Below are 54,851 nucleotides of genomic sequence, written 5' to 3'. Positions count from 1 at the left end.
GCAAATGGTTGCTGATCTGAGGTCAGCCTTCCAAACCTCAGGTGGTAGCTAATCTGGACAGCAAGAGGAAGGAAAAACCTACAATTTATAAGATTGAAATAATATATGGTTCAAGATAACAATGTTCTAAAGACTAACAGTACATACATTTTATGGATACAGTATGTCACGAGACTATAGGACATTTCTTTGTATATCTGTGTGGGTTTATGATTTCGAGTACTGTTTAATAAAGGCACCAAGACGGTTATATTAACGAATATCTTTTATTATATACGACGTTTAAAAAACAGTAGTAACAGAACAGAGATATCAACCTGAAATAAAAAGAACAATACCTGACCGACACTATACAGACACGTGTTAACGCTTTCAAGTATAATTAAATAACCTATTTAATACTGTAAAGTATTAAATATTTATACAGGTATCTATTTAACATATTTATATTAAATTCTATTTTATTTCTAGGTTACACTTGGAACAATTTACATAGTATTTTTACACTCACTTAGACTATCGAGCCCGACGACATGCGTGTCATCATGTTAATTAAAGATATATTCAAACTGTAATTATAATAAATTGATATATTCATTATCTAAAGTAAATAGTTTAATTAGATTAAATATTTCATTTATATAATTTATATTTAAATACTCTTACCTTTTTAACACTGTTGCTGTAAGTCACACAGGTTTTTATGGAATGTCTATCCGTGCTGGTCTTATAGCGTGGTGTGGTTTGGCCTTACCTGGACAGGGTCCGGCAAGGCCTTGAACGTGCACGGGCACAGGGGCTTGGCACGATTTTCCAAATGATGGTCCATATATATATGTATTATAGTGTCAAGGGAACTAACAACACAGAGGGGGAAAACGAATGTATTATTTTTTTAAAATTATTTTTTATTATTATAAAGCACATGGGTTCCGTTACACAGACCATACACATAATCTTAACACCATGCTATGTTTCGTTTTATAAATAGGCAACATAATGCATTTGAACGATTCTGATCACTGATAATAATGACACATAATCATTTAACTTGGGTTCCAAATCAATCGGCACCCCGTGGCCATCGCCCATATTATCCGCACAACTGGCACAGACATTTACCAACATAAATTGACTTTATAAACATTTTCAAATGTAGTACTTCAAAATTAAATGCTCCGGATACAAGAGTGAAATTGCATGACTAGATATTTAATATCTGATAGTCGCACTATGTCTATAATGTGTATTTCATCCGCGCCATGTGTGACTAGCATGGCGTCGGATAAATTTTTTAACACGAAAAGCAATCGGCCACAATCAGGCCTAAATTTGTACATCTACGGATAAATTAGGTTCATCCGTAAAAAACAAATATCTATACATATTTTTGAAATCTTATTTCCTATTCCACTGCCAAATTGATTTCATCTTCATGTTGAAACCGGAAAGAGCTTACAGACAAGGGAGGTAACTCAGTAATGTATTCTATGTTTTATATTAAAGCGTCGTGCTCCAAACTTTTTTCCGTTAATACATGCAAGTACAAGATTTCTTATCTAAACAGAAACAAGCAGTATCTGCACCCAATTTTATAACGTGAATTGCGGGTTATTCCGCAATACGTATTATTTTGCTGTGTATCCAATAATTCACATGCATGTTGAAGAGACAGTGTGATGATTTTTTGTTGTAGTGCCATATACATGTAGTATACACAGAGTATTTTCAATATCATTAACTTATCATCCTTAAATTTCATGAAGTAAACAAATGATTTGTTTTACTTTTGAATTGAAAAAAAATAAAACTGAAATATTATAAAGATCTGTTGTTGTTGTTTTCTTCCATTCTTTTTTTAATTTAATTAGATTGAAAGTGGGATCGATTTGTGCATGATATACAATTACCATCAAATTGTTATCAATTATATTGTTACAAATTGTGTGCATATTTAAACGAAACATTGAGAAAGAAATGTCATTACCAAGTTATAAGACCCATGTTGGTGGTTCGTGCAGCATTTGAAAAATTCCGCCAGATATCCTTTCGTAACTTTGTTTATGTTTCGTTTTGTGTTACGATGGTCGGTACAGCCCAGAAGCGCTCCGAATAAATATTAACCAATCAGCTCGATCGTTCCATCGACAACGAAAAGGAAAACATGGCGGTTCTTTTTTACTGTAAGCTCGGTGATGTTAATATGGAATTGCTACATCGCACGACAGATAACATCACCAAACGACATCATGTACTGACATAGTTATGGTTACTGTATACCGCTGCAGGCGTCGATTTTTCGATTTCGGAGTAGCTAATGAGGTACCCATTAGAGACGAGACGACTACTCAACCGGACAGGGAGATTTTGACCTAGCCATTTCTGCATCTATTTCCGAATTCGCCAGGTCATAACTTGGACAATACTTGGTCAATTTTGTTCATCGAACGCTCATTGGAAAGATCAAACATTTCTCTTAAAGGTAATATATGTGTCACTAAGATCTTTGGCCCGTAGAATGAAAAAAATAATTTAAAAAAAATACATTCGTTTCCCCCCTCAGTGTTGTTAGTTCCCTTGACACTATAATACATATATATATGGACCATCATTTGGAAAATCGTGCCAAGCCCCTGTGGAGTCGGGCATGTGACGTGTGCCCGGCCGGCTAAAGTGTCATACAAATCATTCGTCAAAAGTCACTTTTACAATTGCTTAAAAAGTGACTTATGATGAATGATTTGTATGGTTATTACGAACACTTAAGCAAGAAGTACATTATATAAGTTTTGTTCTTCTGAGTACATGCATTTTTTTATGTAGGCGAGGCTGCTTCTCGTAGGCCCCCTATATCAATATATAGACCCTAACTACATCTCCCCAGTCAATTCCTCATGGTTTGGTAAGCTATACATTTAAACATTTTCAAATAAAAAGTCATGAAAATATAGATAAAAAAGTTGATGAATGATTAGGCCATACCAATTAAAGTTTTATTGTTCTTCGGAAAATGAGATTTCAAAATTGGAGCACGGGGTCATGTCTAGTCTTATATTAAAAAAATATTTCAGACTATTTGTTAATATATGGCTAGACATGACCCTGTGATTTGAGCGAGCGAGCGATTTTTTGTTTGTGTTTAAAAATGAATTAGATTCCTTAAAAATTGGAGCGATTTCATAGTCCTAAATGTAAGAATATGTGTTTGATTCTTAATATATTGTATCAACAAAAAGTACATACAAGGTACATTCAAACTGGTGTAGTGATGTACCACTTTGTAAAATGACCTTACATTCTTAATAGAAAACCTGTCCATGTAAGTTTAGTGATTGAAATGAACCAAAGCAACATACAATAACAAGTCTCTTAGCAACCATCCATTTTTTCTTGGCAGTTGCAGGGATATTTATGTTCCAAATGAGTGAATATTCCAGTAAAATATGATATACTTGAGTCCATGATTCTAGGATGCTTCCATTAAACCATTTGGTTGAAATAGTTAACCCTTGAGTGAAAATGCAATTATTTCAATAAACAACAAACATTTTTAAAGTTTAAAAGTTTTTATTGTATTAAATAAAAGAAGGTTTATGGTTTGTTGTACATGCAGTTTTAGTACAACATAGTAGGACAAGATTTTAATGCTTACGATTCACAAAAGCCCTGCTTTGACTGGCATATACACTGTAACTGTAACAGTAGTATAAAATAATCACTTTCTCGCCTTCGGCTTTCACTATGAATTTTGCAAATCCCATGTTCAAATCACAGGGATTCGTTACAAATGATATGACATGAGATGGGTCACACATATGTATCCGTACACTGTGTAGGAGTGATCAGCGTTAGAAATAACAGCATGCCCGCCGGCCCGCAGCCAGTTTATTTTGAGACTCAAAAGATCTCAAAAGATCAGTAGACCCGTTTGGCCAGTCGGTAAAAACAACAAAACAAAAATATGTTCTTGGTCGAAAGTGATAGTGGCTGGTTAAACCTAATTAAAGTGTTCTACTGATCCAGCATGGCTTTTGCCATTTGGTTTCCTCGGGTCTTTTGTCGCTAGCTGCAATAATACCCAAGGTTTTCAACAGACAACACTTGACACTTTCAGACGATTCGTGACATGAATAAATCTAACAAGACCATAAAAATTGAAAATCCTTATTTATTTTAATTTTCATAGAGCAAATTAAGACATGTAGAAAATAAATAAGGCATGAAAAAAATGGGAAGCCTGCCTTGATGGCTAGGGATATTTCGAAAGTTATTTCAAACCCTGAGAGTGATATATATCAGGCAATTGGAAAAACAACCATGAACCCTTCAGCTAGTGTGGGCTGAAGGCGAATGCTACCGTGACATGTGTAGTACCATGTTCTGTGGTGGATCGCTATGCCTCCCGCCGTCAAACAGGAACAGTCCCCCGACAGTCTGTACCCCATGCTGACATTTCGGCACATACATACGGGTGTCCATATACATATTAATTTACATAATCAACTTGGGACAAAACTTCTATTATAACTTTGATATCTCACGCGCTGGGTATTTTCAAATGTACCTGGGTGAAAGTGTTCCGTATTGTGATGGAATTCAGTATTTTCATTTTTGATTTTGATCATTTTTGTGAATCATCTAAATCTGGTGAGAAAATTAGAGGGGGTTAGGTAGGTCAAAATTTTATTTCAGTGTCTATGGTCCTCTTATTTTCCATGTTAAAACCGGTACCACATTCATAGGAAATGATATGATTTGATCTCATTTCACATATTTTCAATCCTGCTTTTCGTAATATTTGTCCCTGACAGACATCATCAATCCCGGAAAATTTATCCGGTTCTGGAACCTGTTGCCTATTAGATAGTAACTAAATCGGTGTCTCTGAAATGCTTACAAGGGACGCAATACGCTCTGTTACAAGTGCTTTTCCGACATCACATGTCTCTTTGAGAATGCGTTTTCTGACAGAAAAAGATGACACCAAATTAAACCTCTGGAAAATGATTGTAAGAATAAGTGGAGCTTGAGGGGAAGGACGAATATATGATGCACGATTGGGTAAAGAAATCCAACATTCCGGGAGTGGATTATTGCGCTGTGTGTGGAAAGTCGATGAAATACACGAGCAACGGCAAAAAAGTATCGGATATCACTGTGAAGATGATCATGACAAGTCACAGGAAAGCAGTGAAATGTTGAAGTCGAATACAACATTTCCATTTTCAGAGGAAATTATCGCCAAGCCATTTTTATAAAAAATAAACCGCTGAATAATGATTGGTAACATCTGCTTTTATGTGCGAACAGACATTGCCATTTTCGATGGCCGAGCAATTAATTCAATTGCCTTTGCTAAAAGAATGATAAAGCTGCTCTAAATAAAATTTCATTGACAAGGACAAATATGACATATATAACAACACATGGTGTTCCAAAATTTTTCAAAGAGGAATTAAAGGAGAAATTTTCTGGGAAATTCTTTTCACTAAACACATGAATGAAGCAACAAACAACAGCATGGATAAAGTTGTAAATATATATTAATATAAAAGCACCCAACTGGGACCTAAGCAGGAGGCTATTGCCCTCTGTACCCCCAACTTTTTCAGTATTTTCGTAATTTTTCACTTTCACCCATGAATGTAATACTATCTGTCGTTTGTGGCATAGCGTTCCACCACAGAACATGGTATTTCACATGTCACAGTAGCATTCACCTGCGGCCCACACTAGCTGAAGGGTTCATGGTTGTTTTTTCCAATTGCCTAACATATATCACTCATACTGTATCTCATTGTGTTCCTAGTACTTACTGTTTATATGTCATGCGAGTGTATTTGTATTCTTTGTGTCTTGAGAAATGGGCGGACTGCCTTGAAAATTTGACATATATTTTTGTCCACACTGTTGGAATTACTTCTTTGCCCGATATTAACATTTTTAAGTAATGCAATTAAGGATCCAGTGTTATCCGGAAACTACCGTTTATATTACTTCTATGACCCATACCTACACTGTGTAGGGAAATACATATGTGCGACCCATCTCATATATGGTATCATTTGTAACAAACCTCTGTGCTCAAATCGTGACATGCTGATCGCAATATTGATATCATTGGAAATTACAATGTTGTCATCCGAATGAGGGTTGACAGTTTCCACAAGAGAATGTGATTTCTTTACCTGATCATACCTTGAAATGATAGACTGCCATCAAGCTACATTGCAGTGCTTTGTGAATCATCTGTTGTTACAGACATGATTAAAATATCCATTTCTAGACAATTAAAAATCCTTGTGTTGCTTGCTGTCATTTTATTTCAAAGTTTAGAAACACTTGCAATGTCTTTTTTACCTTTGTTATACATCACTCAAGTGATCTGGAAAGGCACTTTCTAAATTTGAATCCGTGAAAAATAGAGTGTTATTTGTCTTTGAAGCTAAAAATTAGAGCAGTAATTTTTTCATTTTAGTTTTATTTATTTTTCTATATCAGAAGGGGTACCAATAAATCCAGCGAAAAATGAATCAAATTGGTATGGCCTTAAATAATTTATTTCACCATGCCAATGACCAGTGGCAGTGAAAATGCCCCCCATTTCTTTTTTTTCTTTTCTTTGTATGATACATCAGGTATAAAATATATTGTGCAATAAGTATTTGTACACGACTACACATTATTTGTTTTCTTTCATATAAAAGAACAATTTTTCAAATGAATATTGTAAGGTCATTTCGAAGTGTCTACTAACTAACACACATGCAATTATGGTGTATTGCCTTGCAGAGAAGTTGTTCAAAGTTTCGAATATGTTTTGAATGTTATTTTCTTAGGAACCACATAAAAGGAAATAATAATAATTATTATAATATGAGCAGACTGAGTGTTTGATGTTTGAGTGATTAGTGAAGTCCCTTGTGCCTCGTGTTTGAAAATGCAGCTACTAGCAAGGCCAGGCAAACAATTTAAAAAAAAACCGAGTCTGCAGGCTCAATGGACATGTCAGCCATGCAAAGGTGCAAATTAAGGACATGCTTAGACAAAAAATAAATTTGTCCTACAAAACAAGAATGCTGAAGTCAATATTATTAACATTATGTTCAGGACCCTATTATATCATATGTTGTGTATCCAGTGCAGAATTTCTGTTGTATATTATTCAACTTAGGAAAGAAATTGGTTAAAATTCATTACTTGCATTTCTAAATACAAATTAATGTATATGAAATCTTGATAAAAGATCTACAGGTGTGCCATTGAAATCAGCTCATTTGGAGAAGTGGACAAGTGTTTTTTGCCAAGTCCTGACCAGTCACCACTAATCAATAAGTCATGTTGAAACAAGACGCATTTATAATTGTTGATTATTATCTGCAATAATGTTTAAACAAATATTTCTGTGCTACTCAACACTCATAGAGTCCCAGAACTGGTCCAGGTCTTGTGCTAGAAGTTTCATGGGAGATTCAGCACAGTTAGGACAGCCGTTATGTCAGTACTATACCTTGTTTCACATCAAATTACATGCAAGATTTCAATTCAAGACTTTTGGGACAGTCCTAGTAATGGTTCATGTGATCTTGTTTAAGATATTACAAGATTGTGGAAACTCCCAGAATTGATTGATGTCTTATTTTGAAAATTGAATAGAGATTCCAGTCTGCAGGGTTAAAGTCATGAACCTAGTTATAAAAGTTCATGCATTCAGTTTCCAAAATTATATGTTAGATTTAATACTTTGCTACACTCGGTCACTGTCCCAGGAATGCACTCACTGGTCATGCCCTGTTTTAAAAATAACTTGTGAGATTTAAGATTGGTGAGACACAGTTCCATAAATTTACAGTTGTCCCAATTAAGAAGTCTCTCAGATTTTTGTAATCCCAGTCATAGAAACGTTTTAATGAAGCATAATTTTCCAGTATGTTTTGCAACAATATAGTGAACAAGATTGAAACATGTGACTAGAATCAAAAGTGGGTTGGAGCTTGGAATATGAAAAAGGCAGTTTGTTTACTCTTTTTTTTTTGAGAAATGACTCCTGTTTGTATGCTCAGCAAGTGTGTCAAGCATTCAAACTGGAACATTATGGTTTTCGAAACATCTTTAGTTTTGGGTGTATATGTTTCTTTGATGAAATAGAGTGTGTGATATTTTTAGGGTTTGTGCAGGATAATTTTTTTCATTGTTATTGGCCATAGAGAAGAGGACGATTCTTGATAAGGAATGCAATGATGGACAATGAATTTCCAGATGGTTTGGCCCTTTTCTTTAATGACTTTGAATACAGCCAGGCAGCAGCTTTTTGTAGTGACTTAAACTTGGATGTACATGATTGTTCTGTTTATGTTTTCAGTGCGATTGTTTTTTTGGGCATTATGATTTCATAAGATGCCGAGACTTTTGTGTGGTAAATAATTTCAGTGTTATTTTTTATTCAATTTCAAACATTTTACTATGAATATCTGCAGCCGAGTCTTTTAACACGGAGAAAGTGACAATGCTAATAATTGCACTACTGGTCTTGATATTTACGTTGGTCAGCTTTATTGTTCTTAGTTTGTATGTAATTTTTAAAACTGGAATCCATTTGCAACTGTGAAGTCATGATGACTCCATCAAGAATGTTGTAAAGAAATAGTAAGTATCACATTTAAATGTACATACAATGGATATATATATGCCTGAAATTATTTTTGAAAATTACAGTTTTTACATTACATTGTATATAATCAACATTAACACTGTATAACACAAACAGACAATAATGCATATTGCTACTAGTAATCCTAAACAAATAACAAGGAAAAATAATAGAAAAGATAGGGTTGAGATTCTTTAAAGATCCCTGTGTCAAAACTATACCGTGGCAGTGATGTTTGTTGTATGTACATGCATACTCTTAACAAATTTAAAATTAATGTAGACACGTTTAAGTATTTCTATGCAGCCCAGTGGTTTCCTCTTCTGAGCCCATTAATTTACATAGACATAATAAATGAATCTTAGGATAATTTTCATCAAAGGCTGTACATGTGCTAGCGGTAGGAAAAGACTTCTTGTAGTTATTTGACTAAAGTTTCTGAAATAACTTTAGCCATTATACATGAAATGCTTGATTTTACTTTGCCAGATTGGCTAAAATAATTGTGAAAATGACATTTATATTGAGCCAACCATTTGAAAATTAGCCATTGGCTAAATGGCAGCACAGAAAGGTACAATTACCCAGTGATAGTGGATGCAAATGCCATATGAGCGATGTCAACATGATTGTGTGCTTCTTCCCAATATTTGGTACAAAGATATTTAGTTTTGTGAAGCCATAAAATTTATGTCTGATTTTCAAAATCTTGTGCTCAGACACATGTGTCACCACGAGGATTGTGGTGTGTGTGTGTTCCTTGTGTGGGGTGGTGATGTTACTCTGGGGTTTGTGTCCTTCAGGATGTGGCTACACAGTTATTGGTTTGGGGAATTAGCAATGGTAGAATAAGCCACACCCTGATGAAACCCCTTTTATATAAACCCCGTGGTGAACTGTAATTTCCTTTGAAACAACATGGAGACAGTCTCTTCTTCTTAGATATTTATTTTATTCACTGGAATCAATATTTCACTAAGGTTCAACCAATACAGAAGTTCTTTATAACTTGTCCACTCTGGTGCTGGCCCCTACTTCAAAGTTGGTCAAAGTCCATGGGTCCTTGTAAAAGGCCACCACCCTCACACTCACTTGGGTCCTAATCTAGCTCTCTCCTTCTGCACTCCTCTCTCTCTCTAAAAACTATTTATGTATACTTTTTACAAAACAGTAAAAACTATAACATTCAATTTCATTGGTTAATAAAATAGTAAGAGGTGGAGTTTAATTATTAGATGGTGCCTAAAGTAATTAATATATGTTGACACCAATTACCTAACAGCTATGGTCAGTAGTAAATCATACAAAGTCCTATTCTGTCTCAAAGTGTTTATCCTACAATTACTTCAATTGAGCCTGTTGAGTGACCACCTGTCAGCTGGAGGGTTCACAGGTAGATATGTTTCAACTCAATTAAGGCTAATCCAGTTTACCTGGCTGACTCCTAAAAACATCAAAGCTTCTAAAATACAATACGATTCTAATAAAACTGACTGCCAAGCTAATTCAAATGTCTAGTAATAAAATATAAACAATATAAATTCCATAGTCTCATGTTGAAATATTCCTACAATTTACCTATACATGTACTTGAAATATCACTAATTATTAAAATGACCATTTTTGTACTATGATACATTCCTCCCTACCAACTTAGTTTGCTCCGCAAACTTAGAAAATTTCAAAATACATAATAACATATCTCTATCTATCAACAATAAACATTTATAGAAAATATCATTTTAACAAGTTTAAAACAACTATTAAAATTTATAGCTATATTCCTAATTATGCACAATATAAAATCAAAATGTTACTTCATAGAAAAGCGTGTGTAATATAAATTTTAATGTACATGCCTGTATGATTGATCAAGTCATGACAGACAGACATTATAACACTCATGTATATAGGTGATCAGACTATAGACATGAATGCACAGCTTAAGCTTCTTTTTTTTTACCAAAAAATCTTATATCAACTTTTCCTAAACTTGAAATAAACAGTAATAACCAGATATATTTATATTTTTTTTAAGCTATGGTAAGAAGACATATTTAACATAATGAAGACTTAACCACTATACATCTATTCTAACAGGTTCACTCTCACACTCTCAAGTAATATATATAGAAATACAAATGTTTCTTATCACAACACACAATAATTTATATACAAACTGCAGTAATCCATTTGAGAAGGGGGGGGGGGGGGGGGGGGGGGGGAATCAACTTTGATTATAATTGGTCCTTAGACGTGAATGTCTATCACTGAATTAATTAGTACCATGACTGGTATACTCTGTAGTGTATACTGAGTTCATATTGGACATAAATGTCACTGTCCATCAGGTTATCATTTTGTAATATCCATTTATAATATATCAATACAGTTATTGCACATTATCCATGTGTTACGAAATACTTCATTTTCTGAGTATTTACAGATATGTCTCGAGCTGCATGAGCAATTGTCACTGTCCTTTGGTTTAAACGGCACTATTACTTACACCATCATTTATTGAATGCACCATTTCCTTCAAAACATATTGAAAGTATATCATTCTTAATCACTTTGAGTTCATTTACTTTTTTTTTTTTTTTTTTCTTCTCAAATAACATCCTGTATATAAGGGAATACTTTCTCTGAGTTTGTCTTTTACTTATCAACCATATTATGTTTGTCTCTTGTCTCTTATTGTCGATTAGTTCCTGGTTTCACTGTGCACACATCTTATGTCCTTGAATACCAACATCACTGAGTCTGGAATAGGGTTCACAATCAACTTGGTTCTGTCCTGTAGACTTCCTTGTACTGGTATGCTGAATGGTAAACTATTAGAGATAAAACCACATGTCATGTGCTATAATTGTTTCCATAAAAGACTCGTATGACAATTCAAGAATATTTCTACTTTTTTTTGATAATCTGACACTTTAGAATACTTTTTTTTTAAAGTATTACCCCACCATACTGTGTTGTCTACTAGCAGTTTAAGAGCATGGTTTTGGTTCAAACTCAGCTAGCTTTCTCGCAAACACTCTAGTACAGTATTGGGAATCCTAAATCGATACCTTAACAAAATTTCTAATGCTATAGTCACCTACACTGTAATAACCTTTTAAAAAAATCTTACTATTTACAAAATGTAGCACTAAACAACATGCTATTAAACTATATGTAAATAATGTTTGATCTAAATTGATAGAAATAAGCAGGTATAATTTACTTGAAGTTTTTTTTTTTTAAATAATGATTAAACGATATGATAATTGAGTTTAACTAGTTGATTTGAGTCTTGTGCATTCCTTTTCAATTACAGAAATTGTGTTTCCTTTAAAGTTTTCTTAATAAGGAGGAAACACACTTTTTGGATCATACCAGAGTTCTGGTATTTCAGATACTGCTTTCCATACTAAGTTTACCATTGTATTGAGAGCATTACCAAAAGCAACTTGAGCCATCTTAGCATCTTTGGTCCACACGGGTCGATGTCCTGGATACTGTAGCAGATAAGATGTATCCTTCCCATCATAGGCCGTTTCCAGTATCCAGGCACTATTTCGTTGTCTTAACTGTTCCTCTATTAGATATGGATATTTTAAACTTCTGTCTTGTAACTTGTTCTGTTGCTTTGTGACATATTCTAGTATGAGTGTTGGGCCTACATTACAGTTGACATATTCATCATGTATCAGTGGAATCCATGGAGATTCTTCTTTTGTGTCCAAGTAGTGAACTTTACAGTAAAGTGTCTTGTGTTGTTTTGAATATGCTATTCTCGTTATACCGTCTGACTCCCTATATTTACGGCGAGTAGTGTACGTTTGATATGGATCTCTAAAATACTTGTCCTTTGGTGGACGATGATAATTAGCCGATGCAACAATTACAGCATCTTTATCTCCATCTTGTTTGTCGAAGAATTTGTGTCTCTGGAGAGGACGTTTTCTTTTTCTTCCATCCATGTTTTTATTATCGTGAAATTGCTTTCTAAGCTCTTCAGGAACCATGCTCTGAAAGAGCCATGCATTTGGTATGTCTCTGTCTTTATACTGAAGATAGTAATACAATGTGTCCTTGCTACGTTTTGCTGACAATATTTTGGAAATCAGTTTATTTTCCTTACGACGTACTTGACTCTGTATGTCCTGGCTTTTCTTCATGTCATCCTGATTTTGAGTTCCTAATGGATCTTGTTGAGTTTGAGGTGTATCGTTTGGTGGTGCTATATTTGCTTGATCCTGTGTCCTTTGCTGTACATGTACTTGTTGTGGAGGTGGATTGTGTAGTGGGACATTGTTCCCTGGTTCCTGCTGTCTATCCTGCTTATCAATTTCTTCTGCATTGAGTTCTGCCTCCTCTGTGTCATCCTCATACTGAGGATGAATTGGTCTCCTCTCTGGATCATAGTATGGTTTCAACCTCGTAGCATGGATCAGTGAGCGTACATCTCTGTTGTCTCTGCATCTTCTGAGCTTAAATGTGTCCTTTGGTCCCCTGCGTGTGATATTGTAGGGTCCAACCCATTTTTCTATGTAATTTTGGAGCTGTACCAACAGGAACTTGTGTGCAGTACAGCCATACTTTATCTCCTACTACAAACTCAGTAGGTTTGGCTTGCTTGTCATACTGCTTTTTGTATTTTTCCTGTGCAATCTTCATGTTGTCCTTTGCCAATTTTCTTGATACTTCTAAATTCTTTAAATGTTGTGAGAGGTGTACTCTGAAATTCTGTGGCAGTGTTGGCTTCGGAATCAGATCTGAGTCGATTGGCATCCTCATTTCCTGACCAAAGAGGATGTAATACGGAGAATGTAATGTCGCTTGGGTCGCCGGTGTCATACGATATGACATCATGATTGCTGGTAGAACCTCTGGCCATGTGTCTTGTTTCTCATTGCAATGTATTCTCAGCTGCTGTAATATGACGGAGTTCATCCTTTCACACGCTGAGTTTGTCTGTGGGTGATACGAGCTGGTAAATACTCGCTTTGTTTGAAACATCTCCGACAAGGCTTGGATAAGTGAAGACATGAAGTTTTTACCTCGATCTGATACCATAGCGTGTAAAAATCTCTTTGAACAAAACATTTGCAATTTCAGTTGCAGCCTGTGTTTTCAATGGAAGTGCCTCGCACCATTTTGAAGCGCTATTTACTACCAGGAGTATGTATTTGTACTTTTCTGTAGTTGTAGGTAGTCCTCCTAGTATGTCCATGTGCCATCTACTGAAGACGTCTTCTACTGGCATCGGATTGAGTGGTGTAGGACGACCAGCTGAGTGTCGTATAGTTTGTTGGCATATTTCACAACCCTGAACATAGTCTTTAATTTCTTGGTACATTCGAGGCCAATAATACTTGCTTCTGACTGCCTCATATGTCCGCTCATGTCCCTGGTGACCAGCTACTTTACTGTCATGATAAGCAAGGAGAACTTCATGTCGAAGACATTGTGGTACCGCTACTTGAAAAACCAGCCTTTCTGTTGCTTCTTTATTCTTGAATCTTCTTTGGAAAATGTGACATAAAATTCCATCCCTGATTTCATAATTGAAAGCTTCAGCTACCACCTTCCTTGCAGTAATGTGGTTGTCAGGTACCGGTCCATCTTTCTTGTAACTAAAGATGCTGGCAAAATCTGGACATTGGTGCTGTAGCTGTGAAAGAACTGGATTTGTTTGAAATTCCTCATAAAAGTCTTTCAATTGGTCATCATCTATGCTTGCTTCATCTTCGTCTTCTAGATCATGTACATTGTCCTGAGTATTGGTTTGACATACACGAACAGCCTTTTCTGAATCAGCGAAATATTCAAAGGTTGCCGTTATGTAATCTTTCTGGTCCATCTCTTGCACATGTATTTCATCTACATGAATTGAATCTGATTTGATTTCATAGCCTGGAACATCAGGTGTCTGTTCTGTAGGTACTTTGGTCTGTAAATCTTTGTCTTGTTTGTACTAACTCCTTGAAAGTCCATTACCATTTAGATTCCTCTGTCCTGCTTTGTGTTTTACATCAAAGTTGTATCCCTGCAGCTGTAGTGCCCATCGTGCCACTTTGCTGTTTAACTTCTTGTTGTTCTGTATCCATTTGACTGTAGCATTATCGGTGTAAACTGCAAATTTTCCTCCTTCAAGATATGGTCTAAATGTATTGATAGCCTCTACTAAAGCAAGTCCCTCTTTTTCATTGATGTTCCATCGTCTCTCTCCTGCATGCAGTGATCTACCACCATACGCTACAGCATGTTCTCGTTTTCCTTCGTCGTCCACTTGTCCTAGTACATACCCTATGGCAAAGTCTGACGCATCTGTTGAAACAACAATTGGCTTCCTGAAGTCTGGAAATGCTAGAATTGGAGCTGTTGTCAAACATGTCTTCAGAGCTTGAAATGCATTGTCACAGTGCTTTGTCCAAACAAATTTGAGGTCCTTCTTCATGAGTTCATTGAGAGGCTGAGCAATCTTGGCATAATCTTTTACAAATTTTCTGTAATAATTACACATGCCAAGAAAGCTTCTCAGTTGTTTGGAAGATTTTGGTACCGGAAATTCTGCAACTTCACTGGTTTTCTCTGAATCCACACCGACACCATCCTTTGAGAGGATGTGGCCTAGGTACTTCACTTGCTTTGCAGCAAACTTGCATTTTGTAGGTTTTAGGGTGAGATTGGCTTGAGTTAATGTTGTGAATATCATATCTAAATGTTCTAAATGTTCTGGGAATGTTTTGCTGTATACCAAAATATTATCAATATAAACTAATGCTGATTTGAAGTTGGGGTTTCTTAACACTCTGTTCATCAAAGCCTGAAATGACATTGGTGCATTTTTGAGTCCAAATGCAAGTCTGTTGAAATGAAAAACACCCTGATGTGTCACAAAAGCAGACTTGTGTTTTGTTTCTGGGTCCAATGGTATTTGCCAGAATCCGCTTGCAAGATCCAGCGTGGAGAACATCCTAGCTTTTGAGTCCCCTATTGTGTCAAGGATGTCATCTAATCTTGGCAATGGGAAGTGCATATCTTCTGTGATAGCATTCAACTTCCTAAAGTCTACAGCGAATCTATATTCCTGTGGTTGGTCCGGTGAAAGTTTCTTTTTCTTGACTAAAACTACTGGTGAATGCCATGGACTTGTCGATTCCTCTATTATCCCTTGTTTCATCATATCCTCTGTCAGTTTTTTAGTTATCTCCCTTTGCTGTGGTGTTTTTCTATAGCAAGGTGATGACACTGGTCTGGAATGTCCTGTCTCTATACGGTGTTGTACAAGATTTGTTCTCCCTATTTCAGATAAGTCTTTAGCAAAAGCTTTCCTTTTTCTCCCAATAAGTGCTAGTAGATCTTGTTTCTGTTGTTCGGTTAAGTCAGCATCATCTAATGATATCCCAAGGTCCTGTGCATTATGTACATGTATTTCCTGATTTCTTTGATGGCTGTCCCTATTTCTCTGGGCATTTGTATTTGATATTGTTGTGATGGATTCGTCATCTATCTGAGATGCAACCAGGGTTACTGTTGTAAATTTTGGTAAATGCACCTCAGCATTGGTTGGATTTAAAAATTGATAGAACCCTTCCCTTTGATTAACAGTTGTCAAACACTTACTCCCAGCTAAATTATGATGCATTTTTAGTGTCTGACTTGGTTCTAACAAAACTGAAGATTTCTCTGGGACATTAAAAATATTTACTTTCACAGTTGCCTCACAAAATGGTGGTATAGTGACACTATCTGTAAGTTTTACAAAATTTTCTGCTACTTTAGAAATTAGAGATATTTGAGCAAAACCATTTTTCAGTACTGATATATTATTGTTGAAATCTAAGTTTGCTTGGTGGGTTTTCAGAAAGTCTACACCTAAAATGTAAGAATGTAACCTTTCCAGAACAAAACAATCTTGGTATAAAATCAACCCATCAATTTTTATTGGGATTTCCGCTTGACCAAGAACTGTGTGACGTTCGCCACAAACACCAGTAACCATTTTTAAATAGCAAGGCCTGATCTCTGTCCCTGGACATGACTGTTTTACAAATGAGTTTGTAACACAGGATATGTCAGCTCCTGTATCAACTAAAGCTTTAACCTTTTGGCTTCCTACTTTAACAAAAAATTGTTTCCTACTATGGGCGTACTATGCATTTTGACGTCATTGTCCACTGAAATGTTTGAAATTGTACGGCTCATTTGTTTACACATATTTTTCCTACAAAGACTTTCTCTATACCTATTAGCCATACTGTTATTCTAGCCTAATTTGAAAAACAAATTATTATTACAAAAATTTTAATTTGTCACATGTGTCTATAAGGAAAGCACAAAGTGGCTGTACTCACTTTTGTTTCTTTTTGGCTTCTGTCCTCAAGGTTTATAGCTGCTGTTATCCTAGTTCCTTTGGTTTGGCTTGGCTTCTGTTGAGAGGTCCGGTCTTTTAGATTCTGCACCATCTGTCACCACGAGGATTGTGGGGTGTGTGTTTTCCTTGTGTGGGGTGGTGATGTTACTCTGGGGTTTGTGTCCTTCAGGATGTGGCTACACAGTTATTGGTTTGGGGAATTAGCAATGGTAGAATAAGCCACACCCTGATGAAACCCCTTTTATATAAACCCCGTGGTGAACTGTAATTTCCTTTGAAACAACATGGAGACAGTCTCTTCTTCTTAGATATTTATTTTATTCACTGGAATCAATATTTCACTAAGGTTCAACCAATACAGAAGTTCTATATAAAGTGTCCACTCTGGTGCTGACCCCTACTTCAAAGTTGGTCAAAGTCCACGGGTCCTTGTAAAAGGCCACCACCCTCACACTCACTTGGGTCCTAATCTAGCTCTCTCCTTCTGCACTCCTCTCTCTCTCTCTAAAAACTATTTATGTATACTTTTTACAAAACAGTAAAAACTATAACATTCAATTTCATAGGTTAATAAAATAGTAAGAGGTGGAGTTTAATTATTAGATGGTGCCTAAAGTAATTAATATATGTTGACACCAATTACCTAACAGCTATGGTCAGTAGTAAATCATACAAAGTCCTATTCTGTCTCAAAGTGTTTATCCTACAATTACTTCAATTGAGCCTGTTGAGTGACCACCTGTCAGCTGGAGGGTTCACAGGTAGATATGTGTCAACTCAATTAAGGCTAATCCAGTTTACCTGGCTGACTCCTAAAAACATCAAAGCTCCTAAAATACAATACGATTCTAATAAAACTGATTGCCAAGCTAATTCAAATGTCTAGTAATAAAATATAAACAATATAAATTCCATAGTCTCATGTTGAAATATTCCTACAATTTACCTATACTTGAAATATCACTAATTATTAAAATGACCATTTTTGTACTATGATACATGCACCATAAAAGAGTGTGTATACATTTTCATGTATCAAACACTAAAGTTCACCAATTACTGGTATTATCTATATATGATGATGGTGGGCTATTCAAATTACCTTTCGTCCGTGGTCCGTCGTCCATCCATCCTTCCGTCCGCCGTTCCGTCCTTCCATCCGTCCATTAACAATTCTTGTTATCGCTATTTCTCAGAAAGTACAAAGGGGATCTTTCTGTAATTTCATGATTATGTTCCCCTTGGTCCCTAGTTGTGCATATTCTATTTTGGGACCGATCCAAAAACAACATGGCCGACAGGCAGCCATCTTGGATTTTGACAGTTGATGTTTGTTACCGCTGTTTCTCAGAAAGTACTGAAGGAATCTTTCTGAAATTTCTTCTGTATGTTCCCCATGGTGCCTGATTGTGCATATTCCATTTTTAGGACCGATCCAAAAACAGCATGGCCGACATGTGGCCATCTTGGATTTTGACATTTGAAGTTTGTTATCGCTATTACTCAAAAAGGACTGAAGGGATATTTCTGAAATTTCTGATGTATGTTCCCTTTGGTGCCTAATTGTGCATATTCCATTTTGGGGCTGATCAAAAAATAACATGGATGACAGGTGGCCATCTTGGATTTTGACATTTGAAGTTTGTTACCGCTATTTCTCAGAAAGTACTGAAGGAATCTTTCTGTAATTTCATGATTATGTTCCCCTTGGTCCCTAGTTTTGCACATTCCATTTTGGGACAGATCCAAAAACAACATGGCCAACAGGCAGCCATCTTGGATTTTGACAGTTGATATTTGTTACCGCTGTTTCTCAGAAAGTACTGAAGGAATCTTTCTGAAATTTCATATGTATGTTCCCCTTGGTTACCAGTTGTGCATATTGCATTTTGGGGCTGATCAGAAAACAATATGGCCGACAGGCAGTCATCTTGGATTTTGACATTTGAAGTTTGTTACCGCTATTTCTCAGAAAGTACTGAAGGAATCTTTCTGTAATTTCATGATTATGTTCCCCTTGTTCCCTAGTTTTGCTCATTCCATTTTGGGACAGATCCAAAAAAACAACATGGCCAACAGGCAGCCATCTTGGATTTTGACAGTTGATGTTTCTTACCGCTGTTTCTCAGAAAGTACTGAAGGAATCTTTCTGAAATTTCATATGTATGTTCCCCTTGGTTACCAGTTGTGCATATACCATTTTGGGGCTGATCAGAAAACAATATGGCCGACAGACAGCCATCTTGGAATTTGACATTTGAAGTTTGTTACCGCTATTTCTCAGAAAGTACTGAAGGAATCTTTCTGTAATTTCATGATTATGTTCCCCTTGGTCCCTAGTTTTGCACATTTCATTTTGGGACAGATCCAAAAACAACATGGCCAACAGGCAGCCATCTTGGATTTTGACAGTTGATGTTTGTTACCGCTGTTTCTCAAAGTACTGAAGGAATCTTTCTGAAATTTCATCTGTATGTTCCCCTTGGTTACCAGTTGTGCATATTTCATTTTGGGGCTGATCAGAAAACAATATGGCCGACAGGCAGCCATCTTGGATTTTGACATTTGAAGTTTGTTACCGCTATTTCTCAGAAAGTACTGAAGGAATCTTTCTGTAATTTCATGATTATGTTCCCCTTGGTCCCTAGTTTTGCACATTCTATTTTGGGACAGATCCAAAAACAACATGGCCAACAAGCAGCCATCTTGGATTTTGACAGTTGATGTTTGTTACCGCTGTTTCTCAGAAAGTACTTAAGGAATCTTTCTGAAATTTCATCTGTATGTTCCCCTTGGTTACCAGTTGTGCATATTCCATTTTGGGGCTGATCAGAAAACAATATGGCCGACAGGCAGCCATCTTGGATTTTGACATTTGAAGTTTGTTACCGCTATTTCTCAGAAAGTACTGAAGGAATCTTTCTGTAATTTCATGATTATGTTCCCCTTGTTCCCTAGTTTTGCTCATTCCATTTTGGGACAGATCCAAAAAAACAACATGGCCAACAGGCAGCCATCTTGGATTTTGACAGTTGATGTTTCTTACCGCTGTTTCTCAGAAAGTACCGAAGGAATCTTTCTGAAATTTCATATGTATGTTCCCCTTGGTTACCAGTTGTGCATATACCATTTTGGGGCTGATCAGAAAACAATATGGCCGACAGACAGCCATCTTGGAATTTGACATTTGAAGTTTGTTACCGCTATTTCTCAGAAAGTACTGAAGGAATCTTTCTGTAATTTCATGATTATGTTCCCCTTGGTCCCTAGTTTTGCACATTTCATTTTGGGACAGATCCAAAAACAACATGGCCAACAGGCAGCCATCTTGGATTTTGACAGTTGATGTTTGTTACCGCTGTTTCTCAAAGTACTGAAGGAATCTTTCTGAAATTCCATCTGTATGTTCCCCTTGGTTACCAGTTGTGCATATTTCATTTTGGGGCTGATCAGAAAACAATATGGCCGACAGGCAGCCATCTTGGATTTTGACATTTGAAGTTTGTTACCGCTATTTCTCAGAAAGTACTGAAGGAATATTTCTGTAATTTCATGATTATGTTCCCCTTGGTCCCTAGTTTTGCACATTCTATTTTGGGACAGATCCAAAAACAACATGGCCAACAAGCAGCCATCTTGGATTTTGACAGTTGATGTTTGTTACCGCTGTTTCTCAGAAAGTCCTTAAGGAATCTTTCTGAAATTTCATATGTATGTTCCCCTTGGTTACCAGTTGTGCATATTCCATTTTGGGGCTGATCAGAAAACAATATGGCCGACAGGCAGCCATCTTGGATTTTGACATTTGAAGTTTGTTACCGCTATTTCTCAGAAAGTACTGAAGGAATCTTTCTGTAATTTCATGATTATGTTCCCCTTGGTCCCTAGTTTTGCACATTCCATTTTGGGACAGATCCAAAAACAACATGGCCAACAGGCAGCCATCTTGGATTTTGACAGTTGATGTTTGTTACCGCTGTTTCACAGAAAGTACTGAAGGAATCTTTCTGAAATTTCATATGTATGTTCCCCTTGGTTACCAGTTGTGCATATTGCATTTTGGGGCTGATCAGAAAACAATATGGCCGACAGGCAGTCATCTTGGATTTTGACATTTGAAGTTTGTTACCGCTATTTCTCAGAAAGTACTGAAGGAATCTTTCTGTAATTTCATGATTATGTTCCCCTTGTTCCCTAGTTTTGCACATTCCATTTTGGGACAGATCCAAAAAAACAACATTGCCAACAGGCAGCCATCTTGGATTTTGACAGTTGATGTTTCTTACCGCTGTTTCTCAGAAAGTACTGAAGGAATCTTTCTGAAATTTCATATGTATGTTCCCCTTGGTTACCAGTTGTGCATATTCCATTTTGGGGCTGATCAGAAAACAATATGGCCGACAGACAGCCATCTTGGAATTTGACATTTGAAGTTTGTTACCGCTATTTCTCAGAAAGTACTGAAGGAATCTTTCTGTAATTTCATGATTATGTTCCCTCTGGTCCCTAGTTTTGCACATTTCATTTTGGGACAGATCCAAAAACAACATGGCCAACAGGCAGCCATCTTGGATTTTGACAGTTGATGTTTGTTACCGCTGTTTCTCAGAAAGTACTGAAGGAATCTTTCTGAAATTTCATATGTATGTTCCCCTTGGTGCCTAGCTGTGCATATTTTATTTTGGGACAGATCGGAAAACAACATGGCCGACAACTGGCCATCTTGGAATTCAACAATTGATGTATGTTACCACTTTTTCTCAGAAAGTACTAAAGGAATCTTTCTGAAATTTTGCAGGTTCCAAGTTGTACCATTTCAATTCAAACTTTTGATCAGAAAAACAAAATATTCAACAGACGGCCATCTTTGATTTTGAGAATTGAAGTTTGCTATTGTTATTTCTTGAAAAAAACTGGAGGGGTTTTCCTCAAACTTCATGTGTAGGTTCACTTGTGTTATAAGATTATTCAGGGGAAAAGAGAAAGAAGGGAAATGCAGAGAAAAGATCAGTCTGACATAGAACCAATAAAGATCTTTCAATGGTGGGCGCCAAGATCCCTCTGGGATCTCTTGTTTTTTTTCCTATGAAAAATATTTTGTTCTCGCGAAGGAGGGCCCTCATTCATTATCCGTTCTTATATACATTTGTTTGTCACCTTTTTCTATCATTCATTCTTACATGTGAACATGTGTTAACTATCTTTCTCTCATCAGTCATCGCTATTCATGTTATCATTCATGCTAAGATCAGGTCAGAATGATCGATAAAGAATTTATTGACTACCAAGCTTGAGAAATCAGGCCAGAATAATAAGTAATAAGACTTGGATGAATACCAGGTGAGCGATGCAGACCTTTCACCTCTTGTTTGCATTAACAGGAAGTTAGAAATAGTTACAACATTTTACATGTTTTTGTGTAAAATTAATGTCCAACTATGTTATGTTGTGATTTTCTTTCTTAGAAAGACAACAAAAAGCAATCAAAAGAAAACGGGTGAAGAGAATGGCTGTTATTGTTTCTGATTCTGAAGAAGAAGCAGAGGATGAAGGTAACAAATATTTTTTGTTCTGACTTGCTGAGCAAAACGTTAGTTTTTTGTTTCCATTTTCAGCTGTGTCAAAAATGGAAATTTATGTTCAGTGTACTTTCTCAAAAACTAAGGGTTGTACAGTCACCAAATGCTGTCTTCTGAGTTTCTTTCATGCCAATAATTGGAAGTACCTATCATAGTTAGAGGTTAACATTAAATTGTACAAATGGTACTGCATAACATTTTTTCTTCAATTCGAGTTGCTAGATTTTGACGATATGATTTAGAAATCCTAAGGAAATGTCAATTTCTTAAAACTCTGTCCATCTTTCTATGTTTTATTGGCCTGATCATTCCTTGGATCAAGGTAGGTGAAAGTGATAGTACATGTATATGTACAATGTAATAAGAGTCATGCTGTCAAAATTTTGGCTTTATATAACAAAGTCTGGCAAAATGGACAAAAAATGAATGATATGCTGTAGATAGATTAGAACTTCGAAATTCAAACAATATTATTATGCATTATTTCCTTTTGTGTAGCTATAATGTGTGGAAATTTTCTTTCTAGTAGGACCAAAAAAGGTTCTCTGCAAAAGGAAAAGTACAAAGAAATGTGATCTAGACATTGAACAGTATGATTCTGAACTATACGATTCTGATCGGGATCCGGAATTTAAAGGTAAACATTTACCGGTTACTCACCAATGCAACTTAGCTTATGCGATATATTGTGCAGCCTTCTTCACCAATTCATCAATTACTCAGAGAATTGGACATTAAGTAACTACTCAGGGAATTTCTTGAAGCATATTCAGTATAATTATATTAGTTATGGTTAAAAGCTGGAAGTAAATTATAAAATGATTAAATTTAACAATTTTAGTTCATATGGGTTCCCTCTCAAACTTCAGTTGTGAATTATTCTAAAGAAATAATTGTCCGCTCATTTTTTTTTCAGTGCCCCGTGATGAATCCACAGATGTAGATGATTCTGATTCAGCAATGGAAACATCTAGACCTAGTAAATGTAAGTTGATATTACAATGAAAGTATGGCACATCTTAGAAGTAAGATATTCTTGATAGTCATCTTCATTTGAAGATTAGGAGTGCTCAATACAATAGTATAATTTACCTGATCAGCAAATTGTGTGAAATAAATGGATAAGATGTCATCCCTGACATATTATATGGGGCATTCACAAAATTAATGAGCCAGCTTCTTGGTAAATGTCATAAAGAAAAAAACCCCATTAAATTGATATTGCATCATGTAAAAAACAATAGGTAATTGATTTTTCTTCTTCAGCAAATCCACCTTTGAAAAAACAAAGAATGCAATGGAAACCAGAGCAACGCAGTGCAATAGAAGATTTGATTTTGCCTGCTGTCATAAAAAACAAGAAGCCACCAAGGAAGGATTTAGTTCTGAAAATCCAAAAGCAGTCAAACTGTTTAAAAAATGTCCATTGTCAACAGATCAAATACAATGCTTGGGCAATGTTTCAACAGTATAAGAAAAAACAAAATGAAATAACAGCAAAATTACTGAAACATTAGACACCATCATATATATTATATATCTGTGTTAATAGAGGAGAACAGAAGTGCCTTTATCTTCACCAGGTAGTTATGACTTACAAAATTGGACTTTGTAGATATTTATAACTCGACTCATGAAAGCTTTGTTTGCTTTTGTGATACGTCCATTAAAGTTCAGAGTATAATGCATCTGTCTATCTGTTCATCAGTTTTTTTAATTAAGTCACTTCATGATACTTGCATCATGTACACAGCTAGGAGTTGTTTTTTTGCCACTATGGTCATATCAAATGTGCAAGATCAGATCTAATTAAGTCACTTCATGATACTTGCATCATGTACACAGCTGGGAGCTGATTTTTTTTTTAACGCTGTGCAATCAGAAGATATCTGTTTTCTTCTTCACTTGCCTCACACCTCATTTCATAGGTATTGAAAAGTATACTTTGATCTTTGACCTTGCATATGCTCTCAAGGTTAAATTACAAATATAGTTTGACCTTTACAGCATACTTCAAGAACAACAGATCTAGAATTCAGTGTCAAATTTTGTACCTTAATTTTCTCTGATGATTAGTTTAGCATTGTGAAGCAAATTTGGTTGGCTTAAACAAGAAGTCACCTTCACTGTCAATGTCTGTTAGGACAACAAATATTGGAGAGAGGAAAAATTACTTTATCGTAGGACATATATACTGTCGTCAGATAGTTTAAATTAGAAAAAATGAACTCGAGGGTATGTTGATAATTTAAAACAACTTATTTTCTTGTCATCAGCTTAGATAAAACTACAACTTAAATTATCTCAGGTTCCAAAATTGCCTTGCTAATGGTTTTACAATTGTTGCATAATATGTTTGTGTTATGTGAACAAACTTGTAAATTGATACTTTTCATTTAGTTTAAAATAAGGATAAGAATTCATCCTGGAAATTGTTCATTCATTTGTTATATATACAGTTGTATATTATTGGATAAAGTCTCAGGTGACCTACTAACTGTCAATGTGTGTTCGTCATTCAAAAAAACAATCTGCATTTTCAGTTTCATAATAACGGTGAGGGCTATTGGTGCTCAAATGGGGAAAATAGGTACTTATGATGAACGTCTACCAAAATTTCCTGGGAAGCTCTTGTTCATCAATGACAGGATGTCTTAGATAAACGTGTATATCAATTCTTGAAACATGTAAATGTCATATTTTCAATTGGGGTGACTGTTTAGGATCATGGTCCTTTTGCTTTCAGAAACAATTACAGTGTAAAAGGAACATTGTACGATCGGTTTTGATTGATAATCTCTTAATTAAGAGCAAAATGTCTTCATGTTTCAGGTCAGCTTCATGTGAACATTTTCAGGTCAAATTGACATCAAGACATTTTGCCTGTGTATTATAGTCAGTTCACACAGGTGTCTGTTTTGACAAGAGCATTTGTCAAATTATATAATTCATGTCATTTTCTTCAAAGAAAATAAAGAGAGCATCATGGTCAAAATGTAATATTTCTTTTGTTTTGTTGTAAGTGTTTATTGAAACATTGCATATTTTGTATTCAAAATAATACTTGATGACATCAGGCAGAAATTTAAAAAAAAAGAGATACGGTATTCGGCTGACCAGCCTTGCATGAAATAATCATTATTCAGACATTGTAACACCGTGACTGTCCTGTGTATTTTAGTTGAGCATAATAAGATAGTACATTGGAGATATTGGGCTGTGGGGACATCCAAGATAGTACTTGGAGATATTGGGCTGTGGGGACATCTAAGATGGTACATGGGAGATATTGGGCTGTGGGGACATCCAAGATAGTACTTGGAGATATTGGGCTGTGGGGACATCTAAGATGGTACATGGGAGATATTGGGCTGTGGGGACATCCAAGATAATACTTGGAGATATTGGGCTGTGGGGACATCTAAGATGGTACATGGGAGATATTGGGCTGTGGGGACATCCAAGATAGTACATTGGAGATATTGGGCTGTGGGGATATCCAAGATAGTACATTGGAGATATTGGGCTGTGGGGACATCTAAGATAGTACGTGGGAGATATTGGGCTGTGGGGATATCCAAGATAGTACATTGAAGATATTGGGCTGTGGGGACATCTAAGATGGTACATGGGAGATATTGGGCTGTGGGGACATCCAAGATAGTACATTGGAGATATTGGGCTGTGGGGACATCCAAGATAGTACATTGGAGATATTGGGCTGTGGGGATATCCAAGATAGTATATTGGAGATATTGGGCTGTGGGGACATCCAAGATAGTACATTGGAGATATTGGGCTGTGGGGATATCCGAGATAGTATATGGTAGATATTGGGCTGTGGGGACATCTAAGATGGTACATGGGAGATATTGGGCTGTGGGGATATCCAAGATAGTACATTGGAGATATTGGGCTGTGGGGATATCCAAGATAGTACATTGGAGATATTGGGCTGTGGGGACATCCAAGATAGTACATTGGAGATATTGGGCTGTGGGGATATCCAAGATAGTACATTGGAGATATTGGGCTGTGGGGACATCCAAGATAGTACATTGGAGATATTGGGCTGTGGGGACATCCAAGATAGTACATGGGAGATATTGGGCTGTGGGGACATCCAAGATAGTACATGTGAGATATTGGGCTGTGGGGATATCCAAGATAGTACGTGGGAGATATTGGGCTGTGGGGATATCCAAGATAGTACATTGGAGATATTGGGCTGTGGGGATATCCAAGATAGTATATGGGAGATATTGGGCTGTGGGGACATCCAAGATAGTACATTGGAGATATTGGGCTGTGGGGACATCCAAGATAGTACATTGGAGATATTGGGCTGTGGGGACATCCAAGATAGTACGTGGGAGATATTGGGCTGTGGGGATATCCAAGATAGTGCGTTGGAGATATTGGGCTGTGGGGATATCCAAGATAGTATATGGTAGATATTGGGCTGTGGGGACATCCAAGATAGTACATTGGAGATATTGGGCTGTGGGGACATCCAAGATAGTACATTGGAGATATTGGGCTGTGGGGATATCCAAGATAGTGCGTTGGAGATATTGGGCTGTGGGGATATCCAAGATAGTACATTGGAGATATTGGGCTGTGGGGACATCCAAGATAGTACATTGGAGATATTGGGCTGTGGGGACATCCAAGATAGTACATTGGAGATATTGGGCTGTGGGGATATCCAAGATAGTGCGTTGGAGATATTGGGCTGTGGGGATATCCAAGATAGTATATGGGAGATATTGGACTGTGGGGACATCCAAGATAGTACATTGGAGATATTGGGCTGTGGGGACATCCAAGATAGTACGTTGTAGATATTGGGCTGTGGGGACATCCAAGATAGTACATTGGAGATATTGGGCTGTAGGGACAGTCCCGGAAATGGTTCGTCTCTAGCTCCGATAGTTCATGTGAGATATTCGACGGTAGGAACAGTCCCGGTAATGGTTTGTCTCTATCTCGGATAGTTCATTGGAGATATTCGACTGTAGGGACAGTCCCGGTAATGGTTCGTCCCTATCTCGGATAGTTAATGTGAGATATTCGACTGTAGGGACAGTCCCGGAAATGGTTCGTCTCTATCTCGGATAGTTAATGTGAGATATTCGACTGTAGGGACAGTCCTGGTAATGGTTTGTCTCTATCTCGGATAGTTCATGTGAGATATTCGACTGTAGGGGCAGTCCCGGTAATGGTTCGTCTCTATCACGGATAATTCATGTGAGATATTCGACTGTAGGGACAGTCCCGGTAATGGTTCGTCTCTACCTCGGATAGATCATGTGAGATAATCGACTGTAGGGACAGTTCCGGTAATGGTTCGTCTCTATCTCGGATAGTTCATGTGAGATATTCGACTGCAGGGACAGTCCCGGTAATGGTTTGGCTCCATCTCGGATAGTTCATGTGAGATATTCGACTGTAGGGACAGTCCCGGTAATGGTTCGTCTCTATCTCGGATAGTACGTGTGAGATATTCGACTGTAGGGACAGTCCCGGTAATGGTTCGTCTCTATCTCTGATAATTCATGTGAGATATTCGACTGTAGGGACATCTAAGATAATTCATGTGAGATATTCGACTGTAGGGACAGTCCCGGTAATGGTTCGTCTCTATCTCGGATAGTACGTGTGAGATATTCGACTGTAGGGACAGTCCCGGTAATGGTTCGTCTCTATCTCTGATAATTCATGTGAGATATTCGACTGTAGGGACATCTAAGATAATTCATGTGAGATATTCGACTGTAGGGACAGTCCCGGTAATGGTTCGTCTCTATCACGGATAATTCATGTGAGATATTCGACTGTAGGGACAGTCCCGGTAATGTTTCGTCTCTACCTCGGATAGTACGTGTGAGATATTCGACTGTAGGGACATCTAAGATAGTACGTGTGAGATATTCGACTGTAGGGACAGTCCCGGAAATGGTTCGTCTCCATCTCGGATAATTCATGTGAGATATTCGACGGTAGGAACAGTCCCGGTAATGGTTTGTCTCTATCTCGGATAGTTCATGTGAGATATTCGACTGTAGGGACATCTAAGATAGTACGTGTGAGATATTCGACTGTAGGGACAGTCCCGGTAATGGTTCGTCTCTAGCTCCGATAGTTCATGTGATATATTCGACGGTAGGAACAGTCCCGGTAATGGTTTGTCTCTATCTCGGATAGTTCATGGGAGATATTCGACTGTAGGGACAGTCCCGGTAATGGTTCGTCCCTATCTCGGATAGTTAATGTGAGATATTCGACTGTAGGGACAGTCCTGGAAATGGTTCGTCTCTATCTCGGATAGTTAATGTGAGATATTCGACTGTAGGGACAGTCCTGGTAATGGTTTGTCTCTATCTCGGATAGTTCATGTGAGATATTCGACTGTAGGGGCAGTCCCGGTAATGGTTCTCTCTATCACGGATAATTCATGTGAGATATTCGACTGTAGGGACAGTCCCGGTAATGGTTCGTCTCTACCTCGGATAGATCATGTGAGATAATCGACTGTAGGGACAGTTCCGGTAATGGTTCGTCTCTATCTCGGATAGTTCATGTGAGATATTCGACTGCAGGGACAGTCCCGGTAATGGTTTGGCTCCATCTCGGATAGTTCATGTGAGATATTCGACTGTAGGGACAGTCCCGGTAATGGTTCGTCTCTATCTCGGATAGTACGTGTGAGATATTCGACTGTAGGGACAGTCCCGGTAATGGTTCGTCTCTATCTCTGATAATTCATGTGAGATATTCGACTGTAGGGACATCTAAGATAATTCATGTGAGATATTCGACTGTAGGGACAGTCCCGGTAATGGTTCGTCTCTATCACGGATAATTCATGTGAGATATTCGACTGTAGGGACAGTCCCGGTAATGTTTCGTCTCTACCTCGGATAGTACGTGTGAGATATTCGACTGTAGGGACAGTCCCGGTAATGGTTCGTCTCTATCACGGATAATTCATGTGAGATATTCGACTGTAGGGACATCTAAGATAGTACGTGTGAGATATTCGACTGTAGGGACAGTCCCGGAAATGGTTCGTCTCCATCTCGGATAATTCATGTGAGATATTCGACGGTAGGAACAGTCCCGGTAATGGTTTGTCTCTATCTCGGATAGTTCATGTGAGATATTCGACTGTAGGGACATCTAAGATAGTACGTGTGAGATATTCGACTGTAGGGACAGTCCCGGTAATGGTTCGTCTCTAGCTCCGATAGTTCATGTGAGATATTCGACGGTAGGAACAGTCCCGGTAATGGTTTGTCTCTATCTCGGATAGTTCATGGGAGATATTCGACTGTAGGGACAGTCCCGGTAATGGTTCGTCCCTATCTCGGATAGTTAATGTGAGATATTCGACTGTAGGGACAGTCCTGGAAATGGTTCGTCTCTATCTCGGATAGTTAATGTGAGATATTCGACTGTAGGGACAGTCCTGGTAATGGTTTGTCTCTATCTCGGATAGTTCATGTGAGATATTCGACTGTAGGGGCAGTCCCGGTAATGGTTCGTCTCTATCACGGATAATTCATGTGAGATATTCGACTGTAGGGACAGTCCCGGTAATGGTTCGTCTCTATCTCGGATAGATCATGTGAGATAATCGACTGTAGGGACAGTTCCGGTAATGGTTCGTCTCTATCTCGGATAGTTCATGTGAGATATTCGACTGCAGGGACAGTCCCGGTAATGGTTTGGCTCCATCTCGGATAGTTCATGTGAGATATTCGACTGTAGGGACAGTCCCGGTAATGGTTCGTCTCTATCTCGGATAGTACGTGTGAGATATTCGACTGTAGGGACAGTCCCGGTAATAGTTCGTCTCTATCTCTGATAATTCATGTGAGATATTCGACTGTAGGGACATCTAAGATAATTCATGTGAGATATTCGACTGTAGGGACAGTCCCGGTAATGGTTCGTCTCTATCTCGGATAGTACGTGTGAGATATTCGACTGTAGGGACAGTCCCGGTAATGGTTCGTCTCTACCTCGGATAGTTCATGTGAGATATTCGACTGTAGGGACAGTCCCGGTAATGGTTCGTCTCTATCTCGGATAGTACGTGTGAGATATTCGACTGTAGGGACAGTCCCGGTAATGGTTCGTCTCTATCTCTGATAATTCATGTGAGATATTCGACTTTAAAGACATCCAAGATAGTGCGTTGTAGATATTGGGCTGTGGGGACCTCCAAGATAGTACGTTAACGTTGTAGATATTGGGCTGTGGGGACATCCAAGATAGTGCGTTGGAGATATTGGGCTGTGGGGACATCCAAGATAGTACGTTGTAGATATTAGGCTGTAGGGACAGTCCCGGTAATGGTTTGTCTCTATCTCGGATAGTTCATGGGAGATATTCGACTGTAGGGACAGTCCCGGTAATGGTTCGTCTCTACCTCGGATAATTCATGCGAGATATTCGACTGTAGGGACAGTCCCGGTAATGTTTCGGCTCTATCTCGGATAGTTCATGTGAGATATTCGACGGTAGGAACAGTCCCGGTAATGGTTCGTCTCTCACTCCGATAGTTCATGTGAGATATTCGACGGTAGGAACAGTCCCGGTAATGGTTCGTCTCTATCTCGGATAGTACGTGTGAGATATTCGACTGTAGGGACAGTCCCGGTAATGGTTCGTCTCTATCTCTGATAATTCATGTGAGATATTCGACTGTAGGGACATCTAAGATAATTCATGTGAGATATTCGACTGTAGGGACAGTCCCGGTAATGGTTCGTCTCTATCTCGGATAGTACGTGTGAGATATTCGACTGTAGGGACAGTCCCGGTAATGGTTCGTCTCTACCTCGGATAGTTCATGTGAGATATTCGACTGTAGGGACAGTCCCGGTAATGGTTCGTCTCTATCTCGGATAGTACGTGTGAGATATTCGACTGTAGGGACAGTCCCGGTAATGGTTCGTCTCTATCTCTGATAATTCATGTGAGATATTCGACTGTAGAGACATCCAAGATAGTGCGTTGTAGATATTGGGCTGTGGGGACCTCCAAGATAGTACGTTAACGTTGTAGATATTGGGCTGTGGGGACATCCAAGATAGTGCGTTGGAGATATTGGGCTGTGGGGACATCCAAGATAGTACGTTGTAGATATTAGGCTGTAGGGACAGTCCCGGTAATGGTTTGTCTCTATCTCGGATAGTTCATGGGAGATATTCGACTGTAGGGACAGTCCCGGTAATGGTTCGTCTCTACCTCGGATAATTCATGCGAGATATTCGACTGTAGGGACAGTCCCGGTAATGTTTCGGCTCTATCTCGGATAGTTCATGTGAGATATTCGACGGTAGGAACAGTCCCGGTAATGGTTCGTCTCTCACTCCGATAGTTCATGTGAGATATTCGACGGTAGGAACAGTCCCGGTAATGGTTCGTCTCTATCTCGGATAGTACGTGTGAGATATTCGACTGTAGGGACAGTCCCGGTAATGGTTCGTCTCTACCTCGGATAGTTCATGTGAGATATTCGACTGTAGGGACAGTCCCTGTAATGGTTCGTCTCTATCTCTGATAATTCATGTGAGATATTCGACTGTAGAGACATCCAAGATAGTGCGTTGTAGATATTGGGCTGTGGGGACCTCCAAGATAGTACGTTAACGTTGTAGATATTGGGCTGTGGGGACATCCAAGATAGTGCGTTGGAGATATTGGGCTGTGGGGACATCCAAGATAGTACGTTGTAGATATTAGGCTGTAGGGACAGTCCCGGTAATGGTTCGTCTCTATCTCGGATAGTTCATGTGAGATATTCGACTGTAGGGACAGTCCCGGTAATGGTTCGTCTCTACCTCGGATAATTCATGCGAGATATTCGACTGTAGGAACAGTCCCGGTAATGTTTCGGCTCTATCTCGGATAGTTCATGGGAGATATTCGGCTGTAGGGACAGTCCCGGTAATGGTTCGTCTCTATCTCTGATAATTCATGTGAGATATTCGACTGTAGAGACATCTAAGATAGTACGTGTAAGATATTCGACTGTAGGGACAGTCCCGGAAATGGTTCGTCTCCATCTCGGATAATTCGTGTGAGATATTCGACTGTAGGGACAGTCCCGGTAATGGTTCGTCTCCATCACGGATAATTCATGTGAGATATTCGACTGTAGGGACAGTCCCTGTAATGGTTCGTCTCCATCACGGATAATTCATGTGAGATATTCGACTGTAGGGACAGTCCCGGTAATGTTTCGTCTCTATCTCGGATAATTCATGTGAGATATTCGACTGTAGGGACAGTCCCGGTAATGGTTCGTCTCTATCTCGGATAATTCATGTGAGATATTCGACTGTAGGGACAGTCCCAGTAATGGTTCGTCTCTATCTCGGATAGTACGTGTGAGATATTCGACTGTAGGGACAGTCCCGGTAATGGTTCGTCCCTATCTCGGATAGTTCATGTGAGATATTCTGCTGAAGGGACAGTCCCGGTAATGGTTCGTCTCTATCTCGGATAGTTCATGTGAGATATTCGACTGTAGGGACAGTCCCGGTAATGGTTCGTCCCTATCTCGGATAATTCATGTGAGATATTCGACTGTAAGGACAGTCCCGGTAATGTTCATCCCTATCTCGGATAATTCATGTGAGATATTCGACTGTAGGGACAGTCCCGGTAATGGTTCGTCCCTATCTCGGATAGTTCATGTGAGATATTCGACTGTAGGGACAGTCCCGGTAATGGTTCGTCTCTATCTCGGATAGATCAATTGAGATATTCTGCTGAAGGGACAGTCCCGGTAATGTTTCGTCTCTATCTCGGATAGTTGATGTGAGATATTCGACTGTAGGGACAGTCCCGGTAATGTTTCGTCTCTATCTCGGATAGATCAGGTGAGATATTCGACTATAGGGACAGTCCCGGTAATGTTTCGTCTCTATCTCGGATAGTTAATGTGAGATATTCTGCTGAAGGGACAGTCCCGGTAATGTTTCGTCTCTATCTCGGATAGTTGATGTGAGATATTCGACTGTAGGGACAGTCCCGGTAATGTTTCGTCTCTATCTCGGATAGATCAGGTGAGATATTCGACTGTAGGGACAGTCCCGGTAATGGTTCGTCTCTATCTCGGATAGATCATGTGAGATAATCGACTGTAGGGACAGTTCCGGTAATGGTTCGTCTCTATCTCGGATAGTTCATGTGAGATATTCGACTGCAGGGACAGTCCCGGTAATGGTTTGGCTCCATCTCGGATAGTTCATGTGAGATATTCGACTGTAGGGACAGTCCCGGTAATGGTTCGTCTCTATCTCGGATAGTACGTGTGAGATATTCGACTGTAGGGACAGTCCCGGTAATGGTTCGTCTCTATCTCTGATAATTCATGTGAGATATTCGACTGTAGGGACATCTAAGATAATTCATGTGAGATATTCGACTGTAGGGACAGTCCCGGTAATGGTTCGTCTCTATCTCGGATAGTACGTGTGAGATATTCGACTGTAGGGACAGTCCCGGTAATGGTTCGTCTCTACCTCGGATAGTTCATGTGAGATATTCGACTGTAGGGACAGTCCCGGTAATGGTTCGTCTCTATCTCGGATAGTACGTGTGAGATATTCGACTGTAGGGACAGTCCCGGTAATGGTTCGTCTCTATCTCTGATAATTCATGTGAGATATTCGACTGTAGAGACATCCAAGATAGTGCGTTGTAGATATTGGGCTGTGGGGACCTCCAAGATAGTACGTTAACGTTGTAGATATTGGGCTGTGGGGACATCCAAGATAGTGCGTTGGAGATATTGGGCTGTGGGGACATCCAAGATAGTACGTTGTAGATATTAGGCTGTAGGGACAGTCCCGGTAATGGTTTGTCTCTATCTCGGATAGTTCATGGGAGATATTCGACTGTAGGGACAGTCCCGGTAATGGTTCGTCTCTACCTCGGATAATTCATGCGAGATATTCGACTGTAGGGACAGTCCCGGTAATGTTTCGGCTCTATCTCGGATAGTTCATGTGAGATATTCGACGGTAGGAACAGTCCCGGTAATGGTTCGTCTCTCACTCCTATAGTTCATGTGAGATATTCGACGGTAGGAACAGTCCCGGTAATGGTTCGTCTCTATCTCGGATAGTACGTGTGAGATATTCGACTGTAGGGACAGTCCCGGTAATGGTTCGTCTCTATCTCTGATAATTCATGTGAGATATTCGACTGTAGGGACATCTAAGATAATTCATGTGAGATATTCGACTGTAGGGACAGTCCCGGTAATGGTTCGTCTCTATCTCGGATAGTACGTGTGAGATATTCGACTGTAGGGACAGTCCCGGTAATGGTTCGTCTCTACCTCGGATAGTTCATGTGAGATATTCGACTGTAGGGACAGTCCCGGTAATGGTTCGTCTCTATCTCGGATAGTACGTGTGAGATATTCGACTGTAGGGACAGTCCCGGTAATGGTTCGTCTCTATCTCTGATAATTCATGTGAGATATTCGACTGTAGAGACATCCAAGATAGTGCGTTGTAGATATTGGGCTGTGGGACCTCCAAGATAGTACGTTAACGTTGTAGATATTGGGCTGTGGGGACATCCAAGATAGTGCGTTGGAGATATTGGGCTGTGGGGACATCCAAGATAGTACGTTGTAGATATTAGGCTGTAGGGACAGTCCCGGTAATGGTTTGTCTCTATCTCGGATAGTTCATGGGAGATATTCGACTGTAGGGACAGTCCCGGTAATGGTTCGTCTCTACCTCGGATAATTCATGCGAGATATTCGACTGTAGGGACAGTCCCGGTAATGTTTCGGCTCTATCTCGGATAGTTCATGTGAGATATTCGACGGTAGGAACAGTCCCGGTAATGGTTCGTCTCTCACTCCGATAGTTCATGTGAGATATTCGACGGTAGGGACAGTCCCGGTAATGGTTCGTCCCTATCTCGGATAGTTCATGTGAGATATTCGACTGTAGGGACAGTCCCGGTAATGGTTCGTCTCTATCTCGGATAGATCAATTGAGATATTCTGCTGAAGGGACAGTCCCGGTAATGTTTCGTCTCTATCTCGGATAGTTGATGTGAGATATTCGACTGTAGGGACAGTCCCGGTAATGTTTCGTCTCTATCTCGGATAGATCAGGTGAGATATTCGACTATAGGGACAGTCCCGGTAATGTTTCGTCTCTATCTCGGATAGTTAATGTGAGATATTCTGCTGAAGGGACAGTCCCGGTAATGTTTCGTCTCTATCTCGGATAGTTGATGTGAGATATTCGACTGTAGGGACAGTCCCGGTAATGTTTCGTCTCTATCTCGGATAGATCAGGTGAGATATTCGACTGTAGGGACAGTCCCGGTAATGGTTCGTCTCTATCTCGGATAGATCATGTGAGATAATCGACTGTAGGGACAGTTCCGGTAATGGTTCGTCTCTATCTCGGATAGTTCATGTGAGATATTCGACTGCAGGGACAGTCCCGGTAATGGTTTGGCTCCATCTCGGATAGTTCATGTGAGATATTCGACTGTAGGGACAGTCCCGGTAATGGTTCGTCTCTATCTCGGATAGTACGTGTGAGATATTCGACTGTAGGGACAGTCCCGGTAATGGTTCGTCTCTATCTCTGATAATTCATGTGAGATATTCGACTGTAGGGACATCTAAGATAATTCATGTGAGATATTCGACTGTAGGGACAGTCCCGGTAATGGTTCGTCTCTATCTCGGATAGTACGTGTGAGATATTCGACTGTAGGGACAGTCCCGGTAATGGTTCGTCTCTACCTCGGATAGTTCATGTGAGATATTCGACTGTAGGGACAGTCCCGGTAATGGTTCGTCTCTATCTCGGATAGTACGTGTGAGATATTCGACTGTAGGGACAGTCCCGGTAATGGTTCGTCTCTATCTCTGATAATTCATGTGAGATATTCGACTTTAAAGACATCCAAGATAGTGCGTTGTAGATATTGGGCTGTGGGGACCTCCAAGATAGTACGTTAACGTTGTAGATATTGGGCTGTGGGGACATCCAAGATAGTGCGTTGGAGATATTGGGCTGTGGGGACATCCAAGATAGTACGTTGTAGATATTAGGCTGTAGGGACAGTCCCGGTAATGGTTTGTCTCTATCTCGGATAGTTCATGGGAGATATTCGACTGTAGGGACAGTCCCGGTAATGGTTCGTCTCTACCTCGGATAATTCATGCGAGATATTCGACTGTAGGGACAGTCCCGGTAATGTTTCGGCTCTATCTCGGATAGTTCATGTGAGATATTCGACGGTAGGAACAGTCCCGGTAATGGTTCGTCTCTCACTCCGATAGTTCATGTGAGATATTCGACGGTAGGAACAGTCCCGGTAATGGTTCGTCTCTATCTCGGATAGTACGTGTGAGATATTCGACTGTAGGGACAGTCCCGGTAATGGTTCGTCTCTATCTCTGATAATTCATGTGAGATATTCGACTGTAGGGACATCTAAGATAATTCATGTGAGATATTCGACTGTAGGGACAGTCCCGGTAATGGTTCGTCTCTATCTCGGATAGTACGTGTGAGATATTCGACTGTAGGGACAGTCCCGGTAATGGTTCGTCTCTACCTCGGATAGTTCATGTGAGATATTCGACTGTAGGGACAGTCCCGGTAATGGTTCGTCTCTATCTCGGATAGTACGTGTGAGATATTCGACTGTAGGGACAGTCCCGGTAATGGTTCGTCTCTATCTCTGATAATTCATGTGAGATATTCGACTGTAGAGACATCCAAGATAGTGCGTTGTAGATATTGGGCTGTGGGGACCTCCAAGATAGTACGTTAACGTTGTAGATATTGGGCTGTGGGGACATCCAAGATAGTGCGTTGGAGATATTGGGCTGTGGGGACATCCAAGATAGTACGTTGTAGATATTAGGCTGTAGGGACAGTCCCGGTAATGGTTTGTCTCTATCTCGGATAGTTCATGGGAGATATTCGACTGTAGGGACAGTCCCGGTAATGGTTCGTCTCTACCTCGGATAATTCATGCGAGATATTCGACTGTAGGGACAGTCCCGGTAATGTTTCGGCTCTATCTCGGATAGTTCATGTGAGATATTCGACGGTAGGAACAGTCCCGGTAATGGTTCGTCTCTCACTCCGATAGTTCATGTGAGATATTCGACGGTAGGAACAGTCCCGGTAATGGTTCGTCTCTATCTCGGATAGTACGTGTGAGATATTCGACTGTAGGGACAGTCCCGGTAATGGTTCGTCTCTACCTCGGATAGTTCATGTGAGATATTCGACTGTAGGGACAGTCCCTGTAATGGTTCGTCTCTATCTCTGATAATTCATGTGAGATATTCGACTGTAGAGACATCCAAGATAGTGCGTTGTAGATATTGGGCTGTGGGGACCTCCAAGATAGTACGTTAACGTTGTAGATATTGGGCTGTGGGGACATCCAAGATAGTGCGTTGGAGATATTGGGCTGTGGGGACATCCAAGATAGTACGTTGTAGATATTAGGCTGTAGGGACAGTCCCGGTAATGGTTCGTCTCTATCTCGGATAGTTCATGTGAGATATTCGACTGTAGGGACAGTCCCGGTAATGGTTCGTCTCTACCTCGGATAATTCATGCGAGATATTCGACTGTAGGAACAGTCCCGGTAATGTTTCGGCTCTATCTCGGATAGTTCATGGGAGATATTCGGCTGTAGGGACAGTCCCGGTAATGGTTCGTCTCTATCTCTGATAATTCATGTGAGATATTCGACTGTAGAGACATCTAAGATAGTACGTGTAAGATATTCGACTGTAGGGACAGTCCCGGAAATGGTTCGTCTCCATCTCGGATAATTCGTGTGAGATATTCGACTGTAGGGACAGTCCCGGTAATGGTTCGTCTCCATCACGGATAATTCATGTGAGATATTCGACTGTAGGGACAGTCCCTGTAATGGTTCGTCTCCATCACGGATAATTCATGTGAGATATTCGACTGTAGGGACAGTCCCGGTAGTTTCGTCTCTATCTCGGATAATTCATGTGAGATATTCGACTGTAGGGACAGTCCCGGTAATGGTTCGTCTCTATCTCGGATAATTCATGTGAGATATTCGACTGTAGGGACAGTCCCAGTAATGGTTCGTCTCTATCTCGGATAGTACGTGTGAGATATTCGACTGTAGGGACAGTCCCGGTAATGGTTTGTCCTACTCGGGTAGTCAAATTTAGAATTCGCTGAAGGGGGAGTCCCGGGAATTTTCGTCTCTACTCGGAAATTATGTGAGATATTCGCTGTAGGGGCATCCGGTTGTTTTGTCCTATCTCGGATAATCAGTAGAATTCGCTTAGGGGCAGTCCCGTAAAGTTTCTTCCCCTCTCGGATATTTTTTGAGATATTCGCTGAGGGACGTCCCGGTAATTGTTCGTCCCCTATTCTCGGATAATTCATGTGAGATATTCACTGTAAGGACAGTCCCGGTAATGTTCATCCCTATCTCGGATAATTCATGTGAGATATTCGACTTGTAGGACAGTCCCGACCCCCGGTAATGGTTCGTCCCTATCTCGGATAGTTCATGTGAGATATTTACTGTAGGACGTCCGGTAATGGTTTCGTCTCTATCTCGAGTAGAATCAATGGGAGATATTCGACTGTAGGGACAGTCCCGGTAATGTTTCGTCTCTATCTCGGATAGTTCATGTGAGATATTCGACTGTAGGGACAGTCCCGGTAATGTTTCGTCTCTATCTCGGATAGATCAGGTGAGATATTCGACTGTAGGGACAGTCCCGGTAATGTTTCGTCTCTATCTCGGATAGTTCATGTGAGATATTCGACTGTAGGGACAGTCCCGGTAATGTTTCGTCTCTATCTCGGATAGATCAGGTGAGATATTCGACTGTAGGGACAGTCCCGGTAATGTTTCGTCTCTATCTCGGATAGTTAATGTGAGATATTCGGCTGAAGGGACAGTCCCGGTAATGGTTCGTCTGTATCTGGGATAGTTAATGTGAGATATTCGACTGTAGGGACAGTCCTGGTAATGGTTCGTCTGTATCTCGGATAGTTCATGTGAGATATTCGGCTGAAGGGACAGTCCTTGTAATGTTTCGTCTCTATCTCGGATAATTCATGTGAGATATTCGGCTGTAGGGACAGTCCCGGTAATGTTTCGTCTCTATCTCGGATAGTTCATGTGAGATATTCGACTGTAGGGACAGTCCCGGTAATGTTTCGTCTCTATCTCGGATAGTTCATGTGAGATATTCGACTGTAGGGACAGTCCCGGTAATGTTTCGTCTCTATCTCGGATAGATCAGGTGAGATATTCGACTGTAGGGACAGTCCTGGTAATGGTTCGTCTGTATCTCGGATAGTTAATGTGAGATATTCGGCTGAAGGGACAGTCCTGGTAATGGTTCGTCTGTATCTCGGAATTCGTGTCATGGTCTTAGACGTCCACAAGCCTTCTCAGAGCACGGTATAAAAGAATTGACTCATCTAGATTGTGTGGCATAGATAGACCATATTCGTTCATTAGTATGCAGCACAAATCGTACATTTAAGCATTGAACTGCTTTCATTTGGAAGTTATGGGCTGATGAATGCCAACTCGACAAATGCAAATTTAATGAAGCGCGCTAGCGCTTCATGTTGAATTTGCCTTTGTCCAGTTGGCATTCATCAGCCCATAACTTCCAAATGAAAGCAGTTCAATGCTTATATTTACATTTGACAACGAATTTGAAAGACTACATCAAGGAATTTTACTCTGATAATGAATGAACAAATTATTATCGTCAAAGACGGAACAGCCTTTTCAACAGCCATCTTTCGTTATCGCCGACGTGACAATTATGACGTCACTATAATAATGACGTCATAATGTGACGTTTACAGGGTCCGTATCAGTCACTACTGATGATCCATATTGTCTAACATATAATTAGTTTTACTCGAGTCCTCAGTGCAAAAATATACAGAAATATACAGCTGACCTGGCTGTGTTTATGTAATATACATCAAGTACCAACTAGCTATACAGTTGAAATATAACACAATGATTGCTCAGTTCCTCTGAGTAAATCCTACAGTATAAATACAAATATACCTAAACAGAGAGCTATTTATATTAACAGAACAGAATAATATCCTACATGAAATAATGAGTGCTCCCTGACCAAAATGAATCTTCCCTATCTGGGGTTTATTAAGGGCAATATCACATTATACAACTATGATTACTTTATATATGAGGGTAAGAGAGTTTCAACACTCATTGACCGAGTGAGCACTCACTTTGACTGAGTGCTCACTTTTACCGAGCGCTCACTTCACTGAGTACTCACTGCTACCGAGCACTCACTGAGTACTCACTTCTTACTGAGCACTCCCTAGCATATATTTAACGTTAGGCATGTACGTACAGTACAACACTCGGGGCTCTCAGACACTTTCTTATAAACCACGAGCAGACCCAAGGCTATTGATATTAATACACTTACAACGTATGTGATGTACCGATCACATAGACTAACTAGAGTCCCCACGGAGAAGGGAAGCCTTACTCAGGCACATCTGCCCCCGTACTCTACCGTAAGTCTATATCTTAACTAATACCTTTTTGTCCGGCCTTATCTCGTTCGTGTCAGACGAAGAAGTGACCCTGTCTAGTTTCGACCGCCGCCTTTTATACTCTCGCGAAAGGGAAACTAGCGCCACCTATTATAAAATCAGGATCTTTAGAACGCTTCTAAACCTCCTAGGTGTATATAACTTACACACGTCTACCTGACGTCGAGACTAATAAACAAAGTAGAAGACGGACAGTCCGGAACGACAGGCAACATAACACACAACAGTGGTTCACCACACTACCCACGCCTCCGAGCAACACGTGTCCCCACGTTCTAACACAAGTAAAGCTAAAACAATAACTAACACTCAAGGGTTTAATCAGGAAGTTACATGAAAATCGATTTAGGAAAAGCGATTGAGGTTCTCCTGCTCAAAGAACTCGAAAAACTCGACTATCTGGATGTCCCGTCCTCCCTCTGAATACCGGGTAGTCTTCGTTACAGTCCTTCGGCTAGCAGGCGGCTCTTGCTCTGTCTGAGTGGCAACATTAACGTAGGTGCATGTTTTCTTTGCACTAGGGGCAGTGCTTAACACTGGCATTGGAACCATGTTTATAGGATCCTTCGGATGGGGCTTGACTGAAGTTGCAGTTTCTGACTTCCTCTTTGGGACTCGAACTGGTTCTGGTCGCGTTGGTCTTCTGATAGTACGCCCGACCAGAAGACTGTCTCCCTCATCTTCAGAAGACAAGCCATTACCCTCAGAAGATTCAGATATCTCCCCCAGGAGGTCACCAGGATCTTGCGCCTTCCAGCTCTCTACATCAGTTTGTACAGCGGGAGCTTGGGATGACGTTGAAGGCCGGTCTTCCTCCAAACTCTGTTCCACAGCCTTGGGAGCACTCCTGTCGTTGTCAGTATGACGTTTACGGTGCCGATTCATATTAGCAGCCCGGAGCGTTTTGTAGCTGCAGTCAGGGCACGTTAGAGTCTTCCTTTCTATCGTCTCAATGCCACTAGTTACAGGACTACCACGAGCAACATTTGTTCTAGGGTGGACCGTTTGCGAATCTTCCTGAAGATACACGAGTCTCACAGGAACTGTAATCTCATTACATACAGGTTCCAATGATCGGGTATCAACAGCCTCATCATTATTCAGGAAGGAGTCAGCTCCTTCAATAAGAAGTGCCCCGTTCTTCGACTGTTTCAGTTCATCTAATGAAGTACGCAATTCCTCAGCAATAACCATCTCGCTCTTACCAGGAATGGTTACAGGTTCAGAGGCAACTTGGAAACATCCAAGTTTACCCTCGTACTTAGTGTCCACTGGCACGTCGTCCAACACTAAAGATCCTCGCTTTAAATCAATCAGACCATTTCTTGATTTCAAGAAGTCAAGACCAAGAATTCCTTCTGTGTTTATTTTGGCTACCACAGCCTCAAAGTACACGTCCCGGCAACCTTCTGGCTTGATCATAAATTCTCCCTGACCAAGGACTTTCAACTCACTGCCATTAGCGGCCATGATGTCCTTTTTAACCTCTTGCAATTTGGGTCTTCTCTCCTCTGGAATTTTCTCATATGCATCCTGTGACAGAATGGTCACTGTGGCTCCAGTATCAACCAAAAGTTTCACTTTGGTATGCTGTACCTCAGCATTGATGTATAGTCCAGCCTCTTGAGCAGCCGAGGAAATTCCAATCCCAGCGGATGGTTTACAACTTGGCTTCCTCGTCCTTGTCCTTACCGGATTAGCTACTCCAGTTGGTGCTTTCTTTGACTCTTTCTTAAGCTGAGGGCAGTCTCGGCGTAAATGTCCTATTTCTTGACACTTATAACAACGTCGATCAGTGCTATTCTTTGCATCCTGTCTTTGCTGAGCAGGTCGGTTCTGCTTTTTCCTTACAGCTTGGAGCTGATTAATATCAGTTTGCATCTTCTCCAACTTTTGCTGGATACTACTCAACATAGATTCCATCGCAGATTTCTCAGATTCTGCTGAATGTGTACTCTCAGTACTTGCTGTTCTGAGATATGAGCGACCTTCATTTCCATGTTTTTCTGCTTTCTTGTAAGCTTCCAGCTCCACTGCAAGATGAATCGCATCCGTCAGATTATCAGGTCTGGCTTGTTTTATACGAATTCGCATATCTGAGTCAGCTAAGGATTCTACAAACTGTTGTTTGGCCAATGTTTCTCTCACCCCAACTTCAACAGTGGGATAAGTCAAGTTGACTAATCTTCGAATAGCTTGACCAAGTTCTGGAAGTGTCTCATTGGCTCTCTGCATCCTCTCCAGCAATTGTACTCGATAAAGCTCTGTTTGATTGGGTGGGGCAAACCGTTGTTCAAGAGCCGTTATCAGTGAGAAATAATGCTCCTGTTTCCTGGCAGGCAAATCCCCAAGTATACCTTGAGCTTGTCCCCTCAAACTTACAGCTAGGTACAGACCCATCTCCTGCTCTGTCCATCTATTGATTCGAGCACATGCCTCAAAATGAGACAGGTAATCCCTCCACGGTGTTGTGCCATCATAAGTAGAAGCTTTAACAGACACAAATTTTGTTTTGTGTTTTCTTACTGGAGATTGATCCTCGTAATCACTATCATCCATATCCAACATTGTCCTTGGATTCATTCTCTTCACCCGAGCAGAGTCATAGCTTGATATATGTTCCTTCTCCTTTAATCGAGCTGACCTCCTCTGATTGCTGTCACGACAGGTAATATTGTCTTCCTTATTCCCTTCATCAAAATGAGAGGAATATGTGCTCTCAGAGAACCTTACTTTAGGACTGCTCTCTGTTTTACTTCGGACACCATGATTCCCTTTATATGTTGATGAATCCTTCAGTCCATGTCTACTCGAAGTCTCTCGCAGGCTCTGATTTTCAATATCAAGCCGGCGTAACTGCTCCTGCATTTGTTCGATCTCCTTATCTATCTCATCTGGAGATGAAAGATCTTCGTGATTGTCCATCATACTGCTATAGAGCACAGACAAGTCTCTCTTTTCTGCACGAGTTCTATCACCTGCATGCATAGACATAAATCCAGAGTCTCTATAATGACTGCTCCCTTTTGACATGGGTTGTTTTGGTGTTGAATGATAACTTTGGTCACTTCGCTCACCAAACCGCTTTTCAGAGTCCATCAAATCAATGCGAGGAGTTCCATTGGCCATTTTCATTAATACAAAAATAACAGTTTAATTCTGATATCAAATTTTATTTAAACCCGAGTATTCGAGCACACCAAAAATATAGACAACAGGATCACCACCGCTGCCACCAAATTATGTGACGTTTACAGGGTCCGTATCAGTCACTACTGATGATCCATATTGTCTAACATATAATTAGTTTTACTAGAGTCCTCAGTGCAAAAATATACAGAAATATACAGCTGACCTGGCTGTGTTTATGTAATATACATCAAGTACCAACTAGCTATACAGTTGAAATATAACACAATGATTGCTCAGTTCCTCTGAGTAAATCATACAGTATAAATACAAATATACCTAAACAGAGAGCTATTTATATTAACAGAACAGAATAATATCCTACATGAAATAATGAGTGCTCCCTGACCAAAATGAATCTTCCCTATCTGGGGTTTATTAAGGGCAATATCACATTATACAACTATGATTACTTTATATATGAGGGTAAGAGAGTTTCAACACTCATTGACCGAGTGAGCACTCACTTTGACTGAGTGCTCACTTTTACCGAGCGCTCACTTCACTGAGTACTCACTGCTACCGAGCACTCACTGAGTACTCACTTCTAGCATATATTTAACGTTAGGCATGTACGTACAGTACAACACTCGGGGCTCTCAGACACTTTCTTATAAACCACGAACAGACCCAAGACGTATGTGATGTACCGATCACATAGACTAACTAGAGTCCCCACGGAGAAGGGAAGCCTTACTCAGGCACATCTGCCCCTGTACTCTACCGTAAGTTATTACATACACAATAAGTACTTTGATATAGGGAAGCCTTGTTCAGGCACGTCTATATCTTAACTAATACCTTTTTGTCCGGCCTTATCTCGTTCGTGTCAGACGAAGAAGTGACCCTGTCTAGTTTCGACCGCCGCCTGTTATACTCTCGCGAAAGGAAAACCAGCGCCACCTATTATAAAATCAGGATCTTTAGAACGCTTCTAAACCTCCTAGGTGTATATTACTTACAAACGTCTACCTGACGTCGAGACTAATAAACAAAGTAGAAGACGGACAGTCCGGAACGACAGGCAACATAACACACAACAGTGGTTCACCACAATAATAAAGACTTGGAAGTTATGGTCCCAACCGGCTTTCGTACCATCAGACCACAAAATATTCCAAAATAAAATAAAAAAAATCATACATTGTATTAATACATAAAAACAATTTATCTCTCATTTTCTTTCTTGTCGGTTTCTTGTCGGTAATTTTAACTTTTAGTCGTCTCTTGTCGGTAAATCTAGTTTCTTGTCGGTAATTAATGTGACCATGCGCTTCTAAAGCAAAACCGGATGTTTAGGAACGAGGAAGGAAAGATAACTTTAAAAAATTAACTTAAACTAAAGTTTTATATACATTGGCAAAACGATTTATTATGGGAAGTTATCTTTAGAAACGAAGCTGAAAAGTGCCCCACTTCACATTGTGTACGACCTTATAAGGTATCACAATACGTAATTTCTCCTGTACATCCGGATGTATAACTACTCGCAAACCAGGAAGTCGGGTTAACTTTTTGACATGGTTCTGGTGTCTTTTGTCATTGCGTTTACCTGGACCATATAATGCTAGTAAGAAGTGCTTACAAGATGAAGTGAATATTTACCGACATGTTGATCCTATTGTTTACAATCATATCGTCAACAGGTACGTACAGAATACAGCACTGTGGTCATTGACCCTTTCTAGATACAATGTATAACAACCCGTGGGTTGGGGTATTTACCGAAACGGACCGAAACGGAGATGGAATTACCGAAACGGAGGAAAATGGGGCTTAAATTAGCATTCTTTTCCGAGAACGGACCCGAATATATGTTCTACAGTGCCTAACTGTGTCATATGTAAAATATCGGGGGTTTATTTGACCGAGAAGTATTTTAATTCGATTTTTAAACATTCGCGATTAGCGGCCCGATTGTCGTCCGGGTTGCATTACCGAAATGGCCGATAATGTACCCGAAATCGATATTTTTACAAGAGAATGGACCCAATAGAATAATATTTGGTGTGTATAGATGTCAGAGGTAAAATATTTTTTATTTCTTTTGCCTAAAAGTATTTAAAAATAATTATCAAAATATCCGATCCACGACCCCATTGCCGTCATTGTTGAATTACCGAAATGGCCGATAATGGACCCGAAACCGATATTTTTACGGGATAATGGAGCCAATTAAGTATTCTTTGGTATATACAGAAGTCATATGAAAAATATTTTTGATATGTTTTCTCTAGAAGTATTTTAAAATAATTATCCAAAAACCCGATCCACGACCTAATTTTCGTTTACGCATTGGTCATGAATAAAAAAGGAGCCGGAAAACAGAAATCCGGATATATTAAAAACGAATCGGACAGCTTCTTTATTGAAAAACAACAACAACAAAAACAACAACTTCCACCTGCTTTATGACATGATTTGGACTTCAACATTTTTGTGTTATTGAAGATATCTGAGATTTTTTAGCTATGTATGAATGATGTCAGTTCAGGGTGAGTAACACAAATTAATTCCATCAAGTACAGTACACAATATAAATCTTATTTATCCAATATTTTAATTATTAATTGACAAACATTTGAGGGAGAAGTTATGTTTTTTTACAACAGTTCTTGGCCTACAGAACATTTGATGAGATTATTATGATATACATTGTATATTGTGTTGTCGTTCTATACTTATTGGGAAATTGGTAAGGCTTTATTATCAAATTATGTTTCCATGAAAAAAATTGATTTGACCATTTTTGCAGTCTACTGCACATTGTTTATTTCAGTATTTGACTTTTGTCTGGAGACCTCCAACATGTTTCAAATGATTTCTTTAAAACTTTTAAATATTTAACTTTGTAGTGTAATTAAAGGTGAGGGTTACAACCACTCATAAGAATTTCAATGCAACATTATATGACATCAGATGTGTGCCATCCCTTGCTACTCTTGATGTCAGTACAAAAGCTTCTCATCTCTGTATGGTTCCGATGTTTATAGTTTATGCAGATAGATTCAGCAGCCACGTCGGTCAAACGTGTCATAATAATTGTGTTGAAGATACCAATATGACATTCATAATTATAAATCTTGTCGCTTTCATTCCCATGATGATAACTAGAAGACATTGTTGTTCAGACCTATCTTTGGTAAAAAATTTTATTCAAATTCTTAAACAGTTTTCATTAATGAAATGAAACATGAAGCATAATACATGAGCATTTATGTTTTTAATTATCTTTCGAAAACAAAATTAAACTTCGTGCTTTAACCATTGTTTATAATTCAAATAATTGAAACCTCAACAAGATAAGACAAATAATTACTTTTCACATTTTATTGAGCACAAAGGCAAAGACATGAAATAAACAGTTGGCAATATGAAACAAGTCAAAGTTATAGAATAAATGTTTCCCTTGTGAGATATCATTTTTTGAAAACTTCACCCACTAATGGAAAATCACTCAAATAAATCTTTAGTGTAAACAGATAATAAAATATGTGTTCTATAACTAATGAATTTAGCACTGTAATACTGCAAATTTAAAGCAAGCACTGTATTTTGCATAAAACCCCATAATTGGAATAATAAAAAGGAGACTTCCATAATTATTTTACAAAGTCATGTATTCACTGCAAAAAAGGTAGCATATTACAAACAGGTATATTTTTAAGTAAAATGAAAAATACAAAGATTAAATTTTAATAAAAAAGAAAATGAGAAAACAAATGTGCAATATAATATCAGTTGTATAGGTATGCATGGACAAAGTGATAATCACAAAGAGAAAAAGTTATAATGTAAATTTCATTGGAATATATATATATAACAGTTACACAAGAAAACAATGCTTCTAACATGCAGTTAGCCTTATATAGTTAACATAGGATGATAGAAAATATTCCCCTCAAAATATGTTAAAAGCTTAAACACTTATGAAAAAAATAAATCAACTTTTTGTGTGAACAAATAATGTAATATATAAACTTTGTATTGTATAACTGATTTTAAAACAAGCACAGTTAAAGCATAAAACCCATAATTGGAATAAAATACAATAGAGATTTCAAAAAAATATTTCACGCAAACATGTCTGTATACTCATATTTCACTGCAAATGTAATATACCAACAAGCACTTTAAAAAAATGAATTAAATTAAAAAGATCTATCAACAATTAAAAAAAATCAGTAGCTCTATTTCCTCTGCTCTTGCTTGTTGTTCTTTAACAGAGATTCCTGGTAATCCCAGTATTCTGAAATAAAATGTTGTTACTTAATTATCTGACATATAGTGTTATTCTAATAAGATAACAAGATCCGAGAGGGATCTTGGCACCCACTATTGAATGGTATTTATTGGTTCAATAGCAGACGGATCTTATCTCTTCTTTTCCCTTCTTTCCCTCTTAATGTCTCTTCTTTTCCCTTCTGAAGTCTCAGTTGACCTATTGCAATCGCCTTTTGTCCGGCGTCGTGCGTCGTAAACAATTTACATTTTCAACTTCTTCTTAAAAACTGCTGAACCAAATTCAATGAAATTTTACAGGAAGCTTCCATGGCTGAGGGTGAACCAAAATTGTGAATTATATGGTCCCCACCCCCCAGGGGCCTGAGGGGCGGGGCCAAAAAGGGTCAAATTGACTAAAACTTCAAAAATCTTCTTCTCTACTCTCAGATAAGGTGGAATCAAACACTCTTCATAGATGAAAGGGTCTTAAGGTGCTTTACCAAAATTGTGAATTTCCTAGCCCTGGGGTCTCGCGTTTGCCCCATGGGAGGGGATAAACTTTACTATAGTTATAGGGAAATCACATTTTTGACTATCATTTGTTTTATTTGTTTTTAAATTCATTCTTTCATTCAAATTTACTGAAATATTTCAAAAATCAGGTGACCGTTAAGGCCCATGGGCCTCTTGTTTAAATGGTTATTGTAAATATGTATTCCCAAGGAAAACTGGTTTTGATGAAAGTAATGTAATCTTCTATAAAACTGCTAAAAAGTAAGATGTCTTTAGTTGAAAATATACATGTAGCATAATGGTAAAAATTTGAAGAAAATCTAAAACATAGCTAGTTTGTGGTTTGCTATTTTGCACCTGAAATCAGTGTTTTCTCCAAAAATAGCAAATTTTGCAAGATTCCATAACAAGTTATAAATCAAATATTAATGTGTACATAACTGGAGATTTCAATGCCAGAACTTATACCAGACCTGATATGATGGTTTGGTTACTACTCAGAATATAAATGAAATGAATAATTTAGGAAAATATCTGACACTTAGTTAAAAATATTGTACTTGAATTGTTGAATGTATATTTCAGTTTATCATAGGTAATAAGATAAAAAAAAATTGCTTCTCTTCGTTGTATCTGTCTTTTTTTTCCCGAACTGCTCGGTTAATGGAAATTATGTAATATTCTATGAATCAAAGGGGGTAGATATGTACTTTACAAGGATGTAATATTCAATGGGGGTAGATATGTAGGATGTGTAATAATCAATTGGGGTAGATATGTACTTTACAAGGATGTAATATTCAATGGGGGTTAGATATGTACTTTACAAGGGTGTAATTATCAATGGGGGCAGATATTTTGAGAAAGATCCCTTCTGTACTTATGATTTCTGAAATAGCGACAAAAAGAATTGTTTATTGAGGGCCAGATTTCTAAACTCCCAAGTTTCGACAAACAATAGTTTTTCCGTTAGAGAATTATGAGTTTATTTGTCCATATACTTTAAAAGTTTAGAAACTTAAGTATAGACAGGCAATTAAATTATAGTTTTAGATTTTAATAGTTGTTAAATTATCATAAATAACTTATACATGTAATAACTGAAATATCTTACACCTAGTACAATGTAACATGTAGAATCTTTATTTGTAGAGATAATGTAGGTATGAAGGATGGCTCAGATATTTAGTAAAATTTTGCAATTCTGTTTGATGCATTCAGAACAAAAAACTCTGATATTATGAAATATAGAATTGTGTCATTTCTTCAGTTAAATGACTACAAAAGGCCTTATTTCCTTCATTCTTACATGTAGAACATGTAGAACATAAATATGTAAAGATATCAAGGATATTTAAGATATTCAGTAAAATGTTACAATTCATCATCGAATAAATATCAAATTCTGAATTGCTTTGGGGTTTAGTTGACTCAAGAAATTCCAGCAAATGGTCTTATTTTCTTTGTTCTTTTACGCTCAATATGTAAAAGTGATAAGGACTACTCATACATTTACATGTAGTTAAAGTTTTGAATCCATATTTTTTTCTGTTTTACACAAGGGCTATATATTGTCAAGGTTTTTTTTTTGTCCGTACCCCATCCCCAGGGGTCACTCTATGATTGCCATCCCCTTATGATGTTTCAGTACAAAATTTGGTTGTAATCCACTAAGCACTTTAGGAGAAGTAGGGTTTTAAAGCAAACCCTTATGAATTTGCAGCATGATCACAGCATAGATGCAGTATGAATGCAGCATGGAATTGCAGCATGAATGAAGCATGACTGCAGCATGGTGCCTAATTTACCTCACTATATATTCTTACTAGTTAAAGCATGATTGCAGCATGTTTCAATTATGCAAATTATGCTGGGATCATGCTGCATTTATGCTTTAAGGAAGCATGGCCGCAGCATGATCCCAGCATGGTCTGTGAAGCATGATCCCAGCATGGTCTGCAGCATGATGCCAGCATGGTTTGCAGCATGATGCCAGCATGGTCTGCAGCATGATCCCAGCATGGTCTGCAGCATGATGCCAGCATGGTTTGCAGCATGATCCCAGCATGGTCTGCAGCATGATCCCAGCATGTTTCAATTATGCAAATTATGCTGGGATCATGCTTCAATCATGCTTCATGGCAGCATGGTTTACAAAATCAATGAAAATCATGCAATAAAAACTTGAAGAATACTTTTGTATTACATTTTATTTGGTAATTAACATGGTATAAAACTTTTCATACAGGCTGTTTTTTCTAGTTCAAACATTTAAAACTTATCAATGAAATGAGAATGTGACAAAACAAATTTTAATTCTAATTTACCCATGGTACTTATTTTATTTGCCTCTTATATTCTTTTTCTCAAAACTTCCATCACATACACAACACAGCTATCTTTTTCTAGTACAATTTTCAAATACAACTAATATCAATTCATCCTAGCTAGAAGTGGTTTGTTTCAACAAAAATAGTCAACAAGATATACAAGTTCAATGTCAGTACATACTACAGTATGTATTTATAATTCTGTTTTTTTTTCTAAAATAGTACAAAATAATATTTTCCAGCAGAGTTATAGTAGGATATGTATACATTTTGTCACCGACGCACAAGACTGATTTCAGACAGTATACATAGTTTCCTCGAAGTAGCCCAGATGTACTGGAAACTGTTTTCATGTGTGTCCGTGAACTTAAAATAAACAAAAACAAGCAACAATCGAAGACTTCTTCTATCGAATTTAACATTATTTCTAATAAACTGTGAAAAGATTATCATAATTTTGGAATCAATTCTAAATACTGACTAAATGAAATGTTGATTGACAATTTGAACAATGGTGTGTTGTTTGATGTAGCACGTACTGTAGTGATATATCTCTGTCACTGCCCCCGGGGATTTCAATACAACCAAGCTTGAGACGACTATATTATATTTTTTGCTAGTACAACAAATAACTAACAAGGATTTTTAGATTATATACATGATTTTTTTTTTGTATATATATTAATGTTTACACTTTTATTATGAAAGGAAATGTTGTATACCTCGACAGATAACATATCTCGAATAATCTTAATTAATGTGAAACATAAACTTCTTCATTTCTGTTCATTCCTTTCTGCTTTGTGTTAAGTCAATGCCATCAATTTGGACCACAATGCATGCGGTGTTCCTCATTCCAGAATGTACTGCATGAAGACTCAGTCTCTGTTGGAAGAAAGAAAGACTTTTAGAATATTCTTTTATTTCAAAATTAGAATAATTGTCAAGTTTTTGAAGATAATGTATGTATTTAACTTATGTACTTTTCATGATCACTTTGCTATCATTTTCATTATGTTTGCTTTGGAAGCCTTTTTATCAAGAAAATTTAAGCCAGCCACGTGCACACAAAGCTACAAAATAAAACTTGCCAGGATGACTTAATTATTAATTAAATCAAGCTACTCCCGAATTCTCCATCAGTTCATATCAATGTGAAACTGCAATATACTATACATAAAACAATGTTACTTACTTATAATTCATCTTAATTCACCTATTTCATTTAATCGTTTCAATTTGATGCAATAATCTGCAAACATCGATCCTCAAAAGAATGTGGAGGTAAAGATCTTTCACGAAAGGTTTCATTATCCAAAACACAAATTTTCCTCACCATTGTTTGTGAATACGTATGTACGTCATAATCATAACAAGGGTTTTGTGAGTGGGGAAAAAATGCAATTTAAGTCGGGCCGAAGATCGTTAATAATAAATAAATAAAATTGAAAACTTACGATTGTAACACATGGATCGGTACTGCGTTTCCTTCGGCCGTGTAATCTGTGATAAATTAATCATCAAAACCCTGAAAAATAAATAATTAGGTATTATTGATATGAATAGATCTATATCAAATTCATCGTCGTAGGCCTATAATGTGAAACGATGTCAGAACGTGAAGAAGATTATATAATTAAAACTTACCCTGTCTCGTAACGATGTTTGTCGGCAAAAATATGCATCGGTCGTCAAAAACAACGAGAAAGCTGATATTCATTCGTCGGTAACTTGAAGTAAGTCGATCTTCTTCAGTAAAACGGGAAACAAACTTCGTTTTTAGGCTGTCGTCGTATTTGTTTATACTTTTCTTCTGGAAATAAACATCCGGTGAATTCAAACATGGCTATCAGACTTCCCGCTAAACTCGTGTGTGTTGCATCATGGGATAAATATTTTACTGCCAGAGATTAACACGATTCATTTTTACTTGTGCGTGTTTTTTATTCTAAATCATAAACTTCTATTGTGTCATACTTTTAAGATAAATATTACAGTATTTAATACTTGCATCGTGCACATTTAGATCGCACGAGCTCGAGGAGCACTCTCGTCACATCTCGGGAGCAAGGTAAACAAACGAGGTCATAGGTGAACCGAACGATAAACATGTAATCTGACCAGAGGTTTTGGCCTCGTCTGTCACACGCCTATTGTTTAATATGGATGTATTTTCAGACGAGTAACCGACCAATGCACGTTTTCTTTTTATGTTCACGATTTCAAATAATTCAGATTAAAGTACGGGAATATCGTCTGTTGTTAGTAAACTCATGTCGAGGTCGAGATCATCACAGCGCTTAACTTCAATATACGTTTTACAAGGAAGCGTCCGAGTGACAACATAAGTTCGACACATGTTTATTGGAGTTTATAGCGATGAATGTTGTGTCAAACACGACGTGATTTCGTATGCTATTATCAGATGTAATCTTAACACCGCATATATCCAGAAAGTATGCGATACAAAGACAAAGAGCAGGTGATTTTAATCTTATTTGATTGAATTAAAAGCGATATTCCAAGCACATGTGTAACTGTTGGTAGAGTGACCCCGATTTTGTTTTGGCGAACATGTTACATGTGTGGCTACCTGGTAGTAAGCTGGTGCATGGTAAATGGCAACGTCTTGGTTTATGTCAGTGTTTGGATAAAGTGACTGATTCTATCTCCGATAAAAAGTGTATAATCGAAGCAAAAGTCAATACACTGGTTCTTCAAAAAACGATCTAAACTCTGAAAATTTGAATGAAATTTTTATAGGGATGAGTTTTAAGTCGTCACACGAATGTACTAACTTGCAAAATTCATCAATGTTTAAGTTAATTCCTTCTGAGATAGAACTACAAGTGAAAGCTGACAAAATATCACATTTAAAAGCTGTGAACCGTTATACTAACAAAGAACATACTTATAAACGAAATACTTAATTAAGATAATTGTTATTGAATTTTAAATAAATATGTGTGGTACTGATCAAGTATAAAAAGGAAATGCTGCAACACAAACATGTTATTAAAAATTATTTTGTTATCACCATTGATACCTGGAAATTTTCTATATTTTATTTAAAATTAAAAAAAAAAAGATACTAAAATATCTAATACCAACTTTTGTTAATTTTCTGTATCTTATTTTATTAATTAATAATTGTTTAGGTTAATCTTGGTACCTGGGAAATTTGGTCCTAGATTTTGGATCCTCGCTTGGACCTACATTTCACCCACAGAAATTTTGTGATGTCCGAACAAAGGAATGCCCTTTTAAGCTAATGCAGAATGACCAAGCATATACACATTTCAACTTAAACAATTCATGTTAATACATGAAAGAATGGTGCAGTTCATT

The 54,851-nt window shown here is 38.5% G+C and overlaps 1 protein-coding gene and 1 long non-coding RNA gene across 2 annotated transcripts; both read right to left on the bottom strand.

Annotated features, from left to right (window-relative positions):
• Nucleotides 1–13,694: 13,694 nt before the first annotated feature.
• Nucleotides 13,695–14,501, bottom strand: LOC117340646 (protein NYNRIN-like). Its single transcript, XM_033902409.1, has one exon. It carries the CDS (start codon nt 14,499–14,501, stop codon nt 13,695–13,697), a length of 807 nt encoding a protein of 268 aa, XP_033758300.1.
• Nucleotides 14,502–51,684: 37,183 nt separating this feature from the next.
• Nucleotides 51,685–53,666, bottom strand: LOC117341053. The gene is made up of 3 exons (XR_004535542.1): nt 53,151–53,666; nt 52,961–53,031; nt 51,685–52,388 (listed from the first exon to the last, which is right to left on the bottom strand). It is a non-coding gene; the product is annotated as an uncharacterized LOC117341053 (long non-coding RNA).
• Nucleotides 53,667–54,851: the final 1,185 nt, after the last annotated feature.

This window comes from Pecten maximus, chromosome 13, assembly GCF_902652985.1.
Source record: "Pecten maximus chromosome 13, xPecMax1.1, whole genome shotgun sequence".
Lineage (NCBI taxonomy): Eukaryota > Metazoa > Mollusca > Bivalvia > Pectinida > Pectinidae > Pecten > Pecten maximus.
This window is presented reverse-complemented; position numbering and strand designations above follow the sequence as displayed.

What these genes read in the sequence shown, in the direction of transcription:
- LOC117340646 (XM_033902409.1), bottom strand. Translation starts at nt 14,501, where the DNA reads ATGGACCAGAAAGATTACATAACGGCAACCTTTGAATATTTCGCTGAT.